This window comes from Microtus oregoni, unplaced genomic scaffold (genome assembly GCF_018167655.1).
Source record: "Microtus oregoni isolate MIOR12 unplaced genomic scaffold, Mior012 000073F_ref0000255, whole genome shotgun sequence".
Taxonomy (NCBI): domain Eukaryota; kingdom Metazoa; phylum Chordata; class Mammalia; order Rodentia; family Cricetidae; genus Microtus; species Microtus oregoni.
Window position 1 is genome coordinate 3,382,147 of NW_024543986.1, and position 53,781 is coordinate 3,435,927.

At 41.4% G+C, this 53,781-nt stretch overlaps 1 pseudogene; it reads right to left on the reverse strand.

The window, feature by feature from the left end:
- Positions 1-18,015: 18,015 nt before the first annotated feature.
- LOC121441154 lies at positions 18,016-18,868 on the reverse strand (annotated as a pseudogene).
- Between the last annotated feature and the right edge of the window lie 34,913 nt (positions 18,869-53,781).

Below are 53,781 nucleotides of genomic sequence, written 5' to 3' on the forward strand. Positions count from 1 at the left end.
GAGGGGGAGGGAAATGGGAGGCTGGGAGGAGGTGGAAACTTGTTTTTTTTCTCCTTTTCTCAAGAAAAAAAAAGAAGAAAAATTAAGTTAAAATAAAAAAATAAATAAAAATGTTTTTAGGTATCGAATATGGGTGCCACTAACAGGCAATAAAACTCATAATCCTACCCCAACCAACAAAAGCAAAAAACTCCAGCTCACAGATTTAAAATAAAAATGAGCAAATCCTCCAAACAAAAGAGAGGTCCTTGGATAAAATCTCCCGCATTTGGAAGAAACTGGTTCCCTTGTCACTGAGACTTCTTCCTGAGAACAATTCAAACTTGAGGTGCATTGAGGGGACTCCCATGTAGGCGGTAGGTTTCTCTCCTCCGAATTGAGATGCTCGCCCCATCCACCGCTAAAAAAAACCCCACGCAGATCACTGACAGGAAAATCACGCCTAAGACCACGTCTTTCCCCTCGGGGCTTTTATCCTCCAGAGTCTAGACAATAACAAAATAGAGCAAGATTTCTGTGGCCGAAGAGGGCAGTCCCTTTGGGAAGAATAAGGTGATCGGCACGGAAAAACTCCTGGCCACCCAGGGAAAGGGGTTGGGCAGAAGCAAAGGGCCTCTGGAAAGTTCGGATGGGTCCACCAGCCTTTCCCAAGGCGGCCGGGACCAGCGGCTGGGAGGATCTCCTCGTTCTCCAATGTACAAAAGAGACATCCGATGTACAACCCCCCCCCCAAAAAAAAACCAAACAAACAAAAATCCAGACGGAGGGGCTCTCGAGAAAGCAAAGCAGGAAAGGCATGGAGTCCGTGTCCCGTCTTCCCCCCCCCCCGCCCCCCCCCCCCCCCCCCCCCCCCCCCCCCCCCCCGCCTCCGTAGACCGCGACCCACGCGGCCCGGCCCGCGAGGGCCCCCCGGGACAGTTGAGGCCTCGCCTCGGAGGCGGCCGCTCAGGGTCACCTCGGCCAGTGCCAGCCCCGCGTCACCCAGGCGACCTTTACGAAAGCACCCCTCTCCCCGGGACCGAAACAAGATGGTGGGCCACGCGCCATCGCGCCACGGGGTCCCTACTCTCCACAGCCACGGGAACCCCAGCCCCAGAGTGCGCCGATGCCACTGTCCTCGCCTTTGAGGCAGGGAGGTGCGGGGAGGCTTACCCACGACGCTGCAGGACCTCCCGAGCTCAGATAAGGAGGAGGAGCGGGAGCAGCAGGAGGAAGAGGCAGAGGAGGCGGAGCAGGAGGAGGAAGAGACGGAGGAGGGGGGCCGAGGGGTTACAGGAGGCAGGGAGGAAGAGCGGAAAGGGAGGAGCGCGAAAACCCAGGGTGACCTCCACTCACAGGGCTGCTGCGGTGGTGTTACCGCCCCAAGGAGTTCCAGCGCCAAATGAGCTGCGCTGACGAGAGGAGCGAATTAGAACAGCACGCACTGCCTGATGGGTAACGTGTCCATCCGGGCACCTTGCAGAAGGCCGCCGGGCCAATGGTGGGTGCTAGCGTGTGAGCCGCCAGGAGCAGCCTCGAAGGCTCCATTGCTAGACTGGATGCCCGCCTTGGGAAAGCGGAAAGAGGCCGCGGGAACACTGACCCCTCCCCCCAAACTACGGCTCTATATTGTAGCTAAGCACACAAACAGGAATTCCGAGATCTCCCTGCGAATAAACATTAAAGGCACCCGTTTTTAAAAACACTGGACTTGACATAGCTTTCGCGTTTTAAGAGAAAAGAGAAATTGAATCGACTTTTTAAGTCATTGACTGATGGCACCCACCACTTTGTTTTAAACACAATTTTGTTTTCCTTTGTCACTCCTGCCTTATAAAGTCCTATAGTTATAAAAAGTTCTTTTTAATTTTTCTTTCTTTCTTTCTTTATTTATGTATTTATTTATTTATTTATTTTTTGGAGCTAGGGTTTCTCTCTTTAGCTCTGGCTGTCGTGGAACCCCCTCTGTAGGCCAGGCTGGCTTTGAATTCAGTGATTCACCTTCTTCTGCCTCCCGAGTGCCACTACCCCTGGCTTCTTCAAATTTTGCAAGAAAAACACTTGCCAAAATACGGTTTACATAATCATTATCTAAATCATGTCTTTTATTTATTTATTTACTATTTTTATTTTTATTTATTTATTTTTTGGTTTTTTCGAGACAGGGTTTCTCTGTAACTTTGGAGCCTGTCCTGGTACTAGCTCTTGTAGACCAGGCTGGCCTCGAACTCACAGAGATCCGCCTGCCTCTGCCTGGAATTAAAGGCATGTGCCACCACTGCCCCGTGTCTTTTAAATTTTAAACAGTATTTCATATCATTTCTACCTTTTCCTTTGGTGTGGGCAGAAAAGTTTCAAGGTAAAATCTGCAACCCAAGTGATTCTGCTTTTGGCACCTTCAGCAAGTTAAATAAGGATTCCAGGCCTGAGAGATGGCTCAATATGGTAAGGGCCATCACTGGGACCCACATGGTAGGGGAGAACAGACTTCCTCAAGTGTTCTCTGATCTCCACATGCAGCCCGGGCCATGAACACAAAACACACACACACACACACACACACACACACACACACACACGCTATATACTGGGTTTCCTGGGTAGAATGTTTAAGTTTTGGGGGAGCCGGGCGGTGGTGGCACACACCTTTAGTCCCAGCACTCGGGAGGCAGAGGTAGGCAGATTTCTGTGAGTCGAGGCCAGCCTGGTTTATAGAGGTAGTTCCAAGACAGGCTCCAAATCTATAGCGAAACCTTGTCTCAAAACAAACAAAAAACAACAAAAAATAAATAAATTTGGGGGGAGAAAAAAAACAACCTGGCTGCTGCTTGTCTCTAAAAAACTTTAAAAAAATAGATCTCAAACACTGAGTTTAGGTAGAGGCAGTTTGCATGTTGCATCAATCAGAAGCATGGTGTCAAGAAATTTAAAAGACAAATTTTAGTGCTACAAATGTTTTTACCAAGTCCATTTGTGTGTAGGTAGGGTTCCTTAATTTATTCTTACAGTTTAGCCTATAGAAACATTGCCAAGCAAACAAATAGCAAATTCGGTGTGACGTGAAAAGAATGGCTTTCAATCTATAATTTTTAGTGGCAACAGAATAGTTTTTAGATTCAAATCTGCTTATGTGGATGAGCATGCAACAAGCTATTTCCAATGAAGCTTAACAGCGAAGTCTTTCAGTTTACCTCTTGACTAACAAGGAAATGTCCAGGAACCCTCAGAGCAATTACGTTACAAGAATATCTCGAGGGAGTAATGACTACCAGGAGATCCGTGTAGATTTTTTCCTTCCCTCAGGCTTCATTTCATATCTGCTGCCACTTTTAATTCAGTATTTGCAAATCTCCCTGGAGACTTGGCCTGTACAATAAACTAGGGGCCACCATTCAACTGCTGGCATTATTCTACAGAGGAAAACCAGGGTGTATTCCTGTATGCTAGTGGAACATACTTGAGTCTCAGTTTGATCAAACCATAAGAAAAATATTTTGATACAGTTTGAAAAATATCTTAACATTGGTTATCATGCTATTATAATTACAAAAACAGTAGTGTAATCATGATATTCTGTTTAGAGGTCTTTGGGAGCCTTTCATATCTTGAACCGTAACACATGATTTGTAAGTATTTTCTTCTGTTAGCTGTTTCTATTATCGCTTCCTTGAGAGTACCTTCTGAAGCACCACCATCTTTGACTTTGATGAAACATAATTCACTCACCATTTTTACTATTATTTTCATATCATAAATAAGAAGCTACTGCCTAATCCAAACTCATGAAGATTAAAACCTATGGTTGCATACTTAATAATTTAGACCTCTAGAATTCTGACAAATTTACTCTTTCTTCAGTTTTTGTACAAGTTTATATTAAAAATCAGGCATATTCTTCTCATATGCTCCTAAGCATCCTTTTTTTCACTTTTCCCTTCTTGTAAGTCTCTCTTGTTTTCATTAACACTTTTACCTCTATATTCACACCATATATACATACATTATTTTAATTATTAATTAATTAACTAATTTATCAGAGTGAGTCTCAATGAAGCAAGTTGACCTTAAACTCACTATGTAATTGAGGCTGGCCTTGAATTTAGGATCACTTTCAGGAATATGACCATTTTAACAATATCATTTTTGCTGATCCATGTTGATCATTTATCAACTTTTATTTGTTCTTCAGTTGTTTGTTTGACACAGGGTCTCCCTACATAATTCCTGGCTGGCCTGGAATTGGCTCTGTACACCAGTCTGTCCTGTCCTCAGATTCCCAGAAAATGGCCCTCCTCTGCCTCTCCAATGCTGGATTAAAGGCGTGTGCTACTACACCCAGCATATTCTTTCACTTTTATCTTCAGTACTTTATGGCTTTCATTATGGAAGTCTCTCTCCCACTTGATTAAGTTTATCACTATGTACTTTATTGTTTTGAAGATTGTTCTAAGATTTACTCTTCTATCTTTTTCTCTCAGTGAATTGATTATTGGTGTATGGTAAAAACTATTGGTTTTTGAGTGCACACTTTATATTCTGTTATTTTGCTAAATTTATCAGTTCTAAAAGTCTTTTGTTTCATCTTTGTTTCGCTTCTGATTTTAGAGAACAGCTTTCAGTATGTCCCCATTCAATAGAATGCTGACCTTTGGGTTGTTGGACAGCCTTCATTATGTTCAATTTATTCAAAGATTGTCTTTTCTTTTTCCTTTCCCCCCCTCAAGACAGTGTTTCTCTGTGTAACAACTCTGGCTGTTCTAGAACTTGCTTTGTAGACCAGGCTGATCTCAAACTCACAGAGATCCTCCTACCTCTGCCTCCTGAGTGCTGGGATTAAAGGTGTGCGTTACCACCACTTGGCAATTCATGGTTTTCACAACATAATCATGCCACAGAGGGCTTGACAATTGTAATAGTGATTACTTACTCTTTTTCAAAGAGTTATTTTTATTTTTAATTGTGTGCATGTGTCTGGGTGTTCATAGAATCTAGAAGAGATGATCAGGCCGGGCAGTGATGTCACACACATTTAGTCCCAGCACTCAGGTGGCATAGACAGGTGAATCTCTGTGAGTTTGAGCCTAGCCTGGTCTAAAAAGTGAGTTCCAGGACAGCCAGAGCGGTTACACAGAGAAACCTGTCTCAAACAACAACACCAACAACAACAAATTTAAAAAGAGAGAGAGAGAAGAGAGCATTAGATTCCCCAAGGGTACTCAAGTTAGAGGCTGCTGTGAGCTAACTGACATGGATTATAGGAACAGAACTTGGGTCCTCTGCAAGATCAGTGTGGGCTCATTTTGTTTTTGTTTTTGTTTTAGTTTTTCAAGAGGGGGTTTCTCTGTGTAACAGTCCTGGCTCTCCTGGAAACTGCTTTGTAGACTAGGCTGGTCTCAAACTCACTGAGATCTGCCTGCCTCTGCCTCTCAAGTGCTGGGAATAAAGCCATGCACCACCGCCTCCCAATCAGTGTCAGCTCAGACTATTTCCAACTTCTATTTTCTGTGGGACCAATGGTCGGTATCCTGTCACTGCATTTTAAATAAACACTGATTTGGTCAATGGCCAGACAGGAAGTATAGGCAGAGCAACCAGGCAGGAAGTAGAGATACGGCAAGGAGAACAGGAGACTACTGGGAAGAGGACTCAGTCTGTACCCATCACCCAGACACAGAGAAAGCAAATGTGACTGCCTCGCCAAAAAAGGCACCAAGTCATGTGAGTAACACAGACAAGAATAATGGGCTAATATAAGTTATAAGAGATAATAAAAAGCCTGAGCTAATAGGCCAATCCATTTATAATTAATGTAGACATCTGTGTATTTATTTGGGACTGAACTGCTGTGGTATTGGGAGGGACAGAAACGTCTGTCAACACCTAATTTGTTCTTTATTGCTAGCTGAGTGGAATGCTTTAGATCCTGGACATCTTTCTCCCACTTGGTCTAGTGTATTGGTGATGCGTTCCACTGAGGGTTTTTGTGTGTTTTATTTTTCAAGACATGGTTTCTCTGTCCATTGTGGTTTTTTTAATGAGCTTTTTATCTCTGAGATTTTATTTTTAAGAATCTCTTCTCTTTATTGAATTTCTCATCCAAGTTGTTCAATTTCTTGTTCGAATCTTTAATCAAGTTGTTTCCTTCATCTCTCTGCTCATTTGCATCTTCTTTGACACAATGATAGTCCTTCATCCACTGCACAAGGTAGACTGAGACACCCTTGTTCCACTAAGTGGTTTGTGACTTTGCTACTCTCTCTAAGTCTACTGAAGTCTTCCACTCTTAAACACCATTAGTTTCTGTCTATTAGACTTCAAATGCACACTCTGTAACCAAGAGGGCCTGATATCTAACCTGCAAAATCAAGGGGGCTACACAGCATACCTTCCTGTCCAAGGCCCCATGATTTTCCAATTCCAGTCAAAAAGGCCTTCAAAAGTAACTCTCTCTTATGAAGGATTAAATATTTCACTTTTTGTTGAAGGAGAGCTCCTACTATCTACTTTTACTTAAATATGTTTCACCTCCAATACATCATCTGAGAGGCATTTCATTATGCTCCTTATGTTCAAGGGCCCTCAAATTCCTGCCCTCTGATCCATATGTCTGAAAAAGTCTTGCCATCACAAAGGGGATTCAGAGCCTCTCACTCTGCCTATCATAGATTCCAACACTCCCCTTCTATTCATAATTATTTGGGTTTCCCCCTTCATATGGGGGAAAAAGAAAACTTTCTCTTAAAGACCTAGGTGACCTGAATTATATCCTCTTTTGCCCAAGGGGGACTAAGGGCTACAATCTCTTCTAGACACATAGATCTTTTTCTATTGACTATGTATGTCTTCTGTATTCCAAAATGTCTAGGAATGCTTCTAGATTTCTCCCTGCTGGGTATAATCTAAGACAATACTCCTTTGAGCAAAGGAGCCTTAGGCTCATCTTACCTCACCAAATGCTTCTTAGACTGAGGCTAACCATCAAACCACTTGGAAAATGTACAATGATTACTGCCAGGCCTTCCACTTAGCCCCAAAATGGTATGGATATTCTAAATACTGAAAAAGACTTGGAAGCTGATCAAGCAGTATTGGACCTTCCTCTGTTCCACAAGGTATTTACTTTTTATTCAATGTGATATTGCATTTCCTATTTCATTGAACACTGCCATAAACTTTATACCTCAGACAAATATGTGTAGACTTTTACATTTTCACAAAATGTCTCTGAAATACAGGGTGCATCAACATTTCTCCTTAATCCCATGGAGTCTGCCACATTACTTCTTTGATGAAGGGCATAATAACTTTTCCATTTCTGTGATGGAGGTGGGTCTTGTATCATATCTGTTGCTTTCATTGGTTAACTAATAAGGGAAACTGCTTGGCCCTCTGATAGGGTAGAATTTAGATAGGCGGAGTAAGCAGAACAGAATGTTGGGAGAAAGAAACTGAGACAGGGCAATCGCCATGATTCTCCCACCGGACACAGACGCAGGTTAAGATCTTCCCTGGTAAGCCACCTCGTGGGCTACACAGATTATTAGAAATGGGTTAGATCAATATGTAAGAGCTAGCCAATAAGAGGCTGGAACTAATGGGCCAGGCAGTGTTTAAAAGAATAAAGTTTCCATGTAATTATTTCGGATAAAGCTAGTCGTGCGGGCGGCCGGGTGACAGGAATGCAGCCCGCCGCTCCTTCTACATTTCTGTTCAAAGGTCAAGGATGTTGTCAGTCTTACAAGTGAGACTGAGACATCCACATTAATAAAGAATGCTTCTGCCCTGCCTTGTGTGATCAAAGAAAGTGCACAGTTGATTTCATACCTACAACTTACAATTTGCGAGGCCTAGAAAGTACTGTCCTGACTAAAGAGATCTCAGTGCACTCTGAACTGAGGTACTTGATCACAAGAACAGCAAGATAAGGGTAACTGAGACTACTTCCTTCATTCTAGTTTATTAGACAGAGAATTCCTGTCATACATGAAGAGGAATGTGTGGATGAACCTTTACTAGACAAGGACACTGAGCCAGAGACTACTGTCATGCAGTCTCTTAGAAGATTTCTATGACTGCTGACATGCCTGACATGAACATTCAGAAGATGTGTAGTCTAGATTGTGATTTCAAGTTTGGTGCTGATGAAGAAGTGAGTGCCTGGGACTTCCTCTCTTTCTCAGGGTACCATTTGACCTTCAGATTCTGCCCAATAGAGCTACAGACATACAACCAAGAGAGGTTCAAAGTATTTCATCCACTTCTAGGGAGCTCCTCTCTCCTCCTTTTAAGTTAGAGCGTCTTGGACCTTTCACCTGCTCCAAAAGTGACAGCAGGAATTCTTCTTCTGCCCACTGGGAACCTGGATATGCCCCACCTATCCCAAGAATTCTGAGAGTTGGTGTGGGACAATTCTATATCCTGTCAATTATATTTTAAATAAACCCTGATTGGCAGGTAGCCATGCAGGAAGTATAGGCAGGAAAACCAGACAGAAAGTAGAGGTGGAGCAATGAGAATAGGAGTATTCTGGGAAGAAGGAAGCTCCCTCCCAGTCCTGCCCCGACCACCAAAGAAGCAGGATGTGACCTATACTGCTGTAAAAGGTACTGAGCCATGTACGGCTAACATAGATAAGACTAACGGGTTAATATATGTTATAAGAGCTAATGCGAAGCCTGAATTTATGGGCCAATCAATTTATCATTAATGTAGACTTTTGTGTGATTATTTGGGACCTAACAACTGTGGGAACTGGGCCGGACAGAAACCCCTACAAGCAGGCCTTCATGTTACAGAGAGTATTCTCTTTCTCTTGCTGAAGTGACTTTTCCATTATCTCCTCTCCCAAGTATTCACCAGCTCTTTTTTTTTCTGACCAAAATGTTCTCAGACTTGTCTGTTTTAATAGAGAGGTAGAGTCAACCAGCATGCAAAGGGTTCTCAGATCTTCTGAATATGACCCTGTGTGAGTGACTTACTCGGTCTGTAATTGAGTTTTAGATCATTCCATTGGGTCTAAAGGAGTTCCAGTCTACTGACTCTGATTTACCAGTGGGCCTCAGATCATCTCACACAGCCATGGTTTTCTTCAGATATGCCCTTCTGCCCAATGAGTGCCTCATATTGTCGTCTTCTGATTCAGGGGCCTCCAACATGCAAACATGAGCTTAAAGAGTATTTTTTTAATTCTTCACTGATGACTTCTTCAGAATACCCAGGCTTAAAGTATGAGGACCAAAGTATAGAAAGTAATGTCTAGAACTGATTCCACTACCTCAAGGCAGAAACAAATATAATGTGGCCCTCATCATTTAAAACCTAGATCTGAGCAGATGAGCATTTGCTTGAGAAGGAGAACGTGCTTGGGACTCTCATGCAGACTATTGGATGACCACTCAGACTGCTGCCACACATACCACACATTCTCTACAGTGGACATACATTCAACCTCGGATGAAGAGCTAGAAGCTGATAAGGCAGTTCCTAGAATGTGTTCCACTGCATGAGTTGGGCTGAGACCTTGATCTCATGTCCAGCAGTGGGTATGCTGATTTCAAGCTTTACCCAACCCAACATGTTAGTCTATATTTACAATAGCCCCCAGATTTCCACACTCCTCACAAGACGCCCTCAAACATTTCCCAACTGACCTGGGCGTCCTTGTATTTTCTCCATCACTCTTGTCCCCCTTCCCCCAACATCTCACTTCTGCCAATTGGCCCCTATTAGTATATTTCTGGCTTATGTTGGGGGGCGTTCAAGGTCTGAATATAAGGTTTTCCATAGTGCTCCCATTCACCAAAGGTGTCTCCGCATACTCTTTCCCTTTAATTGAGTATTCAAACTCCACATCTGGCCAAGAGAACTTCAGATCTTCCTTGTCTCCTATGTAAAGTGTCTATACTAACATTCTTATCCAAAGGCCTCTAGTTTTTCCTTCTCTCCAAGCAGGTGTCTGACATTTCCACTCTGCTCAAAGACTCATCTCATGTACATGAGTTGGACAAGAAGTCTTGGGCACACTTCTGCTAATCAACATAATATTTCTCCCTTCAGGCTGGAGGTCTTAGAGCTCAAGTGTAGCAAGGAGAGTCTGGAAAACAGCCATCAGTCTTCAGGGCATCCATCACAACTTCAGAAATGGAGTGGTTCCATCTTTAGTGCCCTGAACTGAATGGCTGAACAGTAACCTGGAGGCTGAAAAAGAAGCCCACACTAGCTACGTTCTTGGAACAATGTTCAGATAACTGCATATTCTCCTGAAGATGCCACAGATGATATGGATACTTTGTTGTTGTTGTTTTTATTGTTGTTCACTTATTGGTGTTATTGTTTTCTTTTAAGTTTATATTGATATTTTCTTGGTATGTTTATGATCTACTGGCATTAAAATCCAGCAACCAATTGCTTAAATGTCTCACATGTTCAAGTTTGTTTGGAAATCACAATGTATGCATATCTTCTAACTTTTTGTTTCAAAGACATACCATTATGTAATTCTACTTTACAAATGTAATCATTTTAACCAATATTGCCAAGAATATAAACTTTATGTGCAAAATTATTTCCTCTGTGGTGTTCATTTTTCCACCAGATGCTAGGTTAATTTTATGCAATTTGGAAGCTTTCTTTCTTACTGATGTGTCTTAAAAAGATGTACCTTAGCAAGATTATCCTTTACTGTACAACTAATATTCACTTAGAAGTGAGTACATACCATGTCTGTCTTTCTGGGTCAGGATTGCTTCACTCAAGATGATTTTTTTCTCATTACATCCATTTGCCTAAATATGCTGTGATTCTGTTGTTTTTAAATAATGAATAATACTCCATGGTGTATTTTTGTTTTTAGTTAGGTAGTAAGAACTTTGTCACTGCCTACTGTCTTTGTAATATCTCTTGTGGTTCATTGATCCTTTTATTTTGCTAAATTTCCCCTTTGTTTATAAAACTTTGTATTTTAAACATCTTAGAACTGAGGGTGTACAATGAAATATCAGCAGCAGAATAAAAATCTTCAACAGTATTACTGTCCAGTGGATTAGAAATATCAGTTAGCACACAGTAGTAAATGAATTAAGACCAAAGTCTGAGGAAGAGTTCAAGGGTGTAATTCCTGACAAGAGTCAGAAACTAAAGAAAGCCCAGTTCCTAATCACATATTTGTGCATCAAATGGACATTGTGTGGCTTTTGTATGTGTTTAGAAGACTTTGTAGTTTGAATCCTCATTCTTTGTGCATCAAATGGGAGTAGTAAGTCATGCTCAGTGTGGGTCTGAGTAGAGCACTATATTTTTGTGTTTAGTTTATCATCATATCTAAATATGTGTTTGAACATCTATCTACCATGTATACATGCATGTATGTATATATGTAGCTAGCTAGGTATGCAATGATGCATGCATCCATCCATCTATCCATACTTCCATCAATCTATCTATCTATCTATCTATCTATCTATCTATCTAGTTCGTGAACAGTGCATAACATATGTATGGAAATCAGAATTGCAGTTTGTACTGTCTTCTCATCCTCTTACCATGCACGTCTTGGGATTAGAACATTGGTTATCTGGCATTTCTTTTACCATGCACATCTTGAGGAAGGAGCATTGTTAATCTGGCATAGCTGCCATTACCACTTACTTACTAAACCAGTTCCAATGCTGTGTTGAAAATCTTTCTTAAAGGATTATATAAACTCTTATTACCAGGTACACATTGTATCATCATTATTATTCCAGCTAACCAATAAATGTGAACTCTTATTTGTATGTGATTCCTCTCACCCAGTGTCCATGAAAGTCAACTAGTTCAGGGCCCTGGGAACCCTTATGCCAATGAAAACAACTTATTTTTTCTTTTAAAGTTAAAAATAGATTCTTTTCTAAAGTGAAACATCCTAATTACATTTTCCCCTCCCTTCATTAATCCCAGTTCTGCTTCCAACTTCTCTCCCCTCAGGTCCCACTCCACTTCTGTCTCCTATTTGAAAAAAATAGACGTCCAAGAGTTAACAACCAAATAAGAAAATAAGCTATAATAAGAAAAAACAAAAATTATCACATTGAGGCTGGACCAGTGTAGGACCATATTACACAGGCCACTTATTTTTGCATTGTATTGGCAGCCAGGATCTCAAGCCACAACAGCAGCTGAGGTGCTGAAAGCACTTTCAGACTGACTGTATCCTGAGGTCAGGATATGCTGATGTTGTTCTGCTCCTTCTTTGTAATTATGAAGACCTCCTGGGAGGAGGTGTTAATTCCAAGCTACTGACAGAGCTGTGGCTGTGACTCTAGTCCTGCTACCCTGGAAATAGAATGCTAATGAACTTCCCTCTCAGTTCACCTTGGGAAACAAAAACTGTTTTGAGAATAAATGCGGGCGATCTTCAGGATTTGAATTGAACCCTGAGACTGCCTTCTGATTTTGCTGTGTGACCTGTGTCTCAATTATTCCCGCACCTCCATACCAGGCCAGAAGTTTAGTTTATGTTGGAGTTGGACCCCGACATAGTGATGCCTGTAACATTGGACTGAGTGCTGAACCCCGAGAAATGCTGGAGAAGGGACTAGAAGTACGGAGGAGAATGTGAAGAATCCACGAGGGAAAACTGCAACACAGGTCGACATGTGAATAATGAGCACTGAAGAATAGAATTTAAGGAAGCATAGGATAAAGCGGGACAGTAATATCGGGAGTAAAATTTGTAAATATAGAAATATGGGGCAAGGAAAAAGCAATTAAATGGCTATACAGTTGATTGGAGATATATTAAAGGAGAGAAGAGAGAGAATACAGCAACATCAGATAAAGGAATTTTTAGAATTTATAGAGGAGATATGCCCTCGGTTTTCTGAGTTCAGAATCATAGATGTTGGTTCATGGAAAGAAGTAAGGATAAAGATTTACCAATGTTATTGTAATTGTGGACCAGAAAGCATTTCTGGATGCTAATACAGGAAAGGTTGGACTTAAATCCTGACCAGCAGGAGATAGTTCCATCCACACCACCTGAGGAGTTGCTAGATGCTTTTACAGAACAGAGTAGTTGCAATCAGTCAGAGACTAATGATTTAGATTGTAAAAGGGAGTCTTCATCTCCCTTACTAGCAACCAGCAATGCTGAGAGACAGGAACAGAATAATAAGGTTCAGAAGGAATGAAAAGGCTTGAGAAGGATGATAAACTCGCTATCGCACAGACTAGGATCTATGGAGATCCAGGCCTCTTGTCAGAAGAGTAATTCTCTTCTTACCATAATAGCTGATTTAGACCCGCAACAATACAAAGCACTCCAAAAGTGAAGCAGATGCATAACAATAGTAGTGAATCTCCTCCACAATCCTGTGTTAGAAAAACCACTAGCAGAGGGGAAGAAATGCAAGGGTTTCCATTCTTTCCCATAATAGGGCAAAGAGATGTGCAAAGAAACTTGCTTAGGATACATACTCCCATATCATTTAAGTTACTCAAAGAATTAAAAACTGCTTGTGCTCAGTGCGGCCCCATGGCTCCTTTTACACAGTTGCTGTTAGAGAATATAGCTGTAGAAGCTATGCCACAAGCAGATTAGAAGCAGATAGCCAAGGCTTGCCTGTCAGGAGGAGACAGCTATTGTGGAAAACTGAATTTTCAAACCAATGTCAGGCCACAGCTGAGAGAAGCAGAGCTCATTAGATTCCTATTTCATATGAAATGCTTGCCAGTGAGGAACCTTACCCAGGAAGAGATCAGTGGTTAGAATTGGATATAGCAGCATATGCCGAAATTACTTCAGTGGCCAAGAAGGCCTGGATTAGACTTCCATCGTCAAAAGAACAGATTGAGGAGTTATCTGGTATAAGACAGGGACAAGATGAACTAGCTCAGGACTTTGTTTCCAGACTAACACAGGCATCTCATAGGTTGATTGGAGACACAGAAGCAGGGCAGTTAAAAGTTAAACAGTTAGACTTTGAGAACAGTAATGCTGTATGTAAGGCAGCTCTAAGACCTTTTAAAAAGCAGGGTACCATTGCAGATTATATCCACATTTGCTCGGATATTGGCCAATCATATACACAGGGAATGGTCATAGCTGCTGCCTTGCAGGGAAAGGGAATTAACGCTGTCATATCCCAGCAGAGAGACCTAGGCCCAGGGAGAATGCAAACTACAGGAATAGCTGGAGGCAGTTTTGGATGTGATCTTATGGGGCACCAGATTAGATGATGGATGTCCTGGTAGGAGAGAGTGAATTGTGGTTAAGTAGTATACATGCCACACTTGTATTGGCAGCCAGGATCTCAAGCCACAATAGCAGCTGAGGTGCTAAAAGTACTTTCCGGACTGGCTGTCCCCTGAGGTCAGGATGCCCTGATGTTGTTCTGCTCCTTCTTTGTAATTATGAGGACTGTCTGGGAAGAGGTGTTAATTCCAAGGTAATGACAGAGATGCAGATGTGACTTTAGTCCTGCTACCCTGGAAATAGAATGCTAATGAACTTCCCTCTCAGTTCACCTTGGGAGATAAAAACTGTTTTGAGAATAAATGCAGGTGATCTTCAGGATTTGAATGAACCCTGAGACTGCCTTTCAATATTGCTGTGTGAACTGTGTCACAATTATTCCGAGGCTGCCATGCCAGTCCAGAGAGATAGTTTATGTTGGTTAGACCCTGACAGACCAGACAACCCAACAGTAGGCAAAGAGCCCCACTAGCAGGCACAATAGTCAGGGACCTACTCTATCACACTCTCAGGAGTCTCATAAAAATATAATTCTAAATGCTATACTATATACACAGAGGACTTATTGCAGGCCAGAGGAGACATTGTACTTGCTGCTTCTGTCTGTAGGAGTTCATGTAAGCCTTGTTCAGTTGATTTTGAGGGCCTTGTTCTCCTGATGTCCTCCACCCCTGCTGATTCTTACACTCTTTCTGTCTCCTCTTTCACAGGGTTCCCTGTGTTCTGAAGAGAGGGATTTAATGGAGACATCCTCTTTAGAAATGTGTGTTTCAAGAATTGTCTCTGCCACCCTCTCTGTGCATATGACCCTTTCTGTGGCAGGAAGGATTTTCTCTGAGAATAGCCAAATAAGGCCCTGTTGTATGAGGATAGCAGCATATCATCAGGAGTCATTTACATTACATTTATTTCCTTTATAGGACTAGTGTTATTTGTTTTTACCATGGGTCCCTGCGATATCTAGTCTCTGGTTCTTGGTCACCCAAGCAATGTCCGGCATGGGTTCCATCTCGTGGATTGGGCTTTAGGTGAATCAGTTACCTGTTGGCTACTCCCACTAGTTCAGTACTACCACTACCCTAGAATCCATTGCAGGCAGGACATATTGTTGTTCAAATTTTGTCGTGTTGTTGGTGTTTGCATTTCTCTTTTGGTAGCGTGAAGAGTGCCTTTCTTCACTTAGTGTTTCTATTACTGCAACAAATCATTAGGACCAAAAAGCAAGTTCAGAAGGAAAGGACTTCTTTGGCTCACACTTCTTCAATGGAGACCACCATTGAAGGAACCCAGAACAGAAACTCAAAGAGAGAATATATGGGATTCCCCTCTGTATGCTGTGAATACCACTGGTTAATAAAGAGCTGCTTTGGTCCTCTTGCAGTGCAGAAAAGGCCAGGGTGGGAATTTCAAACAATTAGAGCAAGGAAGAGTAGGTGGAGTCAATGAGAAGCCATATAGCTGTCAGAAATGCCAGATGCAAGAACTTTGCCCCATAAGCCACAGCTATGCCACAATACCAAAATTAATAAAAATAGGTTAATTTAAGATGTTTAAGTTTTAGCTTGCAATACGCTTAAATGACTTTTCAAGTAGTGATTTAATTGATATAGTTTGAGTGATTATTTTGGATCTGGGCATCCAGAAAATCGACCGAGCAGTTTCTGCCTACAAAATGGCATGCCAGCATGGCGAAAGAATTTCCACATATAGTCTAAGAAAGCATTACGAGAAAGGCTTCTAGACTCACAAAAACAGGAGCCAAATACAGCTTCTTGGTAACAAAAATTTTTTTCAGATAGGTTCTGTTTTCTCGGGGCAAGAAGGGGCACCACGACTCCTTTAAGACAATCTTACTGACTCGGCATAAGAAATAGTAGCTTCCTGGTTTGTGCTGGCAGCATGAAGTCTGACTCTTTCAGGATACTGAGCACTTAAATGGGGTCTGTGAGCAGTTTGTTACAATTGCTTAATGGTGACACAGACCTGCTGTGACCCTGGAGCTGGGGCAATGTGCATGTCTCTTAGAAGCAGCAAACATGCCTTATTCACGTTGGACTGGGCAGAGCCAACAGGCAGTACCACTTACTTGTTCCTAGCCACACCTGCTTATCATTAAGAAAAAGCACTCCTGGTCAGAAAATAATTTACAGATGTGCAATACAGATAGATTCACACAGAAATAAACCACTGAACGGGTCACAGTGTGTTTAAAAATGTATGTAGGCTTGAGAGAATGAAGAACAAGAACATAAAAAAGATAAAACAGTCTTTAAAGAGACAGCACAGATAGTCATAGATGAAGGAATAAAGAAAAATAAGCCACATAAAGATAGAAAACACACAGAATCTGGATTATAAACATTGTTGTGATTTCTCTGAATTTTTTAAAAGTGTGAATGAGCCAAATAGAGAGAGAGACACATTTAGTTGTGCAGGCTGCTAAGCTAAATCAACATATATACCTTAAAGGTACCTTGACTTCAAAATTTGTGTCTAAGGATATGTTGCTTTGGAAAAGAGGTTCTTATTTTGCTTCCACAGAGGGTGAGAACCTGTGGATTCCATCCAGACTAACGTAGTTTGGTAGACTCAGACTCATCAATGGTCTCTGTAAACCCCATAAATTACTCTTCCCCCAAAAAAGCAGGAAGAAGGTTAGAGTGAGCTATGTCTAAATACCCAAATATTGACACTGCAGTTGCCTGGACTGCTTAATGGTATGTTGTATGAACTGGACATGTGTGAACCACAGAAAAATGACTGCTGAAGTTGTCTAAAGAAGGTGAGACAGTCGTTTAGGGTTCCTCCTTCATGAAAGTGTCTGCCAGACATTCTACAGAACACAGGAGAAAGTGACTGAAAAACTGCCCATATAGGCAGAATTGTCTTTGAAATTTCCTGCTTTATTGAAAAGTTTGCCAAATACTATTGGCTTGTAGGCTGATGATGGCTGCTCCAATGTTACAGAAGATCTTTGGGTGACTGTCCAGGCAGCAAGATGTCTCTGTCAATCTAGAGTTTTGGAAGTTGCTTAAAATGCATTTCTTGTTCATTTAGGTAGTATAACCTTCTGGAGTCTTTGATGGAATTGAAGAATAGACAGTTATAGTTTTCCTTAGTTAAGATAAAAGATGTATTTTGTTTTGCTTTATTCCTTTCAAATTTGAATCATTAGTTTTGAACATAGATGTTGTATATGTTCTTAACAATGTTATTGATAAAATCATATATATGTGAGTTCAAAAAAATAAATATACCAGAATTGTGCATATCATTCTTACTCATATCTTCTTGACTTTGACAATCTTTTATCATATAAATGTAATTATATATTGCTGCATGAAAATTATGTATAGTGAGTATTTAACAGCTTCATTTTAGATTATTCATGACTCCAAAATCAGATTAATCTAAGATACGTGAATGGGTCAATATTTTCTTTGAAAAGTAATAAAATAAATTTATTGCCTAACATGCATTTGAAAGTTATTCTTTTATAAAAAGAGATTAGATTATAATATGGGCAAATATTCAGAGATTCTGATCTTCCTGTGATAAAAGATGGAGTGACTCCTAAATTTTATTTGTTCTTCTGTATTTTCTCTGCACACTGCTGTACCAAATCTTTCTGGTTGGCGCTGTGTATATTTCTTTTTTTTTTTGAAAGTTTGATATCTTTATTCAGAAAAGTGATTCAACTGCAGGAGGATGATCTTTTGAGAGGAAACCCCAAATCTTTTACTGAGCAATTCCATGTGGTCCAAGGTTTATAATCCCGATGAGATTCTTCCACCTGAAGGTTTTCATGCATTCAGGTATTTTGCATGATGCCTGATGTGGTTGGTGATGAAGGTTGCAATGAAGTAGTTGCTATGATCATAACCCTACTGTAGCCTATAAACAACAGGAATTTTCTTTTCTGTGCAGGCAGCTATGAAGTTATCAGGGAGTAACTGCCCATTTGGAAGAAACTCGTCATCTTTTCCTTGATCAATTAGTATGTAAATCTGGGAACCTGAAGAGGACTTCATGAGACAGGTTGAATCATACACCTTCCATTTACTTTCATCTGGTCCCAAATATCCATTAAAAACTTTTTTGCCCCAAGGACAGAGCGCTGGGTTGCAAATTGGAGCAAATGCTGACACAGATTTGTATTTTCCAGGATTTTTCAAAGCACAAATCAGAGCTCCGTGGCCTCCCATGGAGTGACCAAAAATAGGCATCCTCTGTGGGTCCACTGGGAAATTGGCATTTATGAGTTGTGGAATCTCCTCGGTTACGTAAGAGTACATTCTGTAATTTGTTTTCTAGGGGTCTTCAGTGGCATTCACGTAGAAGCCCGCACCAGTGCCGAAAGTCCCAGCTGTCATTTTCTCCTTTAATGTTGCAGCCACGGGGACTGGTATCTGGAGCAATGACGACAAGGCCGTGTTCTGAGGCAGCTTGCTGAAAGCCAGACCTGGTTATGAAATTTTGTTCTGTGCAAGTTAAACCAGACAGCCAGTAGAGTGCAGGACACTTTGCACTCTCTGCCGGTGGAGGCAGGTAGACAGCAAGTCTCATTTTACATTTCAGCTCAACACTGTCATGTTCAAAGACATTCTGGAGCCCCCTGAAGCACTTGTTGCTGGAAATCTGCCTCAGTGCCATTCTCCTCCTGTTTAGTTGCTACTTGTTCTTTCTGTCTGCACCAAAGGGCAGTGGATCTAGGGGGGAGACTGCTCTAGGGGTGGGGGTGGGGAGACCCCGCTGTGTATATTTCTAAAGAGGTTTATCTCTGGGAGTATGCCAGATTGAGACTGAGTTACAAGGCTTGGAAATGAAGTTTACTCTTGGGATTTCTCCTGGGTTCTTCTTTTTCAGGCAATCCAGTTAATCGTTTCATGGAATATATGGTGTGACTAAGTGACTTCACAATTTATAAAAATTAGAGGTGTCTTGCATGCAAATTGTGTGTGTGTGTGTGTGTGTGTGTGTGTTTTGCTGGTGATTGATTGATTCCAGTACTTCATGCATAATATAAATGTCTGCTGCCACTGAACTATATCCCTAGTTCTGAAATTCTTAGTTTCTAGATAGTGTTTGCTTTCAAATTTGTTGCATAAAACAACTTTTGAGATTCTCTTTGGAGATAGTGAAGGTTTGAGACCCGTGAAACACATCTATTGAAATCTTTTACTGAAAGGTGGTAAAATTTTCTTCCTTTGGGAGAAAATTAGTTCATAAAAACACTAGAATATTTTCTACTATGTGAAGACAATATTCTTTGAACCAGAAAGTGAAACCTCACTAAAATATTTATCTGTCAAGTCCTTGATCTTCGACTTCCTAGCTTCCAGCTTTATAAAAACTACATTTCTGTCATTTGAAGCCACCCAGGCTATGAATTCCTGATGCAAAAGTTCAGACAGTCTTAAGTACTCATCTGTTTATTAATTTATGAAATATTTAGACACAAGGTAGTGTAGGTTTCTCATAAGAAAATAAATACTTTGAAATATAAATACAATTTATTTCTGCTTTAGTTCTATTACCCAGTGTAATCACATGTAAACCAATAGTATGACTTTTGACAGGTTCCAAAATATTGATCATCTCTTAATGTATATAATGCTACCACCATGAAAACATTTTGAAACAGTGATTTCTAAACTGTGAAATCATTTTTGAAGGGTAGTCATAGAAAGTTTGAAACAATAATAGTAAAGTCAGGCAAGATGCCCCTCTGAAAGGTTTTTGTGCTCAAAAATGAGTTCAGTCACATTATTGAACCCTAATAATTTTGTGGTTTAATGACTTCAATTATTTTTAGCCCTACATCTAATTACAGAATGGAGAACACACGATAGTAATATGTAATAGATGATAATACCTACATAATGGAAACTTTGTGAAATGAAACAAATTGATAAGTATGTGTCATTTAGATATCTTATTACTTCGAGGCATTATTTGAGGTATCTTTCTGTTCCTGGAAATTTCCCACACAAGCCAAGGACAGAAATCTTCACCAAAGATGAAAGACTTGCTAAGAGGAGAAGTGACATATGTGATAACTTATAACTTGTGAAGTTTTTGAGAACAATGAACACAGACAGTCCTCTATATGAGTAGGAAGCAGTCTATCACTTGCAATCACTAAGTGCAAAAACTTAGTTGATTTTCTTCTGTATTTAATTTCAAAACATTTCAAAGAAACACTTATAATCCTAATGAAGCCAGATGCTATTTACATCTTGTTTAGTGAGTTACCATGTAGTGAGGTTCTTGCCTAGAATTCTGATACTCAGCAGGTTCATTAGCCTGCTATATAATAATAACCCAAGTAGTATGTCTCTAGTCAGTGCTTTCCTCAATTACAGGGTTTTACACAATTGAGCAGGAAATACTTCATCTTGCACATGAACGTAATACTTGTAATGTGATAATCCCAAATCTGCCAGTCCATGGCCTCTTTGCTTGAATAGTCTTCTTCCTCCATGACAGTTTAGGACTCATGCCTTGTGCAGGCCTGCTAGACTGCACTCTACAAAATGATTATTTACAGACTATGGACAGGGCTCACTAGAATGCATGTACAGCATACATGAAGTCTTGGCTCTAATCTCCATTACCACCTGAACTGAGTTGTAGTAGCAGCTGAATGTAATCCTAGCACTCAAGTGGCAGAAGCAGGAGAATCAAGGGTTCAAGGTCAGTCTGTGCACCCCAAAAATTTGAAGTCAGCTAAAGCTACATGACAACCTGTCTCCAAACTTGCACCATTAGGTGGTGGGAGAAATGGGGAGGATCTGAAAGGAATTGGAGTGTGGAGGACTAAAATTCTAATGTATTCTTTTATTTAATTTTCATTTTCATTATCCATTTTATTTCCTTGCCATTGTGAAGAAAACAGCAATAAATGTGGATGTTTAAGTACCTTTGTGGTTCCATACAGTTCTTAGAAATATCACAGTATACAAGCATCATAACAACCATTCAAGATAGATTTTTGTTTATTTTCTCTTTTGCTAGATGAGTACCCCATTCACAAAATGATTAAGAAAGTGCTACACTGGAAACACATACACACACACACGAGTAACATCATACCAATTGAACAGATCATATTTATGATTTAGGAATGCACACATGTATATATAACAGCCATTAGTAAATAAAGAGACCATGAATTTTTATAACAACATGAAGGGCTTTATGGAAGGGTTTGGAGGAAGAAAAAAGAAAGAGGAAATGATATAATTATAATCTTAAAAAAGAAACTTGCAAAATTAGTGTATGAACCATTGAAGACTATGATTTGAACAAGCATGTCATGAGCACTGTCAGGTCTCCATTCACCATGTCACTATATGGATGTGTCCATGAGGTAGGTCATTTCATTATAATTTTTTACATTCAGGCTCTTAATATATAAACATATACCAAGCATATATAGCTGAAAATTTCAAAGATAGCATAGAAATTGTGTCCCTGCTATGGTTCCTTTCTACCAATGTCCATATGTTGGATGATTAAGCCCGGAGGTAATGGTATAGTGGTGAGGCCTCGGAGATGTGGTGGGTGACATGTGCAGAAGATCCATGAATGGTATCAGAACTCCTCTGAAAGAGGCCTTGAACACATATATGTTTATTTTGAAATCTTTTCAATGAAAGAACAAGAGAGAACAATAATAATGTTTGAAAAGGGTTTTTTGTCCCCTCTGAATCACTCCATTGAGTTCTTAGCTCTCTAACTTATCACAAAGCATTTTCCACAGAGAAGGTGAACTGAGAAAGTGAAGTCCTCCCATCATTAAATTTACTAATACCATTTGCAATCCATGCTATACAGATTTGATACTCATTTTTATTTTTTAAAAGATGGATTTAAATTTATATTATGTTTATGGTATTTTGTCTCTATGTGTGTGTCTGGTTTCTTTGGGAGACAGAGATATTTGATCCCCTGGAAGTGGAGTTACAGATGGTTATAAGCTGTCATGTGAATGGTGGGGATTGAATCCAGGTGTCTTGGAAAAGCAACTAGTGCTCATAACCACTGAACCATCTTGCCAGGTCCACTGAAACTGATTTTATTAAATGTTTGACATAATATAGTTGGTAGAGTGCTATTTTTCTTTTTGTTTTACAGTTTTCAAGACAGGATCTTTCTCTGCAACTCATGCTCTTTGTGAACTTTTTATGAACCTCCTGAATTCTGGGATACAAGATGGACCCATAATGCCCATTTGTAGTTGGTGGCTTTCCAGGTCTTCTGCCTGAGACTATCCTTTGTCCTCAGTCTGTTTCAGGTGTCTACTTGTTCCTGAGGCTTCAACTCCTCTTAGTGAATATCTAAACCTTTATCTAAGCTTTTCTGGCCAGCCAGCTGGGAGTGTCCTTGATGCTGGGCTTGCCCTCAACCCACCCTTCCTCCAAGCCTGCCTTTCACCTGTGAGGTCCTTGGAATCCTCAAACACAGCCTGTTCCAGTGCTGAGGGGACCTAAGAGTGGGCAGACCAAGAAAAGCTCCCAAGTACAAAGTCAGCCACAGCAAAGATTGGACCAAGACGCCAAGACTCTGATGGCCTCATTTAAAGGAAGAGATGGGTAGGCACCAATGCAAAAACTTTTCCAACATCCTGAAAAGCAACATGGTAACACCAGAAACCAGTGAACACACAACAGGAAAACTTGAACATCCTAACGCAGAAGAAGTAGAAAAAAAAAGACTGTAGCATAACCTTATGAAAATGATGGAGTATCTTTTGGCTATTTGAAATTCTTCTGTTGATAATTCTCTGTTCAGTTCAGTACTCTATTTTTTAATTGGGTTATTTAGAATTTTAATGTCTAGTTTTTTGAATTCTTTATATATTTTGGAGATCAGACCATTGTCTAATGCGGGGTTGGTGAAGATCTTCTCCCATTCAGTGGGCTGCCTTTTTGTCTTAATGACTGGGTCCTTTGCTTTACAGAAGCTTCTCAGGTTCAGGAGGTCCAATATATTCATTGTTGCTCTTGTTGTCTGTGCTACTGAGGTTATATGTAGGAGGTGGTCTCATGTGCTCATGTGTTGCAGTCTACTTCCCACTTTCTCTTCTATCAGGTTCAGTGTGGTTGTATTTATATTGAGGTCTTTAATCCATTTGGACTTGAGTTTTATGAATGGTGAGAGATATGAATCTACCTTCTTTCTTCTATCTTTCACCTGTGAGGTCCTTGGTATCATTCTTCTACAGGTTGACATCCAGTTATGCCAGCACCATTTGTTAAAGAGTCCCATATGGGAGTACTGGACTGAGCTCCCAAGGTTCAGTTGAAGAGCAGAAGGAGGGAGAATATGACCAAGGAAGGAAGTCAGGACCACAAGAGGATGATCCCACCCACTGAGACAGTGTGCCTGAACTAAGGGGAGCTGACTAAAGTCAGCTGGAATGGGACTGATTGAGCATGGGATCAACTGAACCCTCTGAATGTGGTTGACAATTGTGACTGAGAAGCCAATGATAATGACTCTGGGATTTGTCTCTACTGCATGTACTGGTTTTTTGGGATCTAGTCTATTTGGATGCACACTTTCCTAGGCCTGGATGGAGGGAGGAGGGCCTTGGAATTCCCACAGGGCAGCATACTCTGCCCTTTTTAGGACTGGAGGGGGTGGGGAGGAGGGTGAGTGGGGGAGCGGGACAGAAGTGGGTGGAGGGGAGGAAGTGGAAATTTTTATTCCTATTATTAATAAATTAATAAAAAACAAAAAACAAAACAAAAAATAAAAAATATAAAACAAAGAAAATGATGGAGACCTTTAAGCAGGAAGTGAAAAACTCCCTTAAAGAAATGGAAGAGAGACAAAGAAAAAGTTTGAAGTAATTAATAATTCCCTCAAAGATACCCAAGAAAACCAAGAAAAAGCAATCAAACAGGTAAAGGAATCAGTTCAAGACTTGAGGACCAAAATGGAGGTAATAAAGAAAACACATACCGAGGGAAGACTGGATATGGAAAATATGGGTAGATGAACAGGAACTACAGAGAAAAGTATAACCAGCAGAATACAAGAGATAGAAGAAAGAAACTATCTGAAGATACTATAGAAGAAACAAACTCATTGATCAAAGAAAACAGGAAATCCAACAAATTCTTAACACAAAACATCCAGGAACTCTGGGACACCATGAAGAGGCCAAACCTAAGAGTAATAGAGGTAGAAGAAGGAGAAGAACTCCAGCTCAAAGGCCCAGAAAATATATTCAACAAAATTATAGAAATAAACTTTCCCAACCTAAAGAAAACATCCCTGTGTAGCTATAAGAAGCTTACAGAACACCAAATAGACTGGATAAAAAAAAATCCCCTTGCCATGTAATAATCAAAACACAAAACATACAGAATAAAGAAAGAATTTTAAGAGCTGCAAAGGAAATATATAAAGGTAAACCTATCAGAATTACACCTGACTTCTCAATGGATACTGTGAAAGCCAGAAGTTCCACGAGAGATATGCTGCAGACACTAAGAGACCACGGAAGCAAGCCCAGACTAATATACCCAGCAAAGCTTTCTTTCACCAGTGATGGACAAAACAAGATATTCCATGACAAAAACAGATTTAAACAATATGCATCCACAAAACCAGCCTTAAAGAAAGTACTAGAAGGAAAATCTCAACCCAAGGAAGCTAACAACGCCCACAGACATCTGATAACCTGCCACCAACACAACTCAAAGAAGGGAAACACACAAACACTACCAACAAAAAATAACCGGAGTTAACAACCACTGGTCGTTAATATAGCTTAATATCATTGGACTCAATTCACCTATAAAAAGGTACAGGTTAAGAGAATGAATATGAAAAACAGGACCCAGCATTATGCTGTTTACAAGAAACACACCTCAAACTTCAAAAGAGACACTACCTCAGAGTAAAGGTTTGGAAAAAGGTTTTCCAATCAAATGGAACTAAGAAACAGGTAGATGTGGCTATTCTAACAAAATTGATTTCAAACTAAAATCACAGAAGAGATGGAGAAGGATTCTTTATACTCATAACAGGAGCAATTCATCAGGATGAAGTCTCAATCCTGAATATCTATGCCCCTAAGATATGCACCCACATATGTAAAAGAAACATTACTAAAACTCAAAGCACACATCAAACCCCACACACTAATAGTAGGAGATTTCAACACTCCTCTCTCGCCAATGGACAGATCAGCCAGACAAAAATTTAACAGAGAAATAAGAAAACTAACAATTGTAATGAATCAAATGGACTTAACAGATATCTATAGAACATTCCACCCAAACAGGAAATAATATACCTTCTTCTCAGCACCTCATGGAACCTTTTCTAAAATTTATCACGTACTCAGTAACAAAGCAAACATCCACAGATACAAAAAATTGGAGTAACCACCTGTGTCTTATTGGATAACCATGGAGTAACGTTAGAATTCAACAACAATACTATCCTCAGAAAGCCTACAAACTCATGGAAACTGAACAGACAACTACTGGACCACCCCTGGGTCAAGGAAGAAATAAAGAAAGAAATTAAAGTTGTCCTTGAATTCAACGAAAATGAAGACGCAACATACCCGAACCTATGGGACACTATGAAAGCTGTGCTAAGAAGAAAGTTCATAGAACTAAGTGCCCACATAAAGAAAATGGAGACAGCTCACATTAGAGACTTAACAGCACACCCGAAAACTCTAGGAAAAAAAAAGAAGCAGACTCACCCAGGAGGAGTAGAAGACTGGAGATAATAAAACTGAGGGCTGAAATCAACAAAATAGAAACACAGAAAACAATGCAAAGAATCAATGAAACAAATAGCTGGTTCTTTGAGAAAATCAACAAGACTGACAAACTTCTATCCAAACTCATCAAAAGGCGGAGAGAGAACACCCAATTTAACAACATCAGAAATGAAAAGGGGGGGCACAACAACAGACACTGAGGAAATCCAGAAAATCATTAGGTCTTACTACAAAAGCCTATACTCCACAAAATTGGAAAATGTAAAAGAAATGGACAAGTTTTTAGATAGATACTATATACCAAATTTAACTCAAGACCAGGAGAACAATTAAAATAGACCTTATAAGTCACGAGGAAATAGAAGCTGTCATCAAAAACCTCTCAACCAAAAAAATCCCAAGGCTGGATGGTCTTAGTGGAGAATTCTACCAGAACTTCGAAGAAGAGCTAATACCTCTATTCCTCAATGTGTTCCACATAATAGAAACATGGGTCATTACCAAACTCTTTTTATGAAGCTACAGTTACCCTGATACCAAAACTGCACAAAGACACAACCAAAAAAAAAAAAAGAATTACAGAGCAATCTCACTCATGAGCATCGATGCAAAAATTCTCAATAAAATACTGGCAAACCGAATCCAAGAACACATCAAAAATTTATCCATCATGATCAAGTAGGCCTCATCCCAGAGATGCAGGACTGGTTCAACATATGAAAATCTATCAATGTATTTTATCATATAAATAAACTGAAAGAAAAAAAACATATGATCATTTCATTAGATGCTGAAAAAGCATTTGACCAAATGCAACACCCCTTTATGGTAAAGGTCTTGGAGAGATTAGGGATACAAGGATCATATCTAGATATAATAAAAAGCAATATACAGCAAGCCAACAGCTAACATCAAATTAAATGGAGAGAAACACAAAGCAATTCCACTAAAATCACGAACAAGACAAGGCTGGCCTTTCTCTCCATATCTCTTCAACATAGTGCTTGAAGTCCTAGCAATATCAATAAGACAACATAAGGAGATCAAGGGGATTTGAATTGGAAAGGAAGAAGTCAAACTTTTGTTATTTGCGGATGATATGATAGTGTACATAAGTGATCCCAAAAAAACTCTACCAGAGAACTCCTACAGCTGATAAATACCTTTAGTGATGTGGCAGAACACAAGATCAACTAAAAAAAAATCAGTAGCCCTCCTATACACAAAGCATAAAGAAGATGAGAGAAAAATCAGAGAAACATCATCTTTCACAACAGCCACAAATAGCAGAAAGTATCTTGCGGTAACATTAACCAAGGAAGGGAAAGACCTATTTGACAAGAACTTTAAGTCTTTGAAGAAAGAAATTGAAGAGGATACCAGAAAATGGAAGGATCTCCCATGCTCTTGGATTGGTAGGATAAACATAGTAAAACTGGAAAACCTACCAAAGGCAATCTATAGATTCAATGCAATCCTCATCAAAATCCCATCAAAATTCTTCACAGATATTGAGAGAATGATAATCATCATTATATGGAAAAACAAAAAAAAAAACTCAGGATATCCAAAAGAATTCTAAACAATAAAGAAACTTCTGGAGGTATTACCATCCCTGACATCAAACTCTATTATAAAGCTACAGTAATGAAAACAACTTGATAGTGGCATAAAAACAGAGACATTGACCAATGGAATCTAATTGAAGACCCAGATATGAATCCTCACACTTATGAACCTATGATTTTTGACAAGGATTCTAAAATTATACAATGGAAGACAGAAAGCATCTTTAACAAATGGTGCTGCCATAACTGGATGTCAACCTGTAGAAGAATGAAAATAAATCCATATCTATCACCATGCACAAAACTCAAGTCCAAATGGATTAAAGACCTCAATATAAATCTGACCACACCGAACCTGGTAGAAGAGAAAGTGGGAAGTAGCCTGCAATGCATGGGCACAGGAGATCACTTTCTATGTATAATGCCAGTAGCACACACAATAAGAGCAACAGTTAATAAATGGGACCTCCTGAAACTGAGAAGCTTCTGTAAAGCAAAGTACACGGTCACTAAGATAAAAAGGCAACCTACTGAATGGGAGAAGATCTTCACCAACCCCACATCAGACAAAGGTCTGATCTCCAAAATATATAAAGAACTCAAAAAACTAGACATTAAAATTCTAAATAATCCACTTAAAAAATGGGGTACTGAACTCAACAGAGAATTCTCAAAAGAAGAATTTCAAATGGCCAAAAGATACTTAAGAACATTTTCAACTTCCTTAGCGATTAGGGAAATGCGAATCAAAACAACTTTGAGATACCATCTTACACCTGTCAGAATGCCTAAAATCAAAAACACCAATGATAACCTATGCTGGAGAGGATATGGAGTAAGGGGAACACTCATTCATTGCTTGTGGGAATGCAAACTTGTGCAACCACTTTGGAAATCAGTGTGGTGGTTTCTCAGAAAATTGGGAGTCAATTTACCTCAGGACCTAGCAATACCACTCTTGGGAATATACCCAAGAGATGCCCTATCATATGACAAAAGCATTTGTTCAACTATGTTCATAGTAGCATTATTTGTAATAGCCAGAACCTGGAACCAACTTAGATGCCCCTCAATAGAAGAATGGATAAAGAAGGTATGGCACATCTACACATTAGAGTATTACTCAGCGGTAAAAAAAATGCTATCTTGAATTTTTTATGCAAATGGATGGAAATAGAAAACACTATCTTGAGTGAGATAACCCAGACCCAAAATGATGAATATGGTATGTACTCATTCATTAGTGGATTCTAGCCATAAACAAAGGACATTGAGCCTATAGTTTGTGATCCTAGAGAAGCTAAGTAATAAGGCAAACCCAAAGAAAAAAATATATAGACACTCCTGGAAATTAGAAGCAGACAAGATTGCCAGGCAAAAGTTGGGAGCATGGGAGTGGGAGTGGGTTGGAGGAATGTGAGAGGGGGAGAGAGAAGGGAGATGGGGAGGATTGGGGAGAGCTTTGGGGATTGGGATGGTTGAGATGGAGGAAGGGTGGATATGGGAGCAGGGAAGAAGATATCTTAATTAAGGGCGCTATTTTGGGGTTGGCAAGAGGCTTGGCTCTACAGGGGTTGCCAGGTGTCCATGATGATGTCCCCAGCTAGGACCTTGGGTAGTGGAGGAGAGGGTGTCTGAACTAGCCTGGTCCCATAGTCAGACTGATGACTATCTTGAATATCACCATAGAACCTTTGTCTGGCAACAGATGGAGATAGAGACAGAGACCCACATGAGAGCACTGGACTGAGCTCCCAAGGTCCAGTTGAAGAACAGAAGGAGGGAGAATATGAGCAAGGAAGTCAGGACCACAAGGGGTTGGTCCACCCACTGAGACAGTGTGCCTAATCTAATGGTAGCTCACCAAATCCAGCTGGTCTGGGACTGAACGAGCATGGGGAGCAAACTGGACCATCAGAATGTGGCTGACAATGGGGGCAGACTGAGAAGCCAATGATAATGGCACTGGGATTTGTCTCTACTGCATGTACTGGCTTTTTGGGATTCTAGTCTATTTAGACGCACACCTTCATATGCCTGGATGGACGAGGGAGGGCCTTGGACTTCCCACAGGGCAGGGCAGGGTGCCTTGCCCTCTCCTAGGACTGGAGGTTGGTGGGGTGAGGGTGTGTGGGGGAGAAAAAGGGAAGTGGGAGGAGGGGAGGAAGTGGGAGTTTTGATTGGTATGATTTATAAAGTAATACAATATGTTAAAAATTAAATAAATAAAATGAATTGTACAATGTCAAAAATCAAAAAGAAAGTTTCAAGACATATCCCTGGAAAAAGGCCCATACCTCTGTATTCTCTTAACATTGTACCTGACCTTTAATGCGCTCATGTGTCACTGTAAATCCGACACATGGATGCTTGTTAAGATATTTCTGCCTTAGAGGGGTTCAGATCTGTATATATTAAGTCAGTCAGTCAATCAATCAGTCAAACAAACAAACAAACAAGAAAATATTTTCTGAGGTCAGTGGACTGAAATTTCCCCTCCATTCTGTTAGATTCTCAGTTCGAACCTTAGTTTTTGAATTTCAAGTTGAAATCTGCAAGTAGTAACAGCTAAAGGTCTAGTCTCATATTTCAGCATATACATATCTTTTCTCCCACATGAGTCATTACAAAGACTATCAACTCTCCAATGTTTATTTTTTCTCTTTTATACAAAATCAGGTGCCCCAAAAGTACAGAAAATAAAAACAAAAGTAGACAAATGGGATTGAATTGAAGTAAAAAGCTTCTGGGTGATTTAAACAGAGTTCTCATAAGAGGAAGTTCAAATGCCTGAGAAACACTTAAAGGATTATTCAACACCCTTACTTATCAGAGGAATGCAAATCAAAACTACTTTGAGATTTCATCTTACTCCTGTTAATATGACTAAGATAATAAAACAAACAAGTAACAGCTCATGCTGACGAGATTATGAAAAAAGGAGAACACTCATCCATTGCTGGTGGGCGTGTGAACTTGTATAGCCGTTATGGAAATTGGTTTAGTAGTTTCTCATAAAGATGGGAATGAATCTACTTCAAGATCCAGCTATACCACTTTTGGGCATATTCCCAAAGGCCTCTTCATCTTACCAGAAGGACACTTTTTCAACCATGTTCATTACTGCTCTATTCACACTATCCAGAAACTGGAAACAGCCTAGATTGTCTCTCAGCAGATTAATAGATAAAGAAAATGTGGTAATTTGTGCAATGGAGTATTACTCAGCTATTAAATAAAATTATTCTGCTATTAAATGACATCATGAAGTTCATAGGTAAATTGATGAAACTAGAAAAATCAGTGAGTAAGGCATATAAGACCCAGAAAGACAACTATGGTATGTATTTGTTTTTATATGAATATTAGCTGTTAGATTCACTAATAACCAAGCTACAACCTCTAGAACTATAGAGGTTAGGTAAAGTGGTAAGAATTGGGGGTAAGGGATAGAGAATAAATCTCATTAGGTAATGAAAATAGAATATACAGTTATGGATGGATTGAGGGTACTGGAATGGGAAGTTTATGAGAGAAGAGCATGAGAAAGGTGGCCAAAGACACAATACTTGAAGAAATAGCTAAAATTATGTGTCATTTAAGGAGTAGTATGGAAACCTAATACAGTGGAATCATCCTAAAATATATGCTTATATGAAGTCAATATAAATGACATCATCAAATAATGAAGGATACAGCACCATAAATGACCATCTTTTTTTTTTTTTCGAGACAGGGTTTCTCTGTAGCTTTGGTGCCGGTCCCGGAACTAGCTCTTGTAGACCAGGCTGGCCTCGAACTCACAGAGATCCGCCTGCCTCTTCCTCCCGAGTGTTGGGATTAAAGGCGTGCGCCACCACCGCCTGGCTCCATCTTTTGTTATTTAATGAAAATTCCTGTACCAGGATTGTGTTGCATCTAATTGAGCTGTTGGCCAAACCAGTCTTATGAGAAGACCTAAACAACCCAGGATATTGCCAAGATTATAACTATAGATTGCTGTCCAAAAGCTGATGGCAAGCACATGTTGCTGAAGACAACACCTACAGAATCTATTGAACATGGTGAAGTCCAACTGGTGCCTACATAGAGCCTTCAACCCTATGTGCTAGCATCATTGGTATAGGAAGGTACTCTGTAGGTTACCACAAGAAAAATGGAAACACCAAGCAATCCACAGACCTTTTCATCTACAGTGGAGTCCTGCCTGCAAAATATGCTAGAGTAATGGTAGCACAAAGCCTGTGGAAGTACTGAACCAGTATCTGATTTGATTGAAGGCCATGAAATGGAATCCAGGTCCAACATTGCTTACGTGACCCAGAATCTGAGAGTAATTGTTCAGTGACCTAGGTTGAAACCAAATGCTACTTTTTTTTAAAGTAGCAATAAAATGACTCCTAATGACATTCTACTATACTCATAGATCTGCACCTTGCTCAGCCATTATCAGAGAGTCTTCCTCCTGCAGCAGATGGGAACAAATATAGAGACTCACAGCCAGGCAAGGTGCAGAGAATGAGAGTCTTTTAAATACTCAGACCTAAATGGGAAGATTCCATCAAATACCTCCCCTCAGGGCTTAGGGAACCCCAGAGAAGTGGAGGTGGAAAGGGTGTAAGAGAAGTAGTGAAGGACACCTAAACATCAAGGCCCTAGAATGTTGTAGTAAGAGTGGCGGGGCTACGTTCCCGTCACCGGGCCACCCCCACGGCTAGCTTTACCCGAAATAATTACACAGAAACTGTATTCTTTTAAACACTGCTTGGCCCATTTCTATCTAGCCTCTTCTAGGCTAATTCTCACATATTAATCTAGCCCATTTCTAACCATCTGTGTGTAGCACCCCAAGGTGCGCTTACCGGGAAGATTCTAGCCTATGTCCATCCTGGATCAGAGCTTCATCGCATATGTCTGCCCTGGAGTGGGGCATGGCGTCTCTCCTGAGGCATCTGCTCCCGAGAGGAGAGCTGTTGAGTCTGAGCTCACTTCCTCTTCCTCCCAGCATTCTGTTCTGTTTACTCCTCCCACCTATGTTTTAACCTATGAGGGCCAGCCAAGCAGTTTCTTTATTACTTAACCAATGAAATCAACAGATTGATATATGACACTCCCACATCACTACAAAGCAACATGATAGACACTCACATGAATTCATGGAGAATGAAACAACATGCCGAAGGTCTACACAGGTCTGTGCCAGTTCCTTTGTGTATATTCAATTATTTCTAGTTTAGTACATGTATGGGGCTTCTGGGTGACTGAGCGGGTCTCTGATTTTTGAGCTGACCTTTGGGCTCTTTTCCTTCTGTTGGCTTGTCTTTTCCAACTCTGATGTATTAGCTTTTGCTTTATCTTGTTTATAGCATGCTTTATTTTATTAGTATCCCTTAGAAACCTGTATGCTTTCTAATGAGAAACCAAAAGGGAGTGGCTCCAGATAGAAGGTCAAGTGGGGAGGAACTGGCAGGAGTAGAGAGAGGAGAAACCACAGTCATCATATACTATGTGAGATACACATATATGATAGACACACTCCTGAGCCATGGGATGCATATGGATCTTGGAGGAAAACTTGGATGAATCTTTCTTTCCCTCTATCAGGTTGTCCAGGAGGATAGTCCTTCAAATGCCTTTTCCCTTTAAGCCATCTGGTTGCTCTCTTTTCTTGTTTGGCACTCAGTATGGCCTTCTCTAGTGAATCCCTGCAAAAATTAACCATGCTTATCACAACCTATGGGACTCTTAGTAGCAAGAACAAATGAAGAGGAGCTGTCAAGATGACCCCAAAGTTAAAGAGAGTGTACATCTATTCCAGAGGACCTAAGTTTGGTTTCCAGTGCCCACATCTATGAAGTAGCACATAATAACCTGTAACCACAGAAAGTAGAATGCATGGTAAGATAAAAGAAACTGGGATCAAAAACCCTGATACAGAGAAATACAATCCTATGCACAGTGGTTAGTTTCAATATTTATCATGCCTAGGAATAAACCTAACTGATGAGTGAAGTACTTGAACAATGAAAACATTAAATGCTGAAAAAAATAGTAGCCCACCCATGTAAAAATAACAATCGAAATGTTAATAAGGGAATGTTAATAAGGGAAGCAAGACCTTTCACAATAGCCTCAAATAATATAAAATTTTGTGGGGTAAATGTAACCAAAGAAGTGAAAGACATGAACAATAAACACTGCATGTCTTAAAGCAGAAATTGAAGAAAAGGGATAAGTAGGATTAGCATAGCACAAATGGCAATCTTACCAAAAGCAATCTACAGAGTCAATGCAATCCCCTTCAAAATCCCAACATTGGGATCTCACCAAGGCCAGCTGGCCTAGGTCTGAAAAAGCATGGGATAAATCCGGACTAGCTGAACATAGCGGACAATGAGGAATACTGAGAATTCAAGAACAATTGCAGTGGGTTTTTGATCCTACTGCACGTACTGGCTTTGTGGGAGCCTAGGCAGTTTGAATGCTCACCTTATGAGACCTGGATAGAGGTGGGCAGTCCTTGGGCTTCCCACAGGTCAGGGAACCCTGATTGCTCTTCGAGCAGATGAGGGGGGGGGACTTGATCGGGGGAGGGGGAGGGAAATGGGAAGCGGTTGTGGGAACGAGGCAGAAATCCTTAATAAATAAATAAATTTAAAAAAAAAATCCCAACACAATTTCTATAGACCTTGACAAGACAATCCTCACCTTCCTGTGAAAAATCACAAAACCCAGGATAACTAAAACAATCCTGAACAATAAAAGAACTGCTGGAGATATCACCATCTTTGATGTCAAGTTGTTACTACAGGGCTATTGTAACAAAACAACAAGGTATTGGCATTAAAACAGATATGTTAATTAATGAAATAGAATTGATGTCCCAGAAATAAATCCACACACCTACGCAAACCTGAGGTTTTATAAAGAAACCGGAAATACATAGAGGAAAAATGATACTGTCTGCAACAAAAGATGCTGGTCAATCTGGATGTCTGCATCTAGAAGAACACATAGAGATCCACATACATCATCCTGCACAAGCCTCAAGTACAAGTAGACCAAAGACCTCAACATAAAACCAGATACACTGAACATGATAGAAGATAAAGTGTGGGATAGCCTTGAATGCAATGGCACAGGAGACAACTTCCTAAATATAACACTGGTAGTGGAGGCACTACGATTGACAATTAATAAATGAAACTGAAAAATGTTTGTAAGGAAAAGTACACTGTCAAAAAGACAAAACGGCAGCCTACAGAATGGGGAAAGACTTTGACCACATTTATATTTGATAGAAGACCAATATTCCAAATATATAAATAACTTAAGGAATTATATATCAAACAATCTAAATAGTTGAGATATACAATTTAAAGAATGGGCTACAGATTTAAACAGAGAATTCTCAAAAAGTGGAAAACCACATAAAAATCTTCAACATCCTTAGCTTTCAGGGAAACGCAAATCAAAATAACTCTGAGATTCCATCTTATACCTATCAGAATTGTTAAGATCAATAAACCAAGTGACAGCTCATGTTGGAGAGGATGTGAAGCAATGGGAATACTTCTCCATTGCTCGTGGAAGTGCACACTTGGACAACCACTTTGGACATCAGTATGGTGGTTCCTCAGAAAGTTGGGAAACCAGATTGTAGCTTAGTTATCATTTACTTAACAGCCTATGTTGACTTATAAGTGAATACACACCTTATTTCTATTTCTGGTCTGGATTACCTCACTCAGGATGACTTGAAAGTTCCATTCCTCATTCATGTGCCTGCAAATTTCATGATGTTATTTTTAACAGTTCAATAATACTTCATTATGTAAATTTACCACATTTTCTTTATCCATTCTTCTGTTGAGGAACAGATGGGTTGTTTCCAGTTTCTGGTTATTATGAATAAAGCCATAATGAATATGACTGAATGTTCTTTGGGTATATGCCCAAGTATTGTATAGCTGGGTCTTGAAGTACAAAAAGAAAATGTCCCCAAAAAGAGTGACATTTATAGGAGGAGTGGCATTGTTGGAGTAGGTGTGGCCATGCTCTAGAAAGTGTGTCACTATGCTGTAGAAAGTATGTCATTGTGGGGATAAGCTTTAAAGTCTCCTATGCTCAAGTGAGAAAGCCTACTTCCTGTTACTTGCATATCAGCATGTAGCAGTTCCTTCTCCAGCACCGTGTCTAATTGAGCACTGCCCCGGCCCGTGACATGATGATAATAGATTGACCATCTGAAACTGTAAGCTACCTTCTCAATTAAATGTCTTCCTTTTATAGAGATGCTGTGGTCGTAGTGTCTTTTCACAGCAATATAAACCCTAATTAAGATATTTACAAAGAAAGGAGAATTGGGTGTCAAGTTGGGAGCTTAGGCCCCAGTCCCTTGAATCTATCCTAGCCCCTAACCCTGAGAGTTAGCACTCTGGACTCCAAATCCCAGCAGGCCAGGTCAGGGAGGGGTCAGGACCACTCCCCAGGGTATTTAAATGAGCTCCCAAAAGAGAAACAGGCGGTCCCTTTTCCTTCCTCCCACTAGTCACCTTAGTGGCCCCTCGGGGCCACCTGAGAGCGCAGAACTCCCGTTAAACCTGGATATTCCTTAATTTGGCTTGTTTTGATTTGGCTTGATTGGGAATTTTGCGTTGTCAGAAAGCTCGTGTTAGGAAATATTGCCACTGAGATAGGGCAGGCCTTTCCATGTGGCTGGCCACGTGTTGAAAGCTCCCCTAGTCTACAATTTGAGTTTTCTACACCATGTTTAAACTAGCTCCTGGGAAACAGCGGCTGTGTCTTGGTGAGTTCCTTTTCTTGTCTATGCTATGGGTTTTTTGGGGGACCATTAGTACTTATTTTTGTCATTTTTCGAATTCCTGCTGAAGTTGTGAGCTCACCCCAGGGGTTTGATACCCAGAGGTGGTCAGACCTGCTGGACTGGGCTTGGCTGAGGTGAAGATCTGTTTGTTTTGGGACGCCAGGCATGCAATCTCTGCGGCCCAATTTGGACCTAAGAGTCATTTTGGCAGATGTGCTAGAGTGGACTTAGGTCACGTAGTTGGGCATAGACTCTAAAATGGGTACTTGCAGTTCAAAATGGGATCTGCTGTTTACCCTAGGGTGCCTTATACAAAATCTCTTTAATCTGGGATTAACCAAAACACTTTACTGAGTTAGATATTCCTCTTTTTGGGTCTGGGCTAACATTTTTCCAGGTCTTTCAGTGCTAGCTTCAATTATGTGACTAGCTATTCCCTACTTCTTCTTTAATGTTCTCCATACATCCTTCCTCCTCCACTTCAAAGATTTATATTCCTGAGAAGGTCTTCGTGGCGTTTCCACAACTCTGGTATGAGGATTTGGAATTCTTCATCAACCTGGGATAACGTACTGAGATGTCTTTTATATGCGAGTCCTTTAAAATGGTAAGGACTGAATTGTGTAGATGCGTGTTTCTCTTTCTACAATAATTGTTTTAACTTGATTTTCACATCTCAAGAGCAAGTTCATGGCCATGTACCTATATGTTAATAACTGTTATAGATGAGTGTTATTTAGTATAATGAGCTCTGGAACTTTGAAAATGCATTGGAACTTTGTCAGACACTGTTGCTAAGTAACGGCTCACTGACCTTTATGATCCTTGATTCTGTATCCATAGTGATGGTATTACAGTTGTGTATCTCAGAACATGGCCTATTATTATCCTTCAATTTAGTCATTGATTTTAGGCACATGGAAAATGTTCACTCGACTTTGCCTAGTATAGACAACTTACAGACTTAAAAATTACCAAAATCAAAGAGATCAATTGCTGAAGTGATATGAAATTAATTACATATTTCATTTGAATTTTATGATCTATTCAAATACTATTGTCATTGCATTCCAGAATTCCACTCAAGATACTTCAGTGAATTTAGTCATCATTTCTCCATAGTCAATTCTAGTAGAACAATTCCTCAGTCTTCACTGGACTTTGCAAATACAACATATTTGAAGATTCTTGGTCAGGGATATTTTCCAAATTCCTTTCAATTTGGATATGTCTCACTTAAAATTTTTGTGTAGTGCATGCAATACTGCATTTTCTTATGACATGTACACACATATATGTATATTTCATTACATATAATCTATATATATAAAGTAAAATGAGGACTGATTGGGTGGAGTAAAGGGATTCTAGAAGAAGGAAGATGGATGGAGGACAAAAGAATACAATAAACTCAGTTTAAGTAAGGAACCATTATATATCTATCTACCTATCGATCTGTCTATATTATATTACATATATGTGTGAATAGGTATTTAAGCCTAATACTTAATATGAGAAAACACATGTTACTTTTGTCTTCTAGACATTTTCAACATCACTGTGTAGTTGTTCCATTTCCCTACATTCACCTCAGCATTTGTTCTTGTTTATTTTCTTGATTATCCCCTCTCTAACTGGGGAAGGTATGATTTCAGTATGTTTTTAATGAACATTTATCTAATGGATATAGTTAACATATTGAATCCATGTAGTGGTCATTTGTATTCCCGTGAGAACTGCCCAGTGCATTTCCCACTTTTATTTTGTGATTCCTGTACTTGGATATTAGATTTTGAGTTCTTTATAGAGTGTAGATATTAAACACATCAGATGTATAGTGGGAAAGCATTGTTGCCATTCTGATGTCTGCCTCTTCACTTATTTCCTTTGCTTTGCAGAAGCTTGTTTATTTCATGCAATGTCACTCACGAATTCTTGTTATTTTCTGAGCTGTTTCCAGTTTCTTTTTAGTAAGGCTATGGTGTACCTATATCTTGTTTTTATGATTTGTTTTGTTTCTGCTTTTTTTTTCTTTTCTAAGACTTGATTTCTCTTTAGCTTAGGCGTCTGCCCTGGAACTAGCTCTTGTAGAGCAGACTGGCCTCTAACTCACAGAGATCCGCCTACCTCTGCCTCCCAAATGCTGGGATTAAAAGCAATGTTTTCCTCAAGTTTTGTTGAAGAGATTTCAGTATGTCCCATGATAAATTAGGATCCTTGATCTATTTTGAATTAGTTTTGGAGTAGTGCGAGTAAAGAATGAATAATCATCCATTTAGATTTAGTTAGCCAATTTTTACCAGATACTTTTATTGAAGCAGCTTTCTTCAATGTTTGTCTTTTGGCATCTTTAGAAATATATAAGTAACTGTGGCTGTATAGTTTTACTTCCGAGTCTTCTTTTCTATTCCAGAGCTCTGCATATCTTGATTCTTGCAGTTGCATTCATTTTTGTTGCTAGCTCCATAGTGTAATCTGAGAGCAGGTATTGTACCACCTCCAGCATTGCTGTGGCTACTTTTGTTCTAACATGTGTATTCTGGATCTTTGTTTTCATTTGGGATAAATAGACTTGGGATTTTGCAAGGCATTGCATTGCATCTGTATATAACGTTCAGTCACATAGTCATTTTGTTCATCTATGTGAATGGATAGCTTTTTACTATTCTAGCGCCTCTTTCGGTTTCTTCCGTGTTTTAATGCTATCATTGTTCAAGTACATCACTCATCAGTTAGGCTTATTCCTAGGTATGATAAATTTTAAAACTAACCACTGTGCATGGGGTTGTGTTTCTGAATTATTTCTCTGTATCAGGGTTTTTGATGACAGGTTTGTTTTTTTTTTTTTATTGTACTGTGCACTCTGCTTCCCTGGTGAAAGGATTCAGCACATATTCGTGTTTGTGTTTGTGTTTCTACTCTTTTAATTATATGAGCACATCATTTGTCCATAGAGATTATTTAACATCATCTTTGTTGTTTGTTTATTGCTCTTTATTGATTCTTTGTGGATTTCAAATCATGCATCCCATCCCCATTTATTACTAATACTCCTTGCATCTGCCCTCTGTCCTTGTAATCCGCCCAATCAAATCCAAATTTAGAAGAAAAACCAAACAGAAGAAACAAAACAAAACATGATATAAATAAATAAAAGAGAGAAGAACTTTGTCGTGGAAGCTGTAGTGTGACCATTTGAATCACACAGTTTACCCTATTTAGTTCATTCAGCTTGTGCTTATTGCTATGGCTCATTGGTCTGGTTCAAGGCCTCTTGCCTCTGATAGACTACTGATAATGGGCTCTCATTGGTGCTCCTCCTGGATATTCTGATTTTGTACTGTGTTGCAGAGATCCTACTGTTTTGGACCTGTAAGTTCGTCCCCTTCACATGCTCCAGAAGTTCATAGATAAGGTGGATGTTGGGATGGGCTAACTCATTTTGCTGTTTCTGGGCCTGGGTATGGGAAGGGTGAGAAGGGACTGGTAGCTGGCTTGGTCAGCCTACCTTCTTTCCCTCATCAACACTACTGGGTGAGCTCTCTAGCACTGCCTCTGCTAGCTCAACCAATGCAGCCTGCATTAAGGAGAGGGGCCAGTTTTCCTGCTCTCCCATCCTCAGATCCGGTCTCCCACACTCACACCACCAGGGCTAGCTCTAATGTATTGCACAGGCAAAGTGCAGGGCCCTCTCTGCTGACTGCTGTAGGGGGCATACAAGGCCAGACAGGGTCATCTATCCTGCTCTCAGGCCATCAGGGTTGGCTCAACTTTGCCGCAGACCACAGGGTCAGCTCTAGTGTGCTGCCCAGACAGGGGGCAGAGCCTGCTTTCTCTTGCACTGCAGCTGCTGTGGGTTAGGGCTAGCTCTCCCACTCTTGTGACCCAGGGCCAGTTCTCTCACCTGCCTCAGGTGGTAATGGTGAGGGGGGAGGGCATCATTTTCTCTCTCACCCATGCCACCACGTGACAGATGAGAGGAGGCAGGATCAAATCTCCTGCTCTCATGCCTTTAGGGTCAGCAAACCTGCTCCCTGCCCACAGGGTCAGCTACAGTGTCCTGCCCAGGTGAGGTGCACACCTGTGGCAGTGGGTGGCATTTTACCTGTGTTGAGGGAACTCTTCTTAATGGGGTAGGGCCAGCTCCCCTGCTGTAGTATCCAGTGAGGGGCAGGGACAGTTATCCCATGGCCAGTGAAGGGTGGGCCTGGCTCAGCACAGCATGGTTCCAATGATCGCTTCTTCTAAAATGTGCCATGGGCATCAATCATCACAGATCCCAGCTGCTGCAGGACCATGAACCCAGACATGGCCTTAGGTGGTGGATTGTGCCAGACATTTCCATGCTGTTCCTCCTGAATGGCACTGTGGCTCTGGGTGGCTGTTAATATCCACATGTCCCTGGTGAAAGCACAGCCCTCCGACACCCTCATGGCCACAGGTTGCAGCCCAGACACCAGACATCTATGAGGTCTTTGGTGGCAACATGAGCCACAGATATTAATACAGACCCTGACTGTGGCAAGACCACAGACTCTGACCTGTTCATAGGGAGCAGCCCGGGCCCAGATGTCACCAGGGTCTCAGGTGGCAGGTCCCTTATGGTCCACATACAGGAGACAATGTAGGAATTTAATTGGACATCATTGGGAGAGGTGCTTCATTAAAGATACATTTTCTTTATCTTTAAGATACATTTTCGTATTTTAGGATTATATTGGAACTAGTACTTCTGACTATAGGCTCAGTTCAGTTTGAAGACCCTAACCATTTTCTTTCAAGGATATCTCTTGCAATTTTGGTATGTTTACACATGCCACAAAGGTGACCAAGTATGACAAGTCATGTATAGTGATATTTTGTTGATTATCTAACAAATAAAGTTTACCTGAAGACCAAAGTGCAAAGCTAGCCACACTAGTCAGCCATACAGGCCAGGCAGTGGTGGCACACACCTTTAATCCCAGCACCCACACTAGTTATCCATAGAGGCCAGGCAGTGGCAGCGCACACCTCTAATACCAACGCTAGAGAGGAATATAAGGCAAGATGAGATAAGAACTCACTATCTTTTCAGTCTGAACATTTCATAGAGTTAAGAGCTTTCTAGTGGTTGACTTCTCTCTAATCTTCAGGTAAGATTTATTTGGTAGATCATAAACAAAATCATTGTAATCAGCTGCTATAATGTCATTCTTTTTTCTTTAATCACAGTTAATTTGATGTCTTAGCATATTCTTTTTCCAAGTTAGTACTGATGCTATCACTTTTGCACAGATTTACCCTTTCTTTTGTGATGGTTTATATACGATTGAGATCAAATATAAGGAGTCCAATAGCTAGGTGATCAAAATTGTCTTCTGCTAACTTAGTGCTCTTTTCTATTCACATTTTGCAATGTATAATTATTTATATATGCATATAGAAGTAGAGAAGTTGGTTATGTGTTTATCCATATACAAATAGATTTTAATGTACACAACAATCAATTTTGTTTGCCTACAAATAGAAGTGGCTGTTTTACTATTTATTCTGCATATAGGTATCCATTATTTCCAACAATTGTTGCAAAGAAGACTCTGTGGATATCTGTCAAGTTTTCTAAATGTTTCTCACCCTTATGTATTTGCATTAAGCTGGACAGCAAGAAACCAAACACACTCTTGTATCTTGCTATACATCAGCTCCTGAGTAATAAATCTGCAGCTATTCATGCTCTCGAGGAGATCTCAAGGGAGCTTTTTGTTCCACTCCTCTCTGCTGCATTTAAGGGTGTGCATAAGAATATAGTGAAGGCTATGGTGAAGGTTCGGCCCTTTACCTGTCTCCATATCGGAACATGAACTGTGCACGAATCCCATCGTGAACTCCTGACAGCCATGCTGGAAGGTCTTCAATTCCTGCCTGTTCAGAACTCGGGATCTAGGTAAGACCCATTATAATAGAGGCATGCCAAGACACAGGAGGTTACACCACATCCTGTTCCACTTCCAAAGGTAATATGTGCACATAGTGATAAAGATTGTGGGACTCTTAGTCCAATACCTGAGGTCACTTTGAAAGCAAGTTTCTTAAAATATTGAATATAGGGATATTTGTCACTGAGGGCACTGTTGTCAGATTTGCAATATTGTATTATTATTACAAAGAAGAAAGACACGAGTGTTAAGATTGCTGAGGATTGGTGGCAATTAAAGAAAAAAATAATGTGTGCTGTTTAGTGATAAATGTTGTCGTCTTGTTCAATGCTGTCTCCTCAATGAATGGGCATAAGAAGACACTGACAGCAATGGGAAAGGCTGGACTCTGTTTTGTCTCTACATTAGAAAATTTAGTATACAAGAAACACAGGGAACTGAAAGGCATGATTGATGGTCTTCAGTTGTTACTGCCAAGAACTCAGCTTTTCAATAAGAATGTGTGTAATACATATATGGGAAGATAGCAAGACATTATCCTGGAGCCTGTTGCAAGAGTGGACCAGATAATCTCCCACAATTAGTTAATAGTGAATGCTGAAAATCAATGTAAGGGGTTTGGTACATCTGTTGAGGTTATCTTAACAACTCTGATATCTTACAGAGGGTTTTAATTTTTTAATACAGGCAAGAGTGGCTACTGTTGAGAGATATCCATAATGGAGATATTTCATGAAGACAGGAATAGCAAGACAATATGAACATTCATTGATTACAGAAAACAGAAAAGGATATAGTATTTGTGTAACAATATGTTGCTGGTAGATGGTATATGGAATGACAAAAAGAAAAAGAAATATAATTTTGTCACTACATGTTATCATTGATCCTGATGGGTTATAGTAATGTCTCTACCTCATAGTGTTCTGTGTTCTGTTTTCCCTACAGGAATACTAAACGGAGGATTCTAGATTTAAGGAAGGATTCTGGCTTCAAGATCGTCTGTCTAGAGATCAGTACTAAGTCACCTGCATGCTTGTTCTCCTGTGCTCACTCAGAGAACACTATCTTGAAGATTGAAGCCCAGCATAGTATTGCAAGTAGCTGAAAGTGGACATCCTGGTTATGGTGACCTGCTGTAATAGGAGCAGCTGGCTGTGTCCCGCTGTCTGGCTAGGTAAACCCCAGAAATAACTACATGGAAATTGTATTCATTTAAACACTGCCTGGCCTATTAGTTCTAGCCTCTTATTGGCTAACTCTCACATCTTGATTAACCCATTTCTATTAATCTGTATCACCACTTGACTGTGGCTTACCAGGAGAGATTCAACATGTCTGACCTGGCAGCTGGCTCCAGGGCAGCTCTCTCTGTCTCTGCCTCCTTTCTCCCAGCATTCTGTTCTGTCTATTCCACCTAAGTTTTGATCTATCAAAAGGCCAAGGCAGTTTTCTTTATTCAACCAATGAAAGCAACACATAGAAAGAAGACACTCCTACACCAGTGACCCCATGTAAAAGTGAAGGTCTTGGTTACGGTGACCCTAGAGCTCGCTGAGAGTGGAGGTTCTGGTTACAGGTGACCTAGAGCTGAAAGTGTGGGCCATGTTTACAGTGACCTTAGAGCTGAAAGTGGAGGGGCTGGTTATGGTGACACTAGAGATGAAAGTGGAAGTCCTGGTTACGGTGGCCCGAGGGCTGAAAGTTTTGGCCCTAGTTAAGTGACCCTAGAGTTGAAAGTAGGGGCCCTGGTTACTGTGACCCTAGAGCTGAAAGTGGGGGCCCTTGATACTGCGCCCCTAGAGATAAAAGTGGAGGTCACAGTTATGGTGGCCCTAGAGCTAGCTGAAAGTGGAGGTCCTGGTTATGGTGACCCTAGAGCTAGCTGAAAATGGAGGTCCTGGTTACAGTGGTCCTAGAGCAAGCTGAAAGTGGGGCCCTGGTTATGGTGACCCTAGAACAGAAAGTGGGGGCTTTGGTTATGGTGACCCTAAAGATGAAAGTGGATCTTCTGGTTAAGGTCGCTCTAGAACTGAAAGTGGAGGTCCTGGTTGTGGTGGCCCTAGAGCAAACTGAAAGTGGGTGCCTTGGTTACAGTGACCCTAGAACTGAAAGTGGGGGTCCTGGTTGTGGGTGTCCTAGAGCTGAAAGTGGGGGCCCTGGTTACAGTGACACTACAGCTGAGAGTGGGGGCCCTGATTACGGTGACCATAGAGATGAATGTGGAGGTTCTGGTTAGTGTGGTCCTAAAATTGAAGAAGAAATCATGGTTACAGTTACTCTAGAGCTGAAAGTGGGGGCCCTGGTTAATAGTACCCTAGAGATGAAACTGGAGGTCTTGGTTAGGGTTGCCCTAGCGGGGAAGGTTGTAGCCCTGATTACAAGTGACCTAGAGCTGAAAGTGGGGGCCCTGGTTTCAGTGACCCTAGAGCTTAAAGTTGGTCCCTTGGTACGGTGACCCTAGATATGAAAGTAGAGGTCCTGATTAGGATGGCCCTAAGGACAAAAGTTTTGTCCCTGTTAAGGTGACCCTAGAGCTGACACTTGGGGCCCTGGTTACTGTGACCTTAGAGCTGAAAGTGGAGGTCCTGGTTATTGTGGCATTAGAGCTGAAATTGGGGGCCCTGGTTTCTATTACCCTAGAGCTGAAAGTGGACTCCCTGGGTACTGGTTATGCTGTCCCTAAAGGTAAATGGAGGTCCTGCTTAAGGTGGCCCTAGAGCTGAAATTGGAATTCTTGGTTCCAGTGACCCTAGAGATGAAAGTAGAGGTCCTGTTTACAGGTAACTTAGAGCTAGAAGTGGGGGTCATGGTTACGGTGACCCTAGAGATGAAAGTGGGATCTCTGAATACAGTAAACCTCGAGATGAAAGTGGAGGTCCTGGTTAGGGTGGCCTTAAGGGCTGAAAGTCGTGGCCCTGGTTAGGTGACCCTAGAGCTGAAAATTGAGGTCCTGGTTAGTGTGGCCCTAGAATTGAAGTGGAGGTCCTGGTTACAGTGAACCAAGAGCTGACAGTGGGGGCCCTGGTTACTGTGACCCTAGAGATCAAAGTGGATGTCCTGGTTATGGTTGCCCTACAGCTAGCTGAAAGTGGAGATCCTGGGTATGGAGTCCCTAGAGCTAGCTGAAAGTGGAGGTCCTGGTTACAGTGGCCATAGAGCTATTTGAAAGTTAAGGTTCTGGTTATTTGTGCCCTAGAGCTGAAAGTGGGGGCCATGTTTACAGTGACCCTAGTGCTGAAAGTCGGGGTCCTGGTTAAGCTGACTCTAAAGAAAAAAGTGGAGGTCCTGGTTATTGTGGTCCTAGAATTGAAGTAGAAATCCTGGTTACAGTGACTCTGGGCTGAAAACGGAGGCCCTGGTTACTGGGACCCTAGAGCTGAAAGTGGGGCCCTGGTTACTGTGACCCTAGATCTGAAAGTGGGGGCCCTGGTTACTGAGACCCTAGAGCTGAAAGTGGGGGCCCTGGTTACTGGGATCCTAGAGATGCAAGTGGGGACCCTGGTTACTGGGACCCTAGAGATGAAAGTGGAGGTCTTGGTTAGGGTGGACCTAGGGGAAAAGTTGTGGTCCTGGTTATAGGTGCCCTAGAGCTGAATGTGGTGGTCCTGGATACAATGACCCTAGATATTAAAGTAGAGAGCCTGGTTAGGGTAGCATTAAACACAAAATTTGTGGCACTGTTTAGGTGACCCTCGAGCTGAATCTAGGGGTCCTGGTTACTGTTATACTAAAGACGAAAGTGGATGTCCTGGTTATGGTGATTCTAGAGATAAAAGTAGAGGTCCTGGTTATGGGGACCCTAGAACTGAAAGTGGAGGTCCTGGTTACGGTGACCCTAGAGGTACAAGAAGATGTCATTTTTATGGTGACCCTAGAGCTGAAAGTGGAGGTCCTAGTTACTGTGACACTAGATTTGAAAGTAGGGGCCCTGGTTACTAGTTATGGTGTGCAGAGAGCTGAAAGTGGAGGTCCTGCTTAAGGTAGCCCTAGAGCTGAAAGTGGAGGCTCTGGTTACGGTGATCCTAGAGCTGAGAGTGGGGGCCCCGGTTATGGTGACCCTAGAGATGAAAGTGTAGATCCTGGTTAGGTTGGCCCTAGGGCTAAAAGTGGTGGCACTAGTTACTGTTACAATAGAGCTAAATTAGATGTCCTTGTTTTGGTGACCCTAGAGCTGAAAGTGGAGTTCCTGCTTATTGTGTCCCTAGAGATGAAAGTGGAGGTCCTGGTTATGGTGACCCCAGCTGAAAGTGAAGGTACTTGTTACTGTGGCCATAGAGCTAGCTGAAATTGCAGGTTCTGGTTACAAGTGCCCTAGAGCTGAAAGTGGGGGCCCTGGGTACTGTGGCCCTACAGCTGAAAGTAGGGGCCTGGTTACGGTGTCCCTAAGGCAGAAAGTGGGGGCACTGGTTACTGGTTATAGTGTCCCTAGAGGTGAAAGTGGAGGTCCTGGTTATCCTGACCAAGATGAAAGTAAAGGTCTTGGTTACCGTGGCCATAGAGCTAGCTGAAAGTGGAGGTTCTGGTTATAGGTGCCCCAGAGCTGAGAGTGGGGGCCATGTTTACAGTGATTCTAGACCTGAAAGTAGGGGTCCTGTTTATGGTGGCCATAGAGCAAGCTGAAAGTGAGGGCCCTGGTTACAGTGACCCTAGTGCGGAAATTACGGGCCCTGGTTATTGTCACCCTAAATTTGAAAGTAGAGGTCCTGGTTAAGGTGGCCCTAGAGGTGAAAGTGGGGGCCCTGGTTATGGTGACCCTAGAGCTGAAACTGGAGGCCCTGGTTACTGTTACCCTAGAGCTGAAAGTGGAGGTCCTGGTTATGGTGAACCTAGATCTGGAAGAAGATTTCCTGTTTATGGTGTTCCTAGAGATGAAAGTAGAGGTCCTGGTTACGATGGACCTAGAGTTAGATGAAAGTGGGGGTCCTCGTTACAGAGACCCTAGAGCTGAAAGTGGGAGCCCTGGTTATGGTGACCCTAAAGTAGAAAGTGAATGTCCCATTAAGGTTCCCCTAGAGGTGAAAGTGGATGCCCTGGTTACAGTGACCCTAAGTGCTGAAAGAGGAAGACCTTGCTATGGTGTCAATAAAGATGAAACTGGAGGACCTGGTTATGGTGACCCCAGAGCTGAAAGTGTAGGTCCTGGTTACGGTAGCCCTAGAGCTAGCTGAAAGTGTAGGTTCTGGTTACTTGTGCCCCAGAGCTGAAAGTGGGGGCCATGTATACAGTGACCCTAGAGCTGAAGGATGAGATCCTGGTTATGTTGGCATTAGAGATGAAAGAAAAGACCCTGATTCTGGTGACCCCAGAGCTGAAAGTGAGGGTGCCATTTACGGTGACCCTAGAGATGAAAGTGTGGGTCCTGGTTAGGGTGGCCCTAGAGCTTTAAGTGGAGGCCCTGGTTACTGTGACCCTAGAGCTGAAAGTGGTAACACTGGTTTCTCTGAGCCTAGAGCAGAATGTGGGGGCCCTGGTTACTGTGACCCTAGAGCTGAACATGGGGGCCCTGGTTACTGGTTATGATGTCCTTCGAGCTGAAAGTGGATGTTCTGTTAATGTGGCCCTAGAGGTGAAAGTGGAGGTCCTAGTTACAGGTGTCCTAGAGCTAGAAGTGGGGGTCCTGGTTAAGGTAACCCTAGAGCTGAAAGTGGAGGCCCTGGATACAGTGACCCTTGAGATTAAAGTGGAGGTCCTGGTTAGGGTAGTCCTAGGGCTGAAAGTTTTGTACCTGGTTAGGTGACCCTAGAGCTGAATGTGGGGGCTCTGGTTACTGTTACCCTAGAGCTGAAAGTGGAGGGTCTCATTAATGTAACCCTAGAGCTGAATGTGGGGGCCCTGGTTATGGTGACCCTAGAGATAAAAGTGGGGGCCCTGGTTACTGTTACCCTAGAGCTGAAAGTAGAGATCCTGGTTACAGTGACCCTTAGGCTGAAAGTTGAGGTCCTGGTTATGGTGTCAATAAAGATGATAGTGTAGGTCCTGGTTGTGGTGACCCCAGAGCTGAAAATAAATGTCCTGGTTGTGGTGGCCCTAGTGCTACATGAAAGTGGGGGCCCTGGTTATGGTCACCCAAAGGTGAAACTGGAAGTCTTGGTTAAGGTGGCCTTTGAGGTTAAATTGGAGGTCCTTGTTAGGGGCCCTAGAACTGAAGTGGAGGTCCTGGTTACTATTACCCTTCAGATGAAAGTGGAGGTCCTGTTTATGGTGACCCTAGAGCAGAAAGTGGAAGTCCTGGTTATGGTGATCCCAGCTGAAAGTGAAGGTCCTGGTTAAGGTAGTCCTAGAGCTTGCTGAAAGTGGAGGTCCTGATTATGGGTACCCTAGAGCTAGAAGTGGTGGCCCTGGTTACGGTGACCCTAGAGCTGAATGTCAGAGCTCTGGTTATGGTGACCCTAAAGATGAAAGTGGATATCCTGGTTAAGGCGGCCCTAGGGGTGAAAGCGGTGGTCCTGGTTATGGTGACCCTAGAGCTGAAAGTAGAGGTCCTGGTTACTGTTACCCTAGAGATGAAAGTGGAGGTCGTGGTTATGGTGGCCCTAGAGCTAGCTGAAAGTGGATGTCCTGGTTATGGTGGTTGATGCACTGGGACGATTGTGAGCCCTTTTATGACCTCTGCATAGTATCTCTGGCACCTTTCAGCATCTGGCAGTTAATCACTGCCTTTTAACACATTCTTTATTTTCTGGGCTCAACCGAGCACTAAGTCGCTGTTCCTAACTCCCAGTGTTCATCTTTTCCTTCAAACCAGTTAGTATGTCCATGCTCATGAGACTCCTTGAGCACTTAACACTTTGATGTAGCTAAATACGTGATTTATCCTGTCCTGGTGCATTGATATGGGAGATGGAACTTGCAAGGCAGTTTACATAGGCAGAAACTGCCTCATGTGGAGGCATGATTGAAACAAATACTGTGTGAGGCAAAATGGAATGACATGACTTGGCTTACTTACCCTGGATATATTTATGATCTAACACAGTTTCACCTGGATACATATCCTTTACTTATTAAATGTTTTCTAAATAAATTATGATTCAACACATTTCACCTTGATATGTTTCCTTTAAGTATTGATTGTCTTTTCTTGATCCCATAGACTGGACATGTAAGGTTTTTATGTTGTATCAAAATACAGTTAAAAAAATACAGGTATTTCCCTGATCGCTAAGGAAGTTGAGCATGACCTTAAGTGTCTTTTGGCCATTTGAAGTTCTTCTGTTGAGAATTCTCTGTTCAGCTCAATGCCCCTTACACCTGTCAGAATGGCTAAAATAAAAAACACCAATGATAGCCTTTGTTGGAGAGGTTGTGGAGAAAGGGGTACACTCATCCATTGCTTGTGGGAATGCAAACTTGTGCAACCACTTTGGAAAGCAGTATGGTGGTTTCTCAGGAAATTCGGGATCAACTTACCCCTGGACCCAGCAATACCACTCTTGGGAATATACCCAAGAGAGGCCTTATCATACAACAAGAGTATATGCTCTACGATGTTCATAGCAGCATTGTTTGTGATAGCCAGAACCTGGAAACAACCTAGATGCCCTTCAATGGAAGAATGGATGAAGAAAGTATGGAATATATACATATTAGAGTACTGCTCAGCAATAAAAAACAAGGACTTCTTGAATTTTGCATGCAAATGGATGGAAATAGAAAACACTATCCTGAGTGAGGTAAGCCAGACCCAAAAAGAGGAACATGGGATGTACTCACTCATATTTGGTTTCTAGCCATAAACAATGGACATTGAGCCTATAATTAGTGATCCTAGAGAAGCTAAATAAGGAGATCCCAAAGAAAAACATATAGGCATCCTCCTGAATATTAACCTTCATCAGGCGATGAAAGGAGACAGAGACAGAGACCCACATTGGAGCACAGGACTGAAATCTCAAGGTCCAAATCAGGAGCAGAAGGAGAGAGAGCATGAGCAAGGAACTCAGGACCGCGAGGGGTGCACCCACACACTGAGACAATGGGGATGTTCTACTGGGAACTCACCAAGACCAGCTGGCCTGGGTCTGGAAAAGCCTGGGATAAAACTGGATTCTCTGAACATAGCGGACAATGAAGACTACTGAGAACTCAAGAACAATGGCAATGGGTTTCTGATACTACTGCACGCACTGGCTTTGTGGGAGCCTAGGCAGTTTGGATGCTCAACTTATTAGACCTGGATGGAGGTGGGGGTTCCTTGGACTTCCCACAGGACAGGGAACCCTGATTGCTTTTCGGGCTGAGGGGGGGGGACTTAATTGGGGGAGGGGGAGGGAAATGGGAGGCAGTGGCGGGGAAGAGACAGAAATCTTTTTTTTTTATTATTGCGAAAAGAAGAAAAAAAAACATAAACAAAAAACAAGTTTCCACCTCCTCCCAGCCTCCCATTTCCCTTCCCCTCCTCCCACCCTTCTCCCCCTCCTCCCACCCTTCTCCCCCTCCTCCCACCCTTCTCCCCCTTCCCCCACTCCTCTCCCCCTCCCTCTCCAGTCCACAGAACAGTCCGGGTTCCCTGCCCTGTGTTAAGTCCTAGGTCCTCTCCGTCCATATCTAGGAAGGTGAACATCCAAACTGGCTAGGCTCCCACAAAGCCAGCACATTAAGTAGGATCAAAACCCCCTGCCATTGTCCTTGGTGTCTCATCAGCCCTCATTGTTCGCCATGTTCAGAGAGTCCGGTTTTATCCCATGCTTTTTCGGTCACAGTCCAGCTGGCCTTGGTGAGCTCCCCGTAGATCAGCTCCTCTGTCTCAGTGGGTGGATGCACGCCTCGTGGTCCCGAATTCTTTGCTCATGTTCTCCCTCCTTCTGCTCCTCCTTGGGACCTTGGGAGCTCAGTCCAGTGCTCCTGTGTGGGTCACTTTCTCGATCTCTATCCATCACCAGATGAAGATTCTATGATGATATGCAAGATATTCGTCAGTATTGCTCTAGGATAGGGTCATTTCAGGTTCCCAATCCTCAGCTGCCCAAGGAACTAACTGGGAACCTCATCTTGGGCACTAGGGAGCCCCTCTAGGGTCAAGTCTCTTGCCCACCCTAAAGTGGCTCCCTTAACTAAGAATTGTGGTTCCGTGCTCCCCTATCCACCTTTCCTTTATCCCAATTCTCCCGTTTCCCAGGTCCCCCCTCCTTCCCTTCTACCTTTTCTCTCCCCATCTCCCCTTACCCCCATCCCACCCCCCCCCAAGATCCCATTTTCTCCCCGGAAATTTGGTCTACTTCCCTTAGCGAAGAGGACAACTATATGTTTTTCCTTCGGTTCACCTTCTTCCTTAGCTTCTTTAGGTTCACCTATTGTAGACTCCTTGGTCCTTATTTATGGCTAGAAACCAATTATGAGTGAGTACAACCCATATTCATCTTTTTGGGTCTGGACACCTCACTCAGGATAGTGTTTTCTATTTCCATCCATTTACATGCAAAATTCGAGAAGTCATTGTTTTTTACCGCAGCGTAGTACTCTAGCGTGTATATATTCCATACTTTCTTCATCCATTCTTCCATTGAAGGGCATCTAGGTTGTTTCCAGGTTCTGGCTATTACAAATAATACTGCTATGAACATAGTTGAACAAATGCTTTTGTCATTTGATAGAGCATCTCTTGGGTATATTCCCAAGAGTGGTATTGCTGGGTCCAGGGGTAAGTTGATCCCGAATTTCCTGAGAAACCGAAACACTGACTTCCACAGTGGTTGCACAAGATTGCATTCCCATCAGCAATGGATGAGGGTACCCGTTCTTCCACAGCCTCTCCGGCAAAGGTTATCCTTGGTGTTTTTGAGTTTAGCCATTCTGACAGGTGTAAGATGATATCTCAAAGTTGTTTTGATTTGCATTTCCCTGATTGCTAAGGAAGTTGAGCACGACCTTAAGTGTCTTTTGGCCATTTGAACTTCTTCTGTTGAGAATTCTCTGTTCAGTTCAGTGCCCCATTTTTTAATTGGGTTAATTAGCATTTTAAAGTCTAGTTTCTTGAGTTCTCTATATATTTTGGAGATCAGACCTTTGTCTGTTGCGGGGTTGGTGAAGATCTTCTCCCAGTCAGTAGGTTGCCTTTGTGTCTTAGTGACAGTGTCCTTTGCTTTACAGAAGCTTCTCAGTTTAAGTAGGTCCCATTTATTCAATGTTGCCCTTAATGTCTGTGCTTCTGGGGTTATACATAGGAAGCGATCTCCTGTGCCCAGCTCCTGTAGGGTACTTCCCACTTTCTCTTCTATCAGGTTCAGTGTGTTCGGACTGATATTGAGGTCTTTAATCCATTTGGACTTGAGTTTTGTGCACGGTGAGAGATAAGGGTCTATTTTCATTCTTCTACAGGTTGACATCCAGTTGTGCCAGCACCATTTGTTGAAGATGCTTTCTTTCTTCCATTGCATACTTTTAGCTCCTTTATCGAAAATGAGGTGTTCATAGGTTTGTGGGATAAAATCCGGGTCTTCTATACGATTCCATTGGTCGACTTCTCTGTTTTTATGCCAGTACCACACTGTTTTCATTACTGTAGCTCTGTAATAGAGTTTGAAGTCAGGGATGGTAATGCCTCCAGAAGATCCTTTATTGTATAGGATTGTTTTGGCTATCCTGGGTTTTTTGTTTTTCCATATAAAGTTGATTATTGTCTTCTCCAGATCTGTGAAGAATTTTGATGGGATCTTGATGGGGATTGCATTGAATCTATAAATTGCCTTTGGTAGAATTGCCATTTTTACTATGTTGATCCTCCCAATCCAAGAGCGAGGGAGGTCCATCCATTTTTTGGTATCCTCTTCGCTTTCTTTCTTCAATGCCTTAAAGTTCTTGTCAAATAGATCTTTCACTTCCTTGGTTAGATTTACCCCAAGATATTTTATGCTGTTTGTGGCTATCGTGAATGGTGAAGCTTCTCTGATTTCCCTCTCTGCTTCCCTATCCTTTGTGTATAAGAGGGCTACTGATTTTTTGGAGTTGATCTTGTATCCTGCCACATTACTAAAGGGGTTTATCAGCTGTCAAAGTTCTTTGGTGGAGTTTTGGGGGTCGCTTATGTACACTATCATATCATCTGCGAATAACGAAAGTTTAACTTCTTCCTTTCCAATTCGAATCCCCTTGATCCCATTATGTTGTCTTATTGCTATTGCTAGAACTTCAAGCACTATATTGAAGAGGTATGGGGAGAGTGGACAGCCTTGTCGTGTTCCTGAGTTAAGTGGGATGGCTTTGAGTTTCTCTCCGTTTAATTTGATGTTAGCTGTCGGCTTGCTGTATATAGCTTTTATTATATTTAGGTATATCCCTTGTATCCCTAATCTCTCCAAGACTTTTAACATAAATGGATGTTGAATTTTGTCAAATGCTTTTTCAGCATCTAATGAAATGATCATATGGTTTTTTTCTCTCAGTTTATTTATATGCTGGATTACATTGATAGATTTTTATATGTTGAACCAGCCCTGCATCTCAGGAATGAAGCCTACTTGATCATAATGGATAATTTTTCGGATGTGTTCTTGGATTCG